This window comes from Lissotriton vulgaris, chromosome 2_1 (genome assembly GCF_964263255.1).
Source record: "Lissotriton vulgaris chromosome 2_1, aLisVul1.2, whole genome shotgun sequence".
Taxonomy (NCBI): Eukaryota; Metazoa; Chordata; class Amphibia; order Caudata; family Salamandridae; genus Lissotriton; species Lissotriton vulgaris.
The window spans coordinates 630,056,922-630,129,010 of NC_141687.1; the positions used below are offsets into that span (position 1 = coordinate 630,056,922).

Below are 72,089 nucleotides of genomic sequence, written 5' to 3' on the forward strand. Positions count from 1 at the left end.
CCTGGTTCCGTAACAGGAAAAAGGTTGACCTTGACACTCTTTGCAATTCTGCTATGCTATCTCATCCAATGTTAGACCCTAATTCTGATGTCAATGATCTTACCTCCCAATACCTCTCCAGGCTGGCAGTTGAAATTAATAATGTTGCTCCACTTCAAAGCAAAAATAAAAGGCCTATTTCTTCTGCAACATGGTTCAATAAATCCCTTTATAAAGAAAGGAAGAACTTGAGATGCGTGGAGACACAATGGAGACAATCTCCATCCACCACTAATCTCTCTAATCTACGTTCCATAGAGATCAAAATACCACAAACACGTATTTGTGAAAAAGTGTCACACTTACGAACCCTCGACTCATCAAAAACACAAATTTCTCCCCCTCAACCATAAAGCCTGACGATCCTCCAAAGAAAGCAGCAGAATTTTCTATATTCTTTGATGAAAAAGTGAAACTACTGGTTGATCAGGTCACTCACCCTACCCCCCTAGAGGAGCTCAAATCCTCAGTCATTTGGCAGAATTTTTACGTCATCTCTGAGGATGCCCTGCTTAAAAGCATTCTTGAAACAAAACCCTCTAACCATTCTTTCTACCCCATTCCAAGTGATATCGCCAAAGACTTCTACAACCACACTCTCTCTTTCCTATTGGACCAGTCTGGTTAACCTCTTCCTCAGCCAAGGCTCCCTTCCTGTTGCCCTTAAAACAGGTCAGATTACCCTACTTCTTAAAAAAACCCTCTGCTGATGCGAATGACCTCAACAACTTCGGCCCCATCACCAACATCCCTTTTCTTGCAAAAATCACAGAAAGATGTGTAGCAAAACAACTTTCCATACATATCAAGGATAACAATCCTCTCGACGAAATCCAATCTGGCTTCATGCAAGACTGCAACCCTGAAACACCCCTGCTGCAAGTGATCGAAGACGCCCTGCGTGTTCTTTACCCGAGGGAGTCTTGTTTTGTGTTTGGGGCAAAAAGAAATGATCATATCAGACACATACTGTTTTTGAAAGCTTACCATTGAAGCAAGGTCAATCTACAAGATGGCCTGTATCACCTACAAAGCCCTGCACACTTCCTCCCCTTGATACCTGGCGAATAAACTTAAAATCTCTGGCGGTTCTAGACCTTCACGTAATGCTGAAAACTTACTGCTTGAGCAGCCTACCTTCAAAAAAGAAAGATCGATGACTCAATCCTTCTCAGGCAATGCAGTTAGAATTTAGAACTCGCTTCCTCCATTTCGCCGTACCACCACCTCTACCCAGACTTTCAAAACGGATCTCAAATCTCTTCTCTTCTAAAACTAATACATCCCTTTTCATGTCCCTCAAGGCCGCTTGGCATTCTCTTGATGTTCTAAGTTCTAACAATGCTGTAAATATGTTTTCTATGCTTGTGCTAACGTAATCCCAATGTTTTTGTTTTGTTTTGTTGCTGTAATTGCCACCTCTTATTTTATTTTTTCAACGTTGCCGTTTGTGCCTGTAACGCATGTAAGTTTGTAAATCTCCTCATGTAACGTACTTGACTCTATTGTAAATCGCTCTGACACCTTTGGGTAAAGTCCACGCTATATAAAATTGCATAAATAAATACATTCTGGGATTTATAGTCTTAGTTACCCAGTAAAATCAGGACTACAAGTCCCAGAATTATTAGAAAAAACGAGACTTAACTAAAAAGTCAAGCATGACCCTGAAAAACGAAGTAGCTGTGCCGTATAAAAGTACTAGTTAGGTATGTTTCACCATTTCTTACAGCTATCCACTGTGCAACAGTACATCAAATGTTGCACATAGACATCAAAAACTATTTTTTTTTTATAAACCCAATCTTTTTTTTTTTTTTTATTGAGAATCCATGAAGACATAACAAAACACAACACAGCACAGTAGATAAGAAACAATAAGGAACACAGCAAACGATTTTGTTGTAATATTTTGAGCCACATAAACCATAAATTAAAAAAACAGACAAAAATGTAAGGAATTACATATACATATGAAGGAGATACAACTATTATATAAGAAACTTAACGGGCCGTTCAGCAAAATAAAGTTAACACAATTTATACTTCCATATAGGCCACAACCGGGCCCCAAATCTTGCGACCTAATTTCATTTTCCGTCTCCCTTTGATAGCATACAAACTATACTCCAAGTTAAATATTGACAAAAATCTTGCTCTCCGTAGTTCAAAAGAAGGAGCCTCCTTTTGCAGCCACATTGAAGCTATACAAAGTCTAGCCACAGCTGTAGCTAGAAAAATCAAATATCGAGATTTGCGTCTAATTGATCATTTGCCATTCCCTCCGCCAACCCCAACAATACCTGCGCTGTAGATAATTGTACAGGTCCATCCAAAATCTCAGTTAAAAACTTTTTTAATATGACAAAAAAGAGTGGTCAAATGCCCGCACATATAAAAGACATGTACCACATCGGCAGCGTCAAACCCACAGCCAAAACACTTTCCCTCATTAGGTATCCCCCACTTACATATTTTAACTGGGGTGTAAAATAAATCAAAAATTGTCTTATAGTGCTGGGCAGAAAAATTTGCAGACAAAAACAATTTCCCAGCTAATTCGATCGAAGTTTCTAACCTCGTACCAGAGCATCCCAACCTGATGTCCCATTTGCGGTTTTGAGCCTCAAGATCGTTCTCAGAAGTATCCAACAGCATAGTATATAATGTACTAATCCGTGCCCTTTTCCTCACTGTCTCATTGAGGGGATTAGCCTGAATTTCCCATCGGGCTTTAATCAAATAGTCCCCAACTTGTAAATATTTTAAAAAATCAGATTGAGACAGGTGAAAATGCTCCCTTAGTGAATCAAAAGACATTAGACCCTCGTTATCAAATAAAACTCTGATAAGACAAATCCCTTTATCGCGCCAATTATCCACCACACTATCCCAAAATACCGATGGTAAAAGAGTAGTTATATTTAACGGGGTATACCAAGATACCCTTTCCATCTTATACCTCTTCCTGACAGCTAACCACACCCGGTAAGCAGCATTCAAAACTTTGAATCTGGTTCGCTTATAGTAACTCCTATCAAGATCTATAAAAAGCCGATTTTTTGCATCGCTGCCCAACAACATTTGGTATATAGAAGGGGATTCAGCCATGCTAGTTGGTTCTGCCCCAGTTAGTAATATATTCATATGCTGTAGCATACAAACATAATAATACAACGTAAAATCTCGGACCGCCCAGCCTCCTTGTGGCCGCGGTAGGATCATATATCGCAGAGCTCTTCGCGCTTTACCCTAAGCCCATAAGAACATTGCACATAAAGATTGTAATAAAGCAAGATTGACACGGGAAATCTCCAACGGCACAGAGCGAAAGTATAATATTTTTGGTAAAATTACCATTTTAAGAACATTACATCTGCCAACCATGGACAGATGTAAACGCTCACATTGATCCAATTGTTTGCGTGCAGCCAACAATAATCTTGCCCAGTTAACCTCAACCAGTGCCCTCAAACATACCCGAATCAATATCCCCAGATAAGATACCTCGTTCAAAACCCTTTGGTCATCAAATGCCTCTATATTCTCGCAGAGAATTTGTATCTTAGATGTATTTCATTTATATCCTGACACATCCCCATATTGATATAGGTGGGATGAAATAATAAACCCCTCACTCACCGACCTGGTCGGTGACATGCTTCATCATCGGGGCCACCTTGACAGCCGAGTGCCGTCAAGGTGTGCTGCAACACCTGGGATACAGTGGAGCGGGTATGTGAGTGATGAATGTAGAAAAAAGGGTCAGTGAGTTAAAAATTGTCCTGGTATGGCTTATACAAAATTTTTATTCTAAGACTACTGGTTACATTAAAATGCAGAAAACCTGTAAAGAAAAAGGGATCATAAGTCATCAAAACTAGTTACGTGCCTGCAATGATCCCTTTTTCTTTACAGGTTTTCTGCATTTTAATGTAACCACTTCTGGGTTACCTTCTCTTCGCCCTTTTAACAACTAGTTATTTGGGAACAAAGGGTTGCAGGTATGGCAGGGTGTTAGTGTACCCTGACCACCCAACTCCTTTATTTTTGGTCCTGAAGAAAAAACGGTAATTTCCCTATGGTTTGAAACATGTAGACCTCACACATATCACAGATACATTTGGTCTTAATTAAGCCTTCACTGTATCGACACACACTGTTTTTATTATTGTCCAGTAGTCTTAGAATAAAAATTTTGTATAAGCCATACCAGGACAATTTTTAACTCACTGACCCTTTTTTCTACATTCATCACTCACATACCCGCTCCACTGTATCCCAGGTGTTGCAGCACACCTTGACGGCACTCGGCTGTCAAGGTGGCCCCGATGATGAAGCATGTCACCGACCAGGTCGGTGAGTGAGGGGTTTATTAAAAACAAAGAAGGACTTCTTCTTTTTCTTCATTAGAATTTCATCCCACCTATATCGCTCTTTAGCCTTATCTATGGTGGTACTCCTACTGTTTGTTATATAGTTACCTATCCAGGGGATCGGGAGTACCCTTCCGTCCACCGAGGTGGATAAAATCCCTCCGCTCTCCATTTCTGTTTATAATACATCCCCATATTGTGCAGCAAGTGATTCAATCTCAGGCATAGCGGTTGATGGATTAGGAGTTACTACCGCAATATCATCTGCGTAGGCGAACACGCGGTATTGATCTTGCCTCAATATTACAGATTCGATCCTGGAACTATATTCTAGTATTTTTAAAAACGAGTCAATGTATAAAGAAAACAATAGGGGGAGCAAGGGCATCCCTGCCTCCTCCCACATGTGATTTGCACAGGTTTGGATTCCAAACCCATTACACAAATTCGAGCGACAGGTTGGCGATATAGTCTTTGTAAAGCAGAAACAAACCGTTGTCTGAACCCCCGACGAATCATCACTCCCCACAAAAATCCACAAGCGACACGATCAAAAGCCTTCTCGGCATCTAATAATATGAGACTAAATGGATCCCCCCTACAGTTTGCACTATCCAACAATGTTATGACTATTAATAGGATTTGTCGTCCTCCGCTTGGGGATAAATCTGTGTTGTCGAATCGAGACTAACGGCGTTATGACTTCCGCCAACCGGGTCGCAAGGATTTTTGAGTAGATCTTTCCATCCGCATTCAAAAGGGAGATTGGGCGGTATGAAGCCGGATGTTCAGGGGGCTTGTCTTTTTTTTTTTTTAAATACTACAATGCTGGCTTCATCCCAAGTTAACAGGGACACACATGTCTGAGCAAGTATGAATGTAGCTAACATATCATGCTTCAAAACTCCAAAAAAGGTTTTATAGATCTCAAGTGGGAGTTTGTCCGGCCCAGCGGCTTTACCAGATGCTAATTCGTTTACAGCTCTTTCTAATTCTTCCAAAGTAATAGGGGGCTCCAATTTCTCTGCTTCCGAATCCCCCAAATTATTATCACAAAACCGATGTATCAGAGCTTCCCCCTTTTGAGAATCATACTCTTCCCCAGTTTACAAGGCCTCATAAAAATCATGGAAAACCTCAAGAATCCCAGCCTAAGATTCCACAAGATTCCCTGTAGAATCAACCATTGAACTAATACTCTGGGCGGCCTCTTTTGCTTTAAGTTTTTGTGCAAGACACCGTCCGCTAGACTCCCCATATTTATAATTCAATAGTTTCTTAGCTAAGTATTTCTTCGCCGAATCTTGGCTCCAATGAAGGTTGACTTTAGCCTTACACTTAGCCACCTCAGATAAGAGATTGCTGATATCAGAGCCGCCTTATATCCCCACCATATGTTTTCTATGCTTGTGCTAACCTAATCCCAATGTTTTTGTTTTGTTTTCTTGCTGTGATTGCCACCTCTTATTTTATTTTTTCAACGTTCCTGTTTGTGCCTGTAACGCATGTAAGTTTGTAAATCTCCTCATGTAACATACTTGACTCTATTGTAAATCGCTCTGACACCTTTGGGTAAAGTCCAAGCTATATAAAATTGCATAAATAAATACATTCTGGGATTTATAGTCTTAGTTACCCAGTAAAATCAGGACTACAAGTCCCAGAATCCTTAGAAAAAACGAGACTTAACTAAAAAGTCAAGCATGACCCTGAAAAACGAAGTAGCTGTGCCGTATAAAAGTACTAGTTAGGTATGTTTCACCATTCCTTACAGCTGTCCACTGTGCAACAGTACGTCAAATGTTGCAAATAGACATCAGCATTTTTTTTTTTTAAACCCAATCTTTAATGGCGGGCGCGCAACCGCAATAACTACCTAAAACCCTTGGTGAGGGAGGAACAGAAAAGTGATCCCCTCCCAAGATGGTACCAGCATAGTGACTAAATAAATCGTAATTTCGATGGCCAAACCCTTCGTTCTGAAGTGCTGTTTGAGACCTTATAAGGGCCGAGGAGCTTGTCTGAGATCCCGCCTTCGCTAAAGGATACGAATGGAAAAGGGACAAGCGTCGCTGTGATCCGGAAGCGGCCATCTTTGGTGGGAAGAACATGTTTTAGCATTTTGATAATAATTATTCAGTATTTTTCCAATATAGGCACATTATTACAAAACGCGAAATTCTAATCCTGTCTCTCGGTCTACAATGCTAAATTCCGTAGTAACTTCAGGCACTCCACACCACTCAGTTATTGATGCACAACACTTGCCCTCTTACTGAAAAAGTACCATATCCCGACCATAAAACCAACCCACGATATTTCAGTAACTCCTCCTCGTACACGCCCTCGCTTCTTCCACACCTCCTATTCCCCTCCGGCCCCACATTACCCTGCGCGCCTAGCCCCACCCTCCTGTCACCCACCCCTCTTGCCCCACCCTCTAGTACGCCACGCCGGGGATGCCGGGAGGGCGGTGGGTGCCGGAAGTGTTTGCAGTCTGAAGTAACAGCGACCGAGAAGGAGGTGAGGGGGAGAGCCGAGGAGGGAGTGGAACCCCGTGGGTGCAGTCCAGGTGGAGGAGGGATACGTGGCACGGGGGGGGGGGATTGTGGCCAGCACTGGCTGGAGGGGCAGCAGGGTGGGTGAATAACACTGTGCTGCACTTGGTTAGAGGGCTGCGGTGGAGGCATTTATGATCAGGATGAGGCGAAGGTGCAGGAGGTGGCAGCGTCCAGGAAATGGGCATGTAAAGCGTTAGCATCGAGTTGATGACATGATGGGTGGGGGGGGGGACTCGTGAAGGCATTAGAATGAGGAGTGGAGAGGAAAGGCAAGAATGGAGCTGTAGTAGGAGAGGGCATGAGAAGTGAGCGGTATCTCGAGCAGTGTGGGTGGACTAGAAGGTAATGGGCGTTGTCACTGGAGCGGCGAGGTAGTGTTTAAAGAGAGGGGAAGTGAAATAGGTGTAGCACAGTGTGTAGACGAAAAGAGTACGGTGCCCCCTAAAGTCTTCCCGTTTCCTGCCTTCGCCTTATAAGTATACCATAAGTAGTTTACGACTTTATTCTTCCTTTCCTTGTTCTGTTCCTCCATCCTCCTTCCTAGACCCTGTGACCACATCTTTATTGTCTGAATCATTCTGAATCGTGTTCGTGTCATAACTATGCAGACCTTTAGTGCTGCTACATCTGAACGTTGACTTCATAGTGTCCTGTGTTATTCTCTGACGCCTTTGCCTGCCAGTATTGTACCTTCCTGTCTACTAGATTTCCTTTTGGCGTATGAATGTCTCTTTAATGGCTTTATGGTTGTCTTGTTTTTGTTGTCTGCCTCCAGACTCTCTTTATCGTCCTGGAGATGTATTTCATAGGACTGGTCATGATGCTCCAGGTGTGCCATCTAGAACCGCACACAATTCTCCAGATGAGTACTATAAAATATGCTGTGATTCTTGCCCGGATCTGGACATGATGCCCAGGCTTGGTCTCTGTACTTGGATGGCGTAAGCCTGGAGCACTGCTTACATTGGTTTATAGAGGACTTGGGGCAGTGATCCATTTTGGTGAGGAAACATGTTTCCAGAGAAGCATATACTAGTGTGACTCACTGCATAGCACCGGTACAGTTGGGCGTAACTGTATGATGAGTTCTTGTGTACTTTGATTATAGGTATATCCCAAAAGGCCATGCTGCTTGCGCATATTCCACCTGTGCATGAAGGGGCAAGCCTGGGAAGTGCCAGCGCCACATTAATCTGATAGCCACACTATATCACATGAAACGCCTCAAAGGAACATATGGAGCAGTTCCAAGCTACCAGCATGGTAAAAACCAAATAACTGCACGTCTGCCTCTTACACTTAATCATCCAACACTGCTACGCCTTGTGTCCCATACCATGATAACCGCACCTCAGTGGTCGTTACGCACAACATGGAAGCACTTCCCACATGGAATCAAAACCGAAAGAACAACCTTCTATCCACACTCCCGACAAGGTGTAGTGTAGTGCTTATAAAGGCAAGCACTTCAGCGCCCCACATAAGGTGAAGTGTTTCAATTGGCAAAAGATTAGTTGGGGGATCAAGAGGCTTGGCATGAGCTAAGTGCACTGTTTCATTGTGCGAAAATTGAGTAAACCTAATTTCTGTTTGCTCTGGTATCTAACTCACAACGTGATGTAGGAAATAGGAGCAATGGGGATAGGTTGTTGCTATTTAGACTGCGATGGGATAGGATAGTACTCGATATGGCAATACCAATAAGAATTCAAATCTGTAACTCTATTTAAATGTTTGATTTTTCGACACACTGCAAAAGCATGTGTTGGATACTGTTCTGCTCAGCTGACAGCTACTACAAGAACACAGTTTTGGTTTGTATTTTTATTTTTTAGTTCATAGTATTTCTATTGAATTGTTTAAGCATGGAGTTAGTTTGTCGAGGCCTTGATGCTGTAATAGGAGCATGTATTATTTTACCATCATTTCGATTTATGTTGGGTGACGTGCGTTGTTAAAGAGTGACAAGAGGGCTAAAGACGTTTTTGCCCGTGTCTGGTGAAAAAAGATAGATGGATATCTCGACGGGATGCACCCATAATTCAAGGTATTCATGTATATTCTAGCCTGGCATTGTAAGTGTTTTTGGTGACTTAAGGAGACGAGGGGAGATTTTCGGCAGTGAGCTTAGCTCTCTACAGCGCTGCTTCGCAGTCTGAGGCGCTAACTCGACCTCACACTTGGACGCAGCGGCCACACCGCCCGCCCCTCCTTCGGGGAAGGCGCGAGTGGTTTTGCGTGTTAGTCCCTAGAGCAGGAAGTCAGATTGTGGTTTTCTTGCAAGCTTGCAACACTTCCCTTTTTTTTCTTCCTTGAAACGTTGCTCTTTTTTGGGGAAACCTATTACGAGCCTTAATTGTGTTTGTGGGGCATGATCAGTGTTTTGATAGCCAGGTTGGATCAGGATGGAAGTACGGACATGTCCTGAGGCGATGAGCGGCGGATTATGGATTGAAATGTTAGTGCAGTGGGAGTGTACTAAACACTGTTCTTTAATTGGTTACAGGATGTGCTGCACGTGTAGCATGGGGCCCCAGTGCTTTAAATGGGCCGGTACGGAGTGCCGGCATTTTTTTTTTTTTAGAGAGAGAATATACCGGCTCTTTTCAAAACCAAGCAGGTACTCTGATACGGAGTACCTGCGCTTCTATTTTCCCATTTCAAGCTCTGAGCGTGGCGTCAGGTTGCGGGATCATAAATACTTTACAGTTGGTATGGCTTAAGGTTGGTGCGACACGCCTCATACTGTCGCTGTAGTTTGTGAGGTTGGGAAACAGCCGTGTTATCCTTAAACCATGAGTTGGAGGAGCTGCTCACTGTACATGGCTCGAGTTTAGGGCTTCACACCAATTTGTGAGGTTGATGTGAAGGCATTCGTACTTTTGCTGTGGTTTGTGCGTTTGGGATGCGGTTGTGTTCAATCTTGTGCATCACTTCTTCTGCCCGGGCGTGACACAGTTTAGAGGCCAAAGACCCGATTCTGTGGGACTGGACGTGCTCTGACAGGCCTATGGATCTTATGGAATGTGGGACTGGGTACTTTACGTGGGTCTCGGTGCTGCAACGTGTTTTTGCATCATTTGGTATGCGGCTCTTCCTGCCTTTTGTGCCTTCAGGCTACCGTTTGATCCTTCCAGACTCGAGCTGATAATCCAGATCTGCTCACCAAAGAGCTTGTCCTGGAGAGGGGTTAATTCCTGCGCTGGGCAGCTGGCGAGGGTCCGGCTGCTGTGAGGCTCCCACACTGCAGTCTTCGCTCTGCCTTTCTTGGCTGGGGAAGCTGGTCTCCTCTGCGGCCCTCCGTGCTGCTGTCAGCAGAGCCACTGGAAGGTAAGACCTCTCTGTGCTGGATTCCCTGCTGTAATTGGTTCCCTTCTAATATCAGTCCAAAGAAAGGTGGTACAGGACACCATCTTTCTTCTAACAATAGCACATATGACAGGGTCCCTACTGTGCCAGTGTCCCTGGGCAGGTGATATAGAAGGGGTCAGGCATTGCAGACCCCCTGCTTTGTGGTCCATTGTTGAATACTGCATAATATGCTGTGCTCCTGTCTACAGGCAGTCATTTGTCCTGCCCCCTGGTCCACACGCGGTATTACTAAATGGAAGGGGGACCCCCAGTTAATTATGGGCAGGTAGGCGGGGAAAATACAAATACAAAGTAGAGACGATACCAAATATATATTTATCATGTTCTGATATGATTATTTGAATTGTTTTTTGGTCTAATGAGAAAGGAAAGAAATACTGATAGAGCGCGCCGGTCACCCAACTCAGATTACCATACTCACCTGGGCCCATAAACAACATATGATGAGATTTTAATCAGGTAACCTGTGCACTTGCTCTAATCAGTGATTTATAATTTTCATTTAGGACCAATACCATTGACTTACCAATCTTCATCATCAGTACCTAGAGTCCTAAGGGATCAAAGGTGTTAGAATAATAGGTAAAATAAGAACATTTGCACTCATAAAATAACCACAACTCGGAAAAGGTTTAAGCTCATTATCTAAAATCTTAAAAATGTCATAATCCAAGCATTGAATAATAGAAAATTATCAATTTTGGAAAATAACGATTAGAATGAAAATATGCAAAGTTTTTATAAAGCAGTCTTTACGCATTTGACATAAGGGTAGGAAGAGAGAAGGAAACAGTACAATGACATAGCCACATTGAATAGTTACCTAAAATGGTGTGAAGAGCTAACCCTGGCCACAGGTCAGTTTAAAGGACAGAACCCCGAAAGTGCAGGCACCATAAAGGCAAGCAGGTGCAGATCAGAATTAGGACAGATAAAGCCAAATTGGATCAGGACAGGACCACCACAGGCTAAGACCGGCACCCACAGTTAAAGTTGCAACGCCTTTGTTACTCCCTCTCTGCAGCTAACAGCCAGAACCCGGTAAGAGTTATCGATCTCTCTGACCAAGTGCTTCGCCAGTACTTCAGCTCTCAAACCTTCTGACAGAGGGCTCCGCCAGCACCTCTGCTCCCGATCACCTATTGAGTGCGTTGGGTCAGTGACAGGTCAGTTATTCGGACAAGTCGGACAAATTAACTAACTAAGCCAACACTAGTTATACTATTTTCTAGGTCAGTGTACCACCCCCCAATGTTGCAAGTGTAAGGATCCCCAATTTTAATTGTACAAAAGAATGAGGAGAGGTCATCACACCATACCAAAATGAAACTTTTTAGAATGAATGTTGATGTTTGCGTTCCCGCCCATAATTTTATTTTCCCACGTATGTTTTATTCCACCCGGCAGTTAATGTATCGATAATGATTACAATGTAGTCCATATTTTAGTTCAGCTTCCTTCACAGGGGTCAGGAGTTGACGTTCCCATGTACATCTTCTAGCAAGTTAGAGGTTGGCCGAGTTTCAAAGGTCAGTGCTTCATGGACTTGAGCTTTTCTGCGCAGTCGCAGTTCCTCCAAAGATGGAGTTCAGAAATATGTCAGGCCCAAAGTTCGATACACATGAGAAATAGAAAATAAACCTTTTTAGAACAAAGATACTGGATACCACTTATCCCTACTCTATTCCCATTACTTTATATTAACTATTGCGTTAAAAATTAGGCATAACAGCTTAGCAAAAGCAGCAGTGCAAGCTTCATGCATGCTGTAACACAGAGCAGCCATCTTAGTTTTAATGCGCAGAAGCAAAAGATTCCCTCCAAAGCAAAGAGTACGTCATGTCACGTGAGTGTGACAGACGCATGCGCAGTAAGAAATCCCGCATTACGTGCGAATCCTTGCTCCATCAGGGGGTTTCTGAATTTATCAAAATACCTCTTTGTTAGGCCTAAAATTGAATCTGACTGACAGGTATTCTCTCCACATGCGATATTATACAGTGTTCGCTGTACTCTGTCCAGTGGCAGGCATCATGCAGCTTCCCTTGTCTTCCGTTTCATGGACAGGAATCGCAGAACCCTAATGTGCTTGGGTCCATGGGCTAATATTGAAGGGTCTAATATCACCGATCCACATGCGTGTCTCTTACTGTCCCCTGACCCAGGGGCGGAGTTACAGGGAACCTGCAGTGCTGTCACCTGTTGCAGGTATTATAACCACCACCTGCTCAATCCATAGGAAAACACTGGCAAGGCCCAGTTTGCTACAGCTACCTGTGGTGGCTTGTGTTCCCATTCAGAGGGGTTGTGGTCAGGCAGTTATTGCTGCACAGTTCAGATTGGAGCAGAAAGAAGGCTGTTTTTCTTAGACCTAATGCCTATCAACAATGGCACAATAAGCAAAAACAGTGGTCTGGAATGCATCGGAGAGTAAGGTATAGAGAATACCATTACATTGAGCATTCCAGCCATCATATTTTTTCACTTTATGTAGCTTGCCAGTTGGTGAGATACAAGCCTGGTAGTGTGTTCCACCGCCAGACTGCCTAATTGATGTATTTCTGTCAGTTTCCTCTTGAGGATCCTGATATTTTCTGAGACAAGTTTAAACAAACATTGGCAAAGCCAATAGCTATTGTTTTTTGTTAGGCGAAGTGTTTGCTAATGGTGAAACAGGTTTTGTCTGTTGCCCCTGCCAGGCCTACAGAGAGAATCCCTTTCAGGAGGGCCACAGGCAACCAGGAGATACTGGGTGTCAGCTGTGGCGGCTGGGGTCATTTGCCTCTGATGACTTGGGGTCTGTCGACCATGACTCTGCAAAACTAAGCCTAGTAAAATTGATCCAGCACTTTACTATCATTAGTAGTGATAGGAAGCAGTCACAGGCTTCTGAGACGGGTAGTGTGGTGGGATGCAATCTCAGAACTCGACTATTGCCCAGCTGCACAATAATTGATTGTCCAACCCAGTGTTTTACTCTAGTAAAATAAAATTACTACACATTTAAATCTAATACTCACATAACATGTAGTGGATACAAACAACACACCTGCACTTGATCTACTGTGCCATAGATTCTGCTCCCACCTCACCCCTTCTCCTGGCTGCCCGCTCCCTCTCAACCTTCCTTCCTCCCTCTCTCCTTTGGTAATTCTAGGCTTGTCTCCTCGAGAGGTTTAGAATTTCTACTGGGCACGTGTCAAGGCTTCCATGCAGATTACCTTTTAAATCCATATGTCGATCTCAGTTATTGAAAAGTCCCCTATCAGCAGTGTGGCACCACAGCACAGACATCGGAGTTCTTTCCTGGCAACACACAACTCTTCGCTCTGCTTCTTGGAGAAGATGTGCTGACTGGAGTGAAAGCCTGTGATCCAGAGGAGGGGAGCATTAGAACATGAACAGGGGCCACACTCTGACAGACAGGCATGGACACTAGATGATGCAGCAGACTCCTGTGAGCAGTGAACTCTCCTCTGAGTCTTGGGTGAGGTCCTGCAGATGGGTGCTAAGAGTCTGGGATCACAGCAGCATGAGCACAGTTGTGGCATGGTCTTTGTTTACTGCTGCAGGATTCACCTGGAGCACAGTCAGTTCAGTTCAAAAGCTTTTATTCGATTTGTACATACAAATCATACAAGCAGAAATACATAATTGAAATATTAAAAAAATCGCCATATAATCATTCCTAAAAAGAAAAAAAAAGCTAAAGTGCATCAAATAGAAAGTGATCATGCCTCTATAGGTCAACATATTATTATAAAATACGAACATTCTTACATTGACTAGCTGGGGATCAGTAGGAGTTACTCACTAGGCTTTTCATGGGAACTGTACATTAAAATTATTAAGTAATCATTCAATACTGTGGACCTCTTCATGTTTAATAATACCTTAATTACAGAAATTGATTAAAAATGAAAGCATATATATACAGACAGGAGTGTTTAACAGTAATATCATCATAAACAGATCCTGGCAGCTGTATAGCATAAGTACAGACAGGTACGTAAACAACATTATAATACAATACTTTTCCTGGCAGCTGTACATTTTAAAATAAAAGTAGCCAAAAAGAAACAAGTCTCCTCGTTCTCTAATGAAGATAAAAATATCAATGCTGCGTGTGTGGTACAAATGTTATATTTGATAAAAATAGGTTTAAGGTATTTTAACCTAAAAAACTGATAAAATTTACAAAAAAGTAAGAAATGGCAACTACTCTGCCTGGAGGTGCTATCGCATGGACAGGGTATGTTTGAACTAGTTTTTGTGTTTGGAAAAGCAACCAAGTGGTGTACAATGCCCAATCTGACCCGTGTTAGGACATACTGGTGAGATTGCGTGTCACAAATACAAGATAGGATTGTAGTCCGGGGGCTAGATTTAAGTCTTTATAAAATTTCATAGTAACAAGATTGCCAACGGCTTTGTCTCGTTCGGCCTTACGAAAATTAAGGAACGTTATCTTAATTTCTTTTTTTGAAATGGAGACAACCTTTTCAGGCTCACGGAACACATCAATGTTAAAAAGAAGTAGATACCAACGATGAATGTATCTTAACCATAATACACGTGAGGAGTGATCCAAACCTATACAGTCAAGGATAATGTCCTTGGTGAATCGAGTCTCTGGCTTAGCCCAAATGGAACGCCACAATAAGAGTGGCCGAACTGCTGCTAAGTCAGAAATATACTCGATCCCAACTTCTTCATGGATCAACTGGATGGAGGCAGAAGGGGGAAGACATAACAACCTCCTTAAGAACTTGTTTTCCTCCTTCTGCAGGGAAATACCCTCACAGTGACCCCACACCCCTGCCCCATACAGAGCAGAGGAAACACAACATACATTGTATATGTTCATCATATCTAAGATACTTCGTGAGCCGAGTTTAGAGGCAAAACGAAATATGCTACTAGTGGACCGTAGCATTTTTATTTTTACGGCATCAAATTCCGCATTCCAAGACCCACTATTATTATATGTTATTCCCAGATAACAAAAGGACTTAACAGAAGTTAGCTTTTCCTTGTCAAGGAAGAAAGTATGCTTTACCTGCTTGGCTGCCTGACCACATGACATTACATATGTCTTAGTTTTATTCACACGAAGCCGCCTAGCTTGAATGAACTGCATGAAATTATCAATTAGGCGCTGTAGGCCCAACTGTGTTCGAGATAAAAGAACAGCGTCGTCCGCATAAAGTAACAGCGGAACAGGTTTACCATCAATCAAAGGGGCATCTGCTGGGATGTCGGTCAGGAATCGGTCAACACCATTAATAAAAAGGGAAAATAAAAGCGGGGCTAAAACACAACCCTGACGTATGCCCCGAGACACTCTAAAGAACGGGGTACATTCACCAAGGGTGCCATAGCGGACTTTACATGAAAGTTTTTCGTACAGTCTAGCTAAAAAATACACTATTTCCCTTGGTGCCCCTGCATCAAGCAGAACCTCCCAGAGGATGTTATGGTTAACCAAATCAAAAGCGCTGCTCAGATCAGCAAAACATAAAAAGAGGTTGCCACTTTTAGCCACAGTATATTTACTGATTAAAAGGTCCAGATTTACGCATTGGTCCAGTGTGCCCAGGCCTTTGCGAAAGCCATATTGGACTCTAGTTAAGATGTTAAAATCAGTTGCCCAGTCTTCTAGCCTCTTCAGCAAAATCCTACTCATCACCTTTACAGAGGCGTCCAGTAATGAAATTGGACGATAATTAGAGGCCTCTGACTTGTCACCTTTCTTATGTAAAGGAATGATGATCGATTGACCCCAAGTAGAAGGAAATTCACTTTCAGCCGCACAGTTAAAAACCCTCGTCAAAATGGGAGCCCATAACGCTGTTTCGTCTTTGTATAAATCCAGCGGAACCCCATCGGGGCCAGGGGCCTTGCCTCCTTTACTTAAAGAGATAGCTTCCTGGCATTCTTCTAGTGTTATAGCCATCGAGAGGGGCAACCATGGGTTTATATCTGGTGGTGATAACTCAGAGGTTGACCTTTCTGGATTGAATATTTTAGAAAAATGATTAACCCAGTCGCTACATGCCACGTATGAGGTCAATTCTGGGACATTTTCTTTATTGAGAAACGGGCTATTAATTGTTTCCCAATAGAGTTTACTATTTTTGGTCTCAGCAGCCTCCCTCAGCTTATCCCACGCCTCAGACTGTAATACCCTTTTCCTTTTATTAATAGCTGTTTTATAACGGGCCCTGAGGTATTGTATATCCGTCTTAACACGTGGTTTAGTGCCTAGCGCATTCTTTAGGTCGCGGAGGGCGACTATACATGTCTTATCAAACCACCCCTGCTTTGGACCACCATTGACTGACGGGGTCTTAGTAAAAATACCATCAATAATGCTATTCATAGATACAAAATAATCTATTAAGCAGCCAGAATTACTGTCATCATCCAAACAATAACTAATTTGATTCTTGCAAAGAGTAACGACCTCCTTCTGCTTGACTTTGGAATTTAAACCAGTCCATTTAACCCTTAGGCCCTTTGGTCTAGTAGGCACTATATCAGTTGTACATTTACCACCTGGAACCGATGAGGTACCATGCCCCAAGAGGGTAACACGTAGGCTATTGTGGTCACTGAGACTTTCTTCATTCACATACAAATCCGTGTAGGCTCCACTGCTAGACAGCAAAATATGATCTATAAATGAACCTGCACCTCTGCCTGTAAATGTAGGGCATATAATTGCCCGATTATTAACATTGCAGTTTAACAGGGTCATGTCTAGCGTGACTAGCATATTATTTAAAGTGGAACCATAACTGCAGTGTTGGAAGTGGGGAGAATCCTCCCTCCCCCCCTGGTCTCCCCAATGGCTATTTAATGCTGCATCGAAGCCACAGATGTTCCTATTAGACAGATGGCAGGGCTGCAAGTTAAAGTCAACAGCCCAAACCACCTCAGCCTTTCTTTTCGAGATATCAAAAGCCTTAATGATTTCCCTTTCTAGAGGCAGTAAAATATCCCCCCTAGTAGCATCAAAAATATTATTATAGAAATTAACAATGACTAAATCAATATTCTTCCTACACTCCACCCTAATAACTTGGCTGTATGTCCCCACGGTCGTGCTATATTTGACCGTACAGTCACACAGCTTGGTTGACACTAACAATAAAAGGCCCCCCTTAGCCCTACCCGAGCTAGATTTAGTTGCTCTAAGACAGAAGGATGCATACCCTTCGATGTTAATAGGGTCTGGACACCAAGTTTCCTGAAGTAGGATTAGGTCAAATCCCTCACCCAAAAAGCTGGTCCAAAAGGGTGTACCTAATTTGCCGGTAAGACCAGCGATGTTCCAAGAAATAAGAGAAATTCCTGCTGGTTTACCAGGATTACCAACAACAGCTAACTCCGGCTGATTTGCTGGTGGTAAAAAGGCAGGACCCTCTTCCCGAAAGATGGTAACTGGACTTAGGCTCGGGCTAGCAGTAGTTATACATATATCAGAGCTACCCTGATTACCTATGTACTGGGGAGGTATTGATAGTGACAATATAGTAGATTCGTGAGGTACAGCAAGGGGCGTGACAGAGGAAGAAGAACACTCCATATCAAGAAAGGGCTTAGGAATGTTTAGCTCCGGTGCTTCTAGAGGGCTAAGTCAGTCTACCTCATCTAGCACGGCATATCTATTTGGGTGGGCGAATTGTGAGGACATGGGGTCTTGGGAGTGGGGCGGGTCCTGCCACGTTTGTTGCCACGGATGTTTGTCTAATTGTGGTGGCTGAAAAGATTGCTGCCATTGGTAAGCAGACTGAGGTAAAGGTGGCGGGAAATGAAAAGGGTGTTGGCAGTGGGCTTTAACTTGATGCATAGGAAAAGGTGAGGCATTTGATAGCTGCTGCTGTAAATTAACGTAATGTGGGAAAAAAGGGGACGGATAAGGTGGTTGCAGCCAAGATTTAACGGCTTGCTGTGGAAAAAACCCCGGTCCACTGTTACTTTGAAAAGTGGAACAGGGAGGGTTAGGTCGTGCGGGCTTTGATAAAAAATACGACAAAGGAAGTGGTTTAATTTGGGTCGCAGGACCACTATTGGGTGCATTACATACATAGCTTGCTGCCCCTACATCCCTAAAGTTAACAGTTATTACGTCCCCTACTATTGATTTCTTACTTCTGCCCACCCAATCCCCTCTACGCACGGTAAGAATTTCACCGTTCATGTTATTAGGTAGGGGTTTATGTAGATGGAGCCATTGAGCACATTTATTTCTAAGCTCGGTAAACGTTTCTTTTACTCCCTCTTTCAATGGGGGAACTGCTGTCAACACAACAACAAAAGGAGAAACCTCTGGTGGTAAATTAATGGACCTGAAACGTGCCTGCTTTGGCTTAGGCCCTTCAGGTTTATTTATAAGAAGAGGTGCAGAGGTTGGATTGGGTTTCCCTGCTACTTCTTTAGCTTGAATAGTTGTGGTGGCAATATTAGCAACAACAGGGTGTTGATTCGCCTGAACGGGGACATTCTCCTTTGAAATCGGTACAGTTATTGGTTGAACGGAGTTGTTCACTGTTTGCGACGCAAGGGATATAACTGGGTTCCCAGGGGCTGCAATACCTTGAACCTTATTTGATACGTCTTTAGGGGACTGGATGCTCGTTAAACATTCAGAGGCTAATTCTGTAGTCCCTTGTAACTGAACATGCCCTTGTCCCTGCTTTTTTTGTGGCCATTTGGAGTGTATTAAGGAAGTAAGCCTATCCACTTTAGAAATTAAAGGTTTGATTTGTGCAGCTAAAGTGGCTTCAAGGTCTAGTTTTAAATCTATAACCATATTTTGCACCCAGCACGGAATACCTGATGTCATTTGTGGGGTGGGGAAGATCAAATTGTGATTCCTAACTGGTGCTTTTGTTTTACTTTTGCCCTTCGATGTAACCTTAGGAGGGTTAGGAGCCCTTCTCCGGGGAACAGTGGGTACAGGGGCTGTTTCCACATCATTAGACCCACTCAGACTCGGCTCCTCTTTGTCAGGTGACTGGCAGGTTTCTAGATCTGGTGTAACCTCCAGGTCTTCAAAAGACAGATCCGAGTCTGATGGGGCAACCGATAGATCAACAGTATTCGGTACAGTCGGAACACTGTTAGTAGGCATGGTTATAGGTAAGGAGCAATTATTCAAAGTCTGCACGGCAGGGGATTTAACCTTTGCCAAAGGGCCCAAGGATGAGCGCCTAGCGTTTGCAAGGTCCATAGAGACTCTTTTTTCCAATAATACAATACTTTGGTCAATAGTCTCGTGCACGCGTGAAATGAAAAGATCAATAGGTCCAGTCACCTGAGCTACCGCCGTAGCTTTTTTTGCGCAACTTCGAGTTCTGTTGCGTATGGTCGACATTTTAGACGTTATGGTTATCAAGGGCGAAGACACAAGAGTTCTGGGCCAGGGCCGTCCTCTGCCGTCCTTGAACGGCCTTAAACGGCCCGCTCTTTGCCCGGTCTTCGCCCCGGTAGTCGCCCCGCGCGCGTCCCGCGTCGCGGTAGATCTGAGGCCAGCAATGAAGGGGGAGGCTAGGGGCGTGGCCGCCGGGGGAAGAGGCAGCAGCTGTGTGCAGCTGAGGCTGCTGGACCTCGCAGTCCCCCGGTAGGCTCCACGCACAATCTGTTGATTCAATCCTCAACCTGGGAGCGCGTTACTCACCACGGACTGTGGATCCGCTCACACCAGGGAGGACGGGGCAAAAGAGGCGTTGAGCGGCACCCGCGAAGCGGGTGTCGCGAACAGTTGCAGGAGATGCAGGAAGCAAGGAAGCACACAGCACGAGTCTGGCTCCTCACGGATAGCAGGTAAGCCCAGAAATTTCAAAATGCATTAACCATTGTAATTCATCACAAAACGGATGTATTGCTCCGTGCCCCTACGATCCATACTTTGGCTATTCTTAGTTTCTTAGGCACACCTAAGTACCAACAACGTGTGAATTGACAACACAAACTAAGGACCCTTCGAATAGGGTGTAGTCTTCTTCCTGACTTCTGCCACGAACCACGCACACCCAAACAATATATGGAGCACAGTCATTGGTCACAGTGCACAATCCACATTGGACACATTTTTTGATAGTGGCAGTACAGTCCTGCTTGGACATAGTTTCTAGGTGGTGGCACGGTCTGCCTCTAGCATAATTCTTGGGTTCTGTGGCAGTCTTGGGCAGGGCTCTTGTCTACAGCTTCAATGACTGCTGTTCGTGATTCCCGCCTGAAACTGCTACAATGAAGAGACCGTGCCCACACCTCTCAGAGCATGTAGATAGATCACTCTCCACAATTTTCCTTCTTCTGACAGACCCATACTCCTCCCAGGGTCAACCTGCATCTGCTACTCCCTGTAGAGTCACACCTCCGGCAGGATTGGCAGGCCCTTTCCATCTTCCGGTTGGCAGGCTGGCTGCTAGGTGCTTCAGGGCAGAGATCCAGCTTCTTCCTGCTAGACAAGACTCCAGATGAAGTCCTTTCACTGCTGGGAAGCTTGCAGTCATGCAGACATCCGCTCTGGTTGCATAGCAGTCCTTAATTCTCCGCTGAGCACTCCCTTCCTTGGTGAAAAATAACTTGTAACTGGAACAACAAATGGGTCCAAGGCTCCCACTTTTATATAGTCAAAGCAGATCGAAGACGTGAATTCACTGTCTGCACTTTCACAGCCTATTTGGAGTGGTTCTCCTTTCAAGTGTCCTATACAGGATGCTTTCCAGACAGCACAGCGATTTTCTTCTCATTAGGGTAATCTCCAGCCTGGAGCATGTAATGTAAATGTAAATGTAAATTGATACTTGTATAGCGCACTACTCACCCGCAAGGGTCTCAAGGCGCTTGTACGAATACCGCTGTGGAACCCATCCTGGCTTTCCCTGTGAGGCGTCCACTCCTGGGCACCTCTCAGGTGGAGGCCAGCCATCCGTAGCGTTGTGGGGGCCGTTGTGGAGTTTAAGCAAGCTATTGCCCAGAGTTGCAGAGTGGGACTCCATGATTGGAATAGGCACCGAGGCGAGAATTATCAGGTCCGTGGAATTTTGAGCCCAAGACCCGCTGAGGCGGGGAATTGAACCCTGGTCCCGGGCTATACCTCTGCATCAGGGTCTGCCGCTCTAATCATTGTGCCACACTTCTCCCACAACAGATGCACAAAGAGTTGTGAACTTTTTGATCCTAGCCATCAGCACTGACAGAAGAGAGAAAAGGTTGAGCTCACAAGAAGGGGTACTTTTCACATTCACCCCCACCATCTACCAATTGTCACACTAATCAGAAGCCCCTCTCAGCAACAAGCCTATTTGAATTCCTGAAGGAGCCTTGCCTACTCTGTCCCCGCCTCAATGTGTAGGCCTCTTTCCCCCATTGTCAGAAAAGTCTGCATTATATTTCCACTGTTTGGAAAACAATCTCACCGCTATTGTGTGCCCAAGAACAGACCAGGGATTTCCAAAATGGTACCCACATGCCTCCATTTCTTTGGCTCACACACACCACGCATTTATCATAAAGTCACATACACAACATTATCATAAAGCCACATACACAACATACATATGAGATGTTAGCACTAGGATCTGGGTTCGTACACACAAGCAGAAAGCGAAATGAGGGGGCAGTAGACAGTTGCTGCAGTGACCTGGATGAAAATGGTCTGGTTTTACTATGGATTCACAAAACACAATAGGCTTCAACCATAGCTCTACATGCTGAACCCAGGAAAGGGACACTAGCACCCTGTGTGTAAATTGAATGAATGAATGCTTGGTGTGCCCCTTCAGGTCACAGTACGGCTCCAGGGCCTCACTTGTGCCAAGGAATGGGGTTTGGCCCTCTCTCTGTATGGTGCTCACTCGCACACTTTTAATCTCTCTAGGTTAGTGTAAAGCTAAAATGGGGAAAACAGGATACAAGGCACTCCGTCGTTGCAGGGGAACATGACTCTATATTATGTAGAGGACATTCCGACTAATGCACCAATAATAAATCAAGTTCATGGGCTACGATAATATGGAAGTTGGGAGTAGAGACCTTTTTTATGAACAGACATTAGCACAATTTGGCTGTACCTCGAAGAGTGTGATGAAAATGACTTACAAGATTTTTTGCACTATAAGTGGTGAACTTAGAGCATACAGAGCAAATATTACATAATAGATAACTTTGATAAGCAGCCAGTTTTATTCCTGGTCCTTTCTAGTCTTTACTTTGTGAAACAAATCCATTAATCCACCACTTTATTATCACAGCAGAGTAAGACAAAATAATTCACAAGGGTGATTAGTGTTTGGCATCCTATCTTTATAACACAGCAAGGCATCCAAACAACATGCCTTTCTTAAACGAAAATGTAATACATTAAAATGTTGTGTAAGCAAAATAAAACCATAAAAGAACACACAATGGGTCTCGATTACATCCTGCAGGCCATGTTGCATCCGCAGACTAACAAAATAACTAATTGGTGACTCTTAGCCAAAACATAATGGGAACACAAGTGAGCATTGTAACCATACATACAATTCGAGTAAACGTTTTGTTCACCCTTCATCAGAGACAGAAAGGCCGTATGTGTCTGAACTGGGGTGGTGTGGAGTGCAAAAAAACTATGGATTTAGGCCCAGATCTCTGTACTGGGGTGAATGTATGACATTGTTCTGCGTTCTGTCCATCAACTGTGGTTTTTGCATTAGTTGATAGTAGCAGGTTCTTTAATCGGCTGACTATAGCCAGACCTAAAAAGCAAATACAATGGTCCAGATCCCCACCCCAACCCAGACAGTGTTACTTCACTGCCGTGCTTTGAAGGTAAACGGTACTCTATTTTCTTATGGCAATTGTAACTGCTACACCTACGTTGATGCCTATGCCCTGCTGGTTTAACCTCTAAATTCTCTTATTTTTTTTTTTTTTAAATATGCTCCTTCAAATATCTCCAGTCTTTGTGAGAGCAAAGATGAGTGTTTCTATATTCAGTTTCTTCCATAGGAAACCTCCAGGTACTGGTGAGTGGGCTTTCCACGATACAGTAGCAGCATGGGCATCAGGGAGGGGTTACCCACAGCAACCTTCTCTCATGTGCTCAGGCCCCAGTCTAAGAGGCGTGGAAGGGATCCAGCTTTCCCGTATCCCTGGCTTCTCCCCCTGTTGCATTGATGAAGATCCAAAGCATATTGAGAGACACCAATATTTTGTGGCAGTGCTAAAGAGTATTGGTGATCACTGTTTTAATAGGCTTTGCACGCAGCACACTGGCTGTACTGGCAGCAGTTCTGATGGTGGTTTCCTTTTTAGGACACGGGGTTCTGATTGGTTGTTCACTGGTACAGTGGTTATGCCAGTTATTTATCCTTACAGATTTGACACATTTTGCAATGATGGCAATTGTGTATTTTCTTTGCAGGCACACACAGTTGTCTGTGTTTCTAATGGACACAAAGTTTCCTGATTGTAACTTAATTGTGCTTGTTGCTGTAGAGGAACTTTACAATTTGGGCGCCGTGCCCAATTCTTTAAATGTCTTTGGAATTTATGCCTTATTATCCATTGTATTTGAAATATAGAATTCTTAAATATTTTATTAACCCTGGTAATTTTAAATGTTCCTCAGTAAGGCCAAAACATCTAGAAAGTGTCTTATGTTTAGTTTCAGCATTGTTGGTGCAGCGTTATGACCTGGGTGACATGCAGAATTGTGTGTATTCCCAGACTCCAGGGAGAAGGGTATGTGCTTTGTTGTATGTAGTACAAAAAACAATGGCATTAGACCTATACTTAAGAAACAAAAATAACATTTTATGTATTTGTAAATTGTATAAAAAACAATTTTGATTGCTTCTACATGGCCAGGCTTGAGAAGACTGACAATTGTAATCAGTCTAGCATCTGAATGTTTTTAAATATCCTCTATTTCACTATTTTGAAATTCTGTTTCACCCCTTCCACACTAGAGCACCTCTTTTCCGTATGCTCCGTTGGAGCAACCCACTTTCCCTTCCTCTCCTTGTTTGGTACAGTAGCCAATCTACTGTTCACCTTATGATATGAAATAAATTCTTGGTGACGTATACCTTGGTGGTTGCACTTCTTTAGTCTAAAATACTGTATTGATTACTGCGAGCTAAATATTGTTCTTGCTCAAGAAATTGTTTTTGAAACCAGTAGTGTGAATTTGATATATATAGTTTCTAAAGTATGGGTCTAGGACCATTGATTTTTTTTGAATCCCATTGAACCCAGGTCCACGACACTGAGTATCTCCCTCAATGCCCTGTACTACAGTGTGCACTGAGGATTACTCCCCCCTGCCCCCTTCCCAAGTTTCCGCCTGTCCCTGGTATGCTAATACTGCTTTTGAACTTGACTTGGATGTTGGGGTGCCCGATGACCTCCCCCCAACCTCGGTCCTCCGTTTTTGCTGGTGTTTGTTTGCTGTCAGTGGATAGGGCGCTCCTTATTGTGGACTTGCACTAGTGTTTCTTGGTATTGAGAGACCCCGTCATTTGACAGTTTTGAAGACAGGCTTCTAAAAAAATGAGTGCTTTTAACAAACTAAGCGAATGTCACCCTTAGCCTCTTACTTTCACACACTCCTGGCATCAGAACAGTGCTTGCCTGTGAGCGAGCCTGTACTGGCGCTGGGCTCGCCTGCCTTCTAAAATGGGGAACTGGCAGCGCTCTTTGGTGCTTGCTGGGATTAGGAAGAGGTCAGAGCAAGCATAGGGTGGGCCTACTTTGGTACTGAATGTTTTTTTTAAATGGACCGGTACTCGGTACCAGCGCTTCCTTAATTTGGAAAGCATAGTACTGGCACTTCTCCGCACTGCTCCAATGTGGTAATGGGGGAGTACTGTTATTTCTCTGCAGCAAACACACCCTGGGACAAGGTGTACCTGCACTTCTACATATCCAGTTCGAGAATTGGCATTGACTAATGTCCGACCCATCTTTGAGCCTGCTTGGTTTTAGATTGGTCCATGGTATGTGCTGTACTTTCACGCCACCTATCGAGTACCTTCTCTCAAACATTCATGCTCCAGTCATCTGCCTGCCCTGTTCTTAATTTCACACTCAAACCATTGTCTAGGCTTACTGTTTTAGTCCACCATCAAACCCTGTTGTAGATGTGCAGTCCTCCCACTGTCTATGTTCCAGATTTGTCTATCATAAATCTCTTGCGCAGGCCATTTACACTTGAGTGCATGTTGCTGCTGCAGCCTGCCACGAGCGATACATGCATTGTTATGTACGGCGTGGCATGTGGTGTGTTTTTCTTGAACCCCGCTGGGCTTTATCGAGGTCAGACTTTATGGTTGTTGATAAGAAGCTGAGAGATGTCTGTGGAACGTGGCTAAACGCTAGTCACTAGCCCTCGCGATTGTGGCCACTCTGGATCTCTGCTGTGGTGTTGTGTAGCAGAGATCTGTGGTGTTGTGTAGCAGAGATCGGTACTGCCATAGTGGAGGGTGCGAGTGTTTCCAGTGGTATCACACCGGGTGCAGGCAAGCGAAATGGTGTGTTAGAATGGACACTCCTATTTCTCTTGACAAATCTGACTTGGAATGTAGTTGGAAATCTGATTTGATTGAATCTTTTCCTATTCCAATGCGGAATAAATTAAGTAAGTCTTCTAGAGCAGCTAATACTTCTCAACTTTATTCTTTATTTATAATAGACTCTTAATCACTCTAGCTAAACCTCATCAGATTGACCCTAGCATCCACTCTACTTGTTGGTCATCTAGCACTCTATTAGCAGACCTCAAACGTATGATTTTTTAATTCCCAGCAATTCATACTTTCTGGACCCAAGTTTGGTGGCATTTTAATACTATTTGTCATACCCATATCCCTTTCTCTTTTTTACATAATTTTCTAGGTACCATCTCCAAAAGTGTGGTTCTCTTTTTCTACCAATTTCCATATTATTGATATACTCATAGCTGTTGCATTTCAACAGATTACTAAGTCATGGAAAGATACCTCTGCTGTATCCTTTCAAGCATGGTGGTATGGCATTTGCTATAATCATAGATTAGCTAAAGTTTATGTACACCTAGTCACACTTGCTAATAATCGAGAGTTACTTTGGATGCCTGTTACTGAGTTTTTAAATGTTTCAGATAAAAAGCTAAGTGCAAATAAACCCTGCATTGAAGAAGTACCCAAAGCCCCTTGATTTTACAATTATTACTGTTTACCTTATAGTTAAACAATATTGCGTTATAAGTAGGAACGTTGTTGCATAATTGTTGCCTTTTCGCATATAATGCTTAATATGGATGTTCTGCCCCCTCTTTTCTTTCTTTCTATCCCCCTATCTTTTCTTTCTTTTCCTCCCTTCCCCCTTTATCAGGTAGTTGAGCAGTATTATTCTGTACGTATGTATTATTCTTTGATTACTGTATTATGTCTTATTTTTTCGCAAATAAACGTCTTTTAAACTAAAAAAAGATCTACCAATTGGGACTGTGGGGGTGTCTGAATGTTTGTCATTTCCGGTATGCTCTTTGATGCATTGAGGGGGCTGAACCAACTGACAATTGGAACAGTGGGCAGGGGTGGGGAACTTTCGGAGGTAGTGGGGTGAGTGTAACAAGAAGTTAAGAATGCTGTATCTGGGTGGGAGATGGGACGTCGCAGCTGGGCTGCACACTTCGCAACCCGGAGACCCGGGTCTGAATAACTGCCTTTGCACTTGACGGAAAGTTGCTCGATTCTGGGTAATTCACTTAAAAACTCTTTGCCCAAAAATGTTTTTTTTTTTTTTTTTTTTAATTCAAATCTTTTTTATTGAAGAACAAAGCTGAAAATAAAAACAATACAATGACTCTTCCAAGGTACAAATGAGTAGAATGATGGCACCAAGACACTTACAGTAATCAAGTCAAAGAGGAGATAGAAGAAAAGTGCACTCCTGTTGCTATCTAACTCGTTTCAAGCGATTTAAATACCAATAGTCATTCATTAGGCAGGGGCTGTAGCATGGCAGTGTGTGTGAGCTGTGGCTACATGGAATGTTAGTAGGATAGGATACTCGTTTATAAAGCGCACAAATGCAAACAGAGTCTTGGCGCTAGTGTAAGTGAGGGGTCTCACCTAAATGTACAACTATACTTTTGAAAATAACAGTTTTTAGAATCCTCCTGAAAATTCGATGATTGGGCTGCAGTCGCAGAGTAGATGGCAACTTATTCCATAACTTAGCTGCACGATGGGAGAATGTTTTCCCACCCCATCTGGCTCTCCTGATTTTGTCTACTTGCATAAGGCAAGCATTGCTGGATCTTAATGTCCTAGCTGGAATAATATAGAGCCTGAATAGTCTCTGCAAGTCTTTGGCCCCTCCCCATAGAGCACTTTATGGACAGTGCATAAGGCCTTAAACTCCATCCTTTGCTGTATGGGGAACCAATGGAGGGTTCTGATACCCTTTGAGGTAGAACTGCCTTTGGGAATCATTAGCAGCAACCTTGCAGCTGCATTTTGCAAGGACTGTAATTTGTTACTCTGGGCTTTATCAATCCCTAGAAGCAACGCATTACAGAAGTCCAATTTAGACAGCAAAAGGCCCTCTACCACTGTCTTTTGCAGAGCCTGGCCAATAAAAGGAAAGATTCTTCTCAATTTTTTTATAAGGAAAAAGCAGGAAGAGGTAAGGCTGTTTACCTGTACTGAAAAATTTAGCTGACGATCAAAAATTATTATCCCCAGATTTCTCACTTTAGACACCGGCTTAGGGCATTCCCCTGCACTTGTTGGCCACCACGCAGAGTTCCACAGGGATTGTCCTGGCCCCAATTCCATGACTTCTGTCTTTTTATGTATTGATCTTTAGGTAGCCCTGGTTCATCCAAGTCAGAATCTCCAACAGGCAGCCATGGAACCTGGCAGCAGTATCCTCAGGTTGTTTAGCCAATGAGATGATTAGCTGGGAATCATCCGCGTAGGATACCATTGCAAAGCCGTGTTTCCTGTCAAGTCTCGCCAGGGGAGTGACGTAGATGTTAAAAAGCGTCGGCGAGAGCGCTGAGCCCTGCGGGACGCCACAAGGAAGTCAAACCCTCTGATTTCATTCCCTCCCAATACAGTTTTTGTTCTCTCCCTTCCAGAAATGATGCCAGGAGAGCCAAAGCTGAGCCCCTAATACCAATGTACTGTAACTGTTGGACTAGCACCGAATGATTTACAGTGTCGAAAGCTGCCGAAAGGTCTAACAAGACGAGAATCGCCTTACCCCCCCTCTGTCGACAATTTTCTGAATCTCCTCAGTTGCTACAGAAAGGGGAGTGGAGTGGTGGGTTCTGAAACCATGTTTGGTCGGGTCCAGCAGATTATTAGCATCCAGGTACTCTGTTAGGGTATTATTTAGTATTTTCTCCAGCACCTTAGCTGCCATAGGGAGACCTGCAATAGGGCGATAGTTCTTAAGTTCCAAAGGATCCAAAGTGAATTTCTTCAGAATAGGTCTAATTATCGCCGCCTTCCAGGCAGTAGGATAATTTACTGACCCAAGCACCTGATTGATTAGAAGAGTTAATTGGCTGACTATTTTAGTAGCCCCTAAATGCATGATTCTAGGGGGGCACGGATTAATAGGTGAGCCTGATTTTATCGACCCTAGTATGTTCAGAATCTCCACAATAGTGGCTAGCGGGAAACTGACTAGGCTGGCATGAACTAGTTCTGCATCAGTATGTAGTTACTCCTCCATGTCTGTGCGACTCTCTGAAGGCCGTCATAGATAAGGTGTACCTTATTTTGGAAATATGTAGCCAAATTGTTACATATCTCTTGATCTGGCTGAAACCTCTCCTCTTGCTGGGGTTTGGATAGGAAAGTAATCGCCTTGAACAGCTCTTTTAGCAGAGTTGCTAGCATTCTCAATCCTCTGCATATAAAACAGCTGTTTTGCCTTAACAAGGACCTCTTTATACTTTGTAAGGGCCTGATTATCTCCTGCAGCTAGCCTTCAGACCTTTCAGTTCGGAGTTATACCATCGCACCGAGGGCTTAAGCCTCTTAACCGTCACCACCTTCTCCGGGGCCACAGTGTCTGCTGCTGCCAAAAGCCATTGATTAAAAGCTGCTACCGCCATGTCATTGGTCAGATCTGCCCAACTCGGAGGCTGACCCAGTGCAGTTTCTAAATCATTTAGTAGGACCTTATTCCAACATCTGACTTTTGTTTTTGCTGCAGCATTCTGCGTATAGCACCCGTGCAGAGAAGTTTTAAACTTGAAATGTACTGCTCTATGATCTGACCAAGGAAGAGCTGTCACATTGGTCACAGTAGTATCATCATTATAAAAAATGGCATCCAATGTATGGCCCGCTTGATGGGTGGGTTCTGTAACCATTTGATTGAAACCATAGGCTGCCATGTTGTCTACTAATCTGCAGGTATCGGTATTGTTACTTAATTCGAGATGGCAGTTAAAATCCCCGAGAATTAGCATAGTCAGAATCGGTACAAGATTCCATATGAGTCATCGGGGCTTGTGAGAAGGCAGCTCTAGGACCAGGTGGGCGATAAATAAGAAGACCCTGGAGCTTCCAAAAGTTGTGAGCCTTTATAGAGAAACGAAACGCTTCTGCAGGTAGTTATGTCACAGCTTCAATATTCAGTCTAAAAAGGTCATAATATGATTGCTAACCCCCCACCTTTATTAACCTCTCTATCCTGGAACTTCACTGCGTAACCCTATGGTAGCGCAATGTTCCAGTCCGGACCTGAAGCATGGTCAGTCCAGGTCTCGGTTAAAAACAGAATATCGGGCGTAGTGTTCTGAATCAGGTCCTCAATTTCATATTTGTGTTTCCCAAGTGACCATATATTCATCAACACACACTGAATTTGCTGTTCTGTAGCTTTTATATGTTTCCTGTATGTGTCGGGGGTTAGAATGTTACAAGTTGTAACTTCAATGTCACAACTTTTACGAGCAGCGGACAGCTCTCCCTCCCCAGTGGTCTCCTGGTTATTGACTTTAACAGGTCGCTGGGCATGTTTTGGGTGCAGACAGGATTGCCTTTGGCGCGGTTGCCCCATAGCGCGATTTATACTTCCTGAGAACTAGCTCGCCAACCCAGGTGCAGGGCAGTCCCGATTAACATTCGGGTACTGCCAGGGTCGAGCAGGCTAGCCTTTCAGCGCACCAGGAAGTGGCAGAAAGTAATGGAGGTGAGTGGCAATAGCTGTATGCAAAGTTAAAGAAAAGGTTACAAATTGCAGAAAGCAAAGAAGTAATGCCACGTGATGAGATGTGGAAGCTATTGTGTTGTGATGGTTTCTTTTCAGGCTCAGTGTGTGGCGGCCTGGTCTTACTACTTTGGTTGTTGTCCTTTTTCAGCTCTATTCTTTTCCCTGCTTACTCAGAGTTGTCAGTGTGCTCGCACTGGTTGGTCTCTTCATTCCCCTTTGCCGTTATCAATGTGCTGGTTTGGACTGGAGATGCTGAGAGTTTACAGTCTCTAATCTTGTATCCACCGTTGGGACGTGTACCTGGTGGATCTGGTCTAACAATATGACCTCTTGGCTATATAAAACATCTAAATAAACGACTTTGTCTGTCCTTAGAACCTGAACGATGGCAGCTGACATGCAGAAGCTGGTGGAGCGCTTGGAGAAGGTTGTGGGGCGTCTAGAGAATGTGGCTCAATCCTCTGGGCTCCACAGCGGATCTGGTGGTGATGCCTCTTCTACAGGTATAGGTACAAAATAAACCTGATGTATTGAGTTGGCATGTTTGGTCCTTAAAACCCTTTGTCCATGGATTTGGCACAATGAAGGATACTTTCATAAGCATTGCAAAGAGGTGGGCATAACCGAATTAACTGCTACGGTGAACGCAAACTAATCTTCTGTTCTTAGGATAAAGTTCTTCTGTGCTTTGCATGGATGGAGCTTCTTCTCTAGGGCCCTCATTCTGTCACCCTCAGAATCTAATCTTGCTTGTTTGGCAGGCTTGAATTTTTTTTCAATGTAGAAAGTGTCCCAGGGCAGAATCCAAGTGATTGCAGGTTTGGAGGTTAGGACTGAGGTGTTTTTATACAGCCAGAAGGGTGGAACATTCAACCGTGTCAAGTTTCCCAGTTCAATGTGTGATATGCTGCACCAGTCAATGTTTTGTTTTCTTTGAAATTTGGGACTTGTAGTATTTATTGTGCCATTCCCAGAATTCAAAGGAGAAAAATGGACTGAAGCCGAACATCATGCTTAGGCCTGGAAAACCTGGCAGCTATGAACATTAATGCTACGATCTACTGATTGAGGCACACCCATAGGGCGGGGGCTTCAGCATTTGAGCTCAAGAAAATGTTCTTTAAATTCTGGAACCTATAACTTCACAACTTTAACTTTTTAAAATACAGTAGCGTAACAGTTGGGTTTTTGCTTCATCAAAGCAAGCCTTTTCAGTTTCAGCTGTTTTTAAAGACCAGTAGGGGTACTTTTAATACAATTTCAATACATTTGTAAATGAGTTCTCAGCAAATGTCTACACCCTATATTTCCAATTGTGCTTCAATCACAGGAAAGCAAGCATGGTTAGACTCCTTCAAACCATGTTTTTCCAGATGCGATGCTGCCTCTTCAGTCTGCTGTTTATTTAAGACTGTTACCCTTTAAGGGTACACTCATTTCTGTAGCCAGTTTGACTTTTTTTTTTCTTCAAAGGGATGCTAGATCCACGGTATGTGTGTGGGGTTCTGACAAATTAGGATCAAAGGGCGGCTGCTTGTCTGAATGTAACAGTGCAACTTGGATTTCCTTTGTGGCCAATGGCTTTCCATTCGGAAGGGACAGCTCGCGCCCAGGAGGAAGTTTCTTGGCAGATACTCTGCATTGCTGGCTAGATAAGAAGCCTTGTCTAAATGTATGTCCCTTCCTGCTCCTGTATCGGATATTTATTTTATTCTCCTAAAGCAGCCTTTGTGAATTCTGCAGTGCCTAGATCTCCAATTCTGGTGTGAATGGATAAAGGGGGGGTTGTGGAGGGAGTTGCGACATGGTTACTGGTGTGCATCACACGTTAATAAATGTGCAAGGGATTTAAAGTTGAATTAATTTGATAAACCATGGACTCCAAATGCCCTGAAAGAACTTTGAAAGCATTGATCTACTTGTGAAGTGTGTAATGAGGAAATGTCTTGATTGCTTTTGAAGTGAGCCAATGGGGGCATGGGGAGGGTGTTGTCAGGAACACCTCTACTGCTGGTTGAGCTTTCCAGCCCAGTGATTTGTCTCTGATTCCTACTGGGAGGCGGCTTGGAAATCCACTCAGTTTATCATTGTGTCTTTCTGTCCTGTAGGATCTGCTCCCTACGTCCAGGCCTTTGACAGCCTCCTCGATGGTCCTGTTGCTCAGTACATGAAGCTCAGCAAAGAGATTGGCGGAGATGTCAGCACGCAGGTTAGGATTTTAAGAGATTCATCAAGGAACTGCATTAGATCTATATACCACCCACCCAATAATATAACTTTCATCTAACAAATAAATTGTGCTGGATTTATTCCTCTTTAAACGAAGAGAAGGCAGCCCAATGCTTATGAAATAAATTGGTGCTATGGAATAAACAAGTGGTTCCTCTTAAGTGTATGCTCTTACTTTGGCATTTTAGAAAACGATTCAATTGAAATTAATCTATATTGCTGTTTACGGAAAATATGAGTGACGTGCATTGAGGAGAATCCTAAATCAACATTGTATTATTTGAACAGAAATCGTAAATACACAAATGTTACAAAAGGTACGGATAACTCTGTTCAGTGCCTCCTATTATATTACACATTCACACTGAGTTATACCGAGATAATGGACAACTTGGGCAACTTTGTTTGCTTGATCGGTAAAGGAGGGATGTCAGCTTATTAGTACCTCCAGGTTGCAGATCTGTACGGGCATGGGAGACTAACCCGGTGCCCTGCCATTTAAAAGTAAGTCACCCATGTGAAAGCCAATATTGTAGCCTTCAATGATGCTGGCCAGAATGGGGTAATGAGTTGTTGAAGTGAATTGGAGAAGAGCCGATCCCGGAGGAGTAACTCAGTTGATTTAAATCGGCTCGTCTAGTTTTTCAGAAGACCTAAACCAGGTTACGGCACGACTATCTCAAGCTGCTCAGGCATCCAGTAGTATATACAGACATATATGTTTGCTGTCTTGGATAGTTAAAACCGCCTCTGTTCTATTGCATAGGATGCTTCGGTCCTGCAGTCAGATTAGGTGTAGATAAATGGTCTTGGGTAAGTTTACAGTCTCCAGGTTTAAAAAACTTTAGTAGTTTCTACAGTATCTATATTTTTCCTAGTAAGGGTTGGTCTGCTATGGGACTGTAGATGGCCATGATCTCTTGATCTTCGTTCAGTTTTTGCAGGGCTAATGTGACAGTTGCTTTTTACAGCATCTTTTAGGTGTTCCTAGATGGTGATATTTATGAGCTTAGTGCTTGTTGAGGGCACTGGGACGAACAGACCCACGTTTGTAAAAACTCACTTCAGTATGTCCATTTCCAAGCACTTACTTGCAGGAGAATACAATTTGTATGATTTTCGCTATTAAAGATGCAAGTTATTTCTCTTGATTAAAGCAGTTTATGCCACAAGGGTTAACGTGTCTCAGTTGGCGGGAAGTAACATTAGCTGTTAAAAGATCCCTGTAAACATTAACTGTGATCGTTACCAATCAGAAGTTGAGGACACAACTATAGATCACAATAGGGTAAATCAAGTCTATGCCAATGCTCTAACCAGCTCAGAAAACTTCAACTGGTCAAAATGCTTTCCCGATGTTTGCCATAACAGAAGATTTGGGACGCAAAGGGGTCACAGGGTTCTGGGTGGCAATGGGGGGGGGGGGTCATCATTTCTCCTGCACTCTAGAGGTAACCCTGCCAGATGCAGACCTTTGCTTTGCACGCTGTGGTACTCTTTGAGGTAGCCCCAATACTGAGGGACACTTTCAATGTAGAGGTGCCCAGTACTTAACCACATAATGGGCCTTGAAGCTTTACCTGGTTGCTTCAGCTCTTGTATGTGCTGCTGGCTACGAGGCATTGGATAGATGCTTGTGGAGTGAGTCTGGGTAAGGAAACACCATCACAAACTATACTACATTTGCACAGTAGAAAATCGCATCTTCAGTGTGGGGTGAGCACCCAAAGGACCCCATGAGTGAGACACGCATTCCATTTTACATCAGGGAGTTCACAGCTGGCCACGGCTTAGATAAACGGTAAAGAGCTTTGTCGAGTAAAGGTGGGTCTGCAGCACTTCAACACTGCAGGCTCTACAAAGATGTGGTTCCTGCATGGCATATTTACCCTTTGGTGAGCCATCCAGGACTTTCTGCCTTAGTTAAAGGCAAAATACACTTGACAAGAAGCTATTGGCAGTGAGACAAGAAGCTATTGGCAGTGAGGCAGCAACAAAGTTCTTTGAGACAGATTGTGCCCACTGTCCTTGTTTAGTATTTGGTTGTGTCCCTGCTTCAACTTCAGAAATCCTTTAAGCATCTAACTGGAGCTCCTAAAAAAGATGCCCAGGATTATTCAATACCTTCCCCTCTTCAGCATAATATTCAGAGAGCACACTCCGTGTATAGTATCCAGTGGAGCCAATCGAGAGGGCTTGCATAATTGTAAACTGCATGCAGTCGACCCACCAGCATTGTCTGGATGTCACAACTTGAGAGAACTAGTGTAACTGGGTCAACCAACCACTTTACCAAACACTGTGTAATGTCAGTTCTAAGATGATCAGGAATGGCAGTTCTAGAAGTGGACAGTCTAGGAGAGCATGCAAAGGCTTCTGGGAGCTGGCGTTTGTAGGGGCGCAGTTATAATTGTGGAGCTGTACAATTGCTGTTGCTCATAGTCTAGCGGGGTGTTGGCCTTGATCCTGTCTAGTGTTGTGCGGTGCCAGTTTCTTGGAGTGCTGATGAATGTTTCTTTCCTTATCGCAGTTTTATACCAGTTTGCCCCCTCCACCCCACACTATCTCCAACCACTGCTTTCAACTTCAGTCATTGTTTTGTCCCTCCACCCATCCCACTCATTCCACCCCATTCCACACACAACCTATCCCCTTCACCATGACTCTCTTTTCTCCAAGAGCCACTCTTACTATAAAATAAACTTTATTTCCTTACATCGCCTTCATTTCCTCGATCTCCTGCTGACAGCCAATGTCCTTGTGGTTCCCATTTCCCCCTTTCTCCCTGCTATCGCCTGTCTAGCTGGACAGATGCAATAAGGTGATATAGGATGCAGTCAATGTTCGCATTTCTTCTTCTTCCTTATAGGCTGACATGGTCCTCGCTGCGATGAAGATTGAGCAGGGTATCCTTGTGACAGCTTCCCGGTGTCAAAAGCCAGAAGAGGTGAGATTTGGAAAAGTCAGAAATCGTTTGACTGATTTCTTTGCTGTCCCTAGTGCCCATAGCCAAGTTTCCTCTAAAATCACCACTGACCTCTGTCCTGTTCTCTCTTGTTATCCACTTCCCAGAATGAACTTATGACCTTGTTGAAGCCTTTGTCAGAGAAGATCCAGGCGATTCAAGATTATAGAGAGAAGAATCGTGGCAGTAAACTCTTCAATCACTTGTCAGCTGTCAGCGAGAGCGTGCCGGCACTGGGCTGGCTGGCAGTGGTGAGATGTGGAGCTGTGAATGCTTGAAAATTGTGCTTTTTTTATGAACTTGGGTTTGAGGAAGATGTGAAGATGAGTGCCATCTGTCAAAGTAAGGTTTTGTTTGTGGATGACTTCACTAGCTCAGTATGTTTTCGAGATCAGCGGGTCGGCTACTTGGAGTGCAGAACGCATTGGGAATGGGTGGGACCTCCAGTGTGGTTTCTCCCTGGTTGTGTGATCATCAGACTCCCAGTTGTCGCGTGAAAGTGGTGAGATGTCTAGGAGCATTCTGTATGTACTGCGGTTGGTAGCAGTGACCTGTTTCAGAAGGGCAGTTCTTGTGCAATGCATGTGATGGTAGAATTTGCCTCTTCTCTGGTGTTTTGTTCGCAGCCACTGTGCACATAATTGGTAAGGTATTGTTGCCTGAATATGCATTTATACCTGTTCCTTATCTTCTAACTCTTTGTAAGGCCCCAAAGCCAGGTCCCTATGTGAAGGAAATGAATGATGCAGCCACGTTTTACACCAACCGGGTGCTGAAAGACTACAAGGATGTGTAAGTTCATCACTGGGGTTTGGATGGAGTTTGATAAAGTACTCACTCGTTAACTAGATAAATCACTTTCTTGAGAGACCATGTATTTCTACTGACAACATAGTACAGACACTCCGAGGGGCCAACGCCATTCTAGGGCAAAGGACTCGCTGGTATACTACATGCTTACGCCAGCAAGTAAATGAGCCAAGCTTATTCGCAATCATTGTGTGTTTAGAGGTCACGGCTTCAGTTTAGGAAGTACACCGTAAACAAGAGGAAAGGGGGCGAGGAGAAGTAGAATTATGCGAAGGAAGGCTCATGTGCTCAAACTACAGAGTCTGCAGTTCTGTACTATTAAGTTCTCTAGACCGAGTGTAACTAAAGCTGTGCTCCTTTGCTAGAGTAAAGGGTTTGCTTACTGCAGAATGTGAAAGGGAACAATGAGTGGCTTTTGTACTAGTAGACCAGGTTGGGCGGGATCTTTTTGAATAAGACTACAGATCCTCACAAAAGCTTTTTGTATGCCATCGTCTCTGCCTGAATTCACAACTCTCACCATTTCTTCATGCCACTTTGTTTGAGCCCAGTCAGCATTGCTGCTGGATTTCATTCCATAGATGACGTATTGGAAAGGAATGCCCCTCTCTCCCACTCCTCCAATAGAAGCATGTAGAAGTTTGGAAGATGCACTCCCACAGTGCGGGGCATCTGAATGTATAATACTGTCCACCCTGCCTATAGATTGCAATGACTTGGGGCCTCTTCTCGTCTGTCATTGACCTCCAGAGCCAGGACTTTCAGCCCCTGCAGTCGTTTTACACCGTGCCAGGCCAGCACATGGACTGGACCAGGCTGGTTTTCATCCACAACATTGAGCTTTTGACCCTGTTTATGCAGCGTTGTAAACTGTTTGTGAGATTTTCTGACCAGTCTGCCCCCTGGCTGATAGCAAGGAAACACTGTAGCCTTATTCTGACAAGCTGCTCACTTCCCGTTCCCAATGCCAGAAGTCCAGTACTGGGGCTTCCAGGTTCTGGATGAAAGGAAGGTACATGGCTCATGTAAACCAATTAGAAATGGCTTGGGTGCAAAATTCTGGTCCCACGTGGTAGTTGAAACTTTTGCTGCTGCACAGTACGCCTTTTGCGTCCATGAATAAAACATTTTAAAAAAGCACTTTGCTGATGGCAAACATTAATTCAAAGCTAAGACTCACAACTTTACCCAACTTTGTACTCCGCTACATATAAACATAATGTCCCATTTGTTATCGTGTATACATACAGACATGTAGATATTATAGCTGTGCCATTGTAGCTTAGAGTAAGTTACACTTTCCAAGAAGAATTACAAATCTATTTTTTATCTAAACCATAGAAATCTTTGAAAAATGCTCTCCAAATTTTTAATAGCTTCCCGGGTTGTACACGTGGCAACACGTGCGAAGTTTGAACGTTGAGCTAGGATTTCATCATTTAAAAGACAAGCCATTCTTGAGTACTTTTTTTACATAAGTTTCTTTATTAATATCGTAGCAGTCACATTTTCCCGAAAGTGCTTCAGGAATCTCATTGTGCCCCGTCTTTAATGCATATGTAACCCCACTGACGATGCAGATCACCTGATCTTTTAGGTCTTATGCCTTTTGGTAACCACATATGTAGCTTGTGTTCATAGGAAATAGTTATGTTTTCTAGCACTATACACGCGTTCCTATAGGTTGATCCTGCAATATCAATTTGACCAATATCAGAAGAATGAAACTCTGAAATACTCGTGCTGATATTCAAATCCATACCCTGAAAGCCACATACTCTACCGATGGCAAAGGGCTGGCACACTTGCCTATGAGCCTATAACCACCTACAGACACGTGGAGATCCTGTGAATCAAGTGGACTGGTTCACAGAATGTTCTTTCTTTCTGCAACATATCTTTTTCACTTTTGGTTTGGAAAGACTTCACCTTCCATCATTCCTAAGTGGATACACAGTGCCATAATTTTTAGTAACCGCTGTAATTTTTACAGCCGTTTGAAATGACAGAAGTGTGATATTTAGGGCTATATATAAAAAAAGTTTACCTATTTTTTGTATTGCGCTGCTAGTTAGAAATGGCCAGACAGGAAAATAATAAAACAAATCATTATTAAAATATATATTTTCTAATTAAATGTACTTTTTTTAATTTTCTTTATTTGAGAAGGCAAATTATTTTTTCAGATTTTCTGTCGTGGCTGGTTTTGCGTATTGAGTTTCTTGTGTGGGAGATGGCGGTCTCTCTTGTTGTGATGGGAGTGTTTCAGGCAGCTCTCTGTTCATTTGTACAGGTCAGCAACTTCCATCCTGCTGATTTCAGATAATTCCCCAAGCTCCTAATGCAAAAGAATTGGGGAGAGAGAACACGCTGCAGTACTCACCTGGAGTATTTTTTTATTTTAAAAAAAGGAACAACGGGTGGGTAGCGGTTTGTGAATTGGGCTTGGGTGGACCAGATATCACTTTTGTGGGCCTGACCCACCTTTCCGTCCCCCTAGACTGGAACAGATCTGATGGCTGAAACATGGACCCTGGGTACATCCGTGTGTACACTCCTGCCCTGAGTGCGTGCACTCTTCTTTCTCTTGATTCTCCTCGCTCTCACCAATTTCACCCTGGCTATCCTATTTTTTTTTTTTTTTTTTTTTTTTTTTTTTACTTATTTAAGCGACCGAACCCCTTGCAGTGCAGCTGACCAGTGCTTTGCGTTTGTGTAAGAAATCTGGCAACTCTTGTAACATCCTTTCCCTGTCTCGCTCTTAGTGACAAGAAACATGTGGAATGGACCAAGGCCTATCTGAATATCTGGGCGGAACTGCAGGCATATATTAAGGAGTATCACACCACTGGGCTGGCCTGGAGCTCAACGGTTAGTGTGGTTGTCGGTGATCGCTGCAATAGTTCCTTGGATGGTCAGAAGGGAATGTTTTGTGTCCGCTTGTCTTGTTCATTGATCACTTGTATTCTACAATGTGTCAAGCAAGAGTCGTACATCATTTTTAATAATTGCTAATGAAAATGTATCTGCTTCTCATCTTTCAGGGACCCAAAGCTTCCGGAAGTGCTGTGTGCCCTGCTGCCCCACGAGCTGGGGCCCCTCCTCCTCCTCCTCCAGGACCACCCCCTCCACCACCACCAGCAGCTCCCAGCTCTCCAGACAGTGGGAGCTCCGTCAGCCGGTCCGAACTCTTTGCACAGATCAACCAGGGAGAGGGGATCACACATGGTGAGCGGCATGATGAACGAGGCTCCTGAGATGGGCCTTGGGGAGAAAACGGGAGTATTGGGAAATGGGGATGCAATTTTAGTGTGGCATGAGAGCTCACAGGAATATGGTGTGCGTATTATACTATAACACTACAGCGCATCAACTACAACTAGGGATCACCACAGCAAAGTAAGTTGCTATGAGGTAAGGTAAATACACTACATTTGTAATGCGTTCAAGGGTAGGCGGTGGGGTTTAGCGGCAGTGAGGGGATTTGGGGTGGGTTTCATTTTTAAGATCAGGGCTTTTTAGGGCTCAGGGGTGGATAGCAAATAGGGGCTTTAAGCATTTTTTAGTGTTCAGGGATGGATGGTGAATAGGGGTAGTAAGGGAGTTTAGGGTTCGGGCATTGGTATTACAAGGTATTAGACTTCAGGAATGTGTGGTGCACAGAGGTAGTAAGGGAATTTTGGGGTTTATGGCTGGGTAGTGATAATAGATGGTGAAAATGTTTTATGTGTTTACGTATATATGTATTAACCCCTTAAGTGTTGCACCAGTTCAGCGGCCGACGGCACCACTACCTCGGGAGTGCTGCCGTCGGCCGTTGAATGTTCCAACTGCACCTGCGCAATGGAACGTCCAGCACTGGGGCTGGACGTTCCATAGCTGCTACGGTGTTAATTAAAATGGGGTTGCAACACTTGGTTGTTTTATGTGTGGTAACAGTAAATGTCATTGAATGTATGTAAATGTGTTTGAGTGTAACCACAAGGTGATGAATTGATCCCAGTTACTGGCAGTCACTTAAGACGCATGCCAATCCATTGTTTTTCGCCCACCATGCCACCTCATTTTCGACCCAGCTATATACAAATTAGCCTTGACTCTGCTCCTCATGGGAGCAGTCCAGCCCGAACTGCCAAGCCAGGTAATTGAGCATACGTTATAATGCTGTGTGTGGTGTTGGGTGCGTTGTTATGGCCTATATTTGTGACTATTACAAGGTATGGTTTACAGGGAGATGTAAGGTGAGTATAGTGTAGATATGTATTGGGATTTGTGTAGCACAAGCCTAGCTATAAAGCGTCCGAGCGCGGTTTACTGAGGGGAGCATAAAAGACAGTTTTTCAGGGGGTGATAAAAGCCAAGGCAGATCCACTATGAGTATTGTATGTGTTGGGAGCCTGGGGAGATGTCGGGCAAGTACTAATTGTGACTGTGCCTGGCACTAGGGTAACTGGATTGTTCACTATGAATCCAGGAGAGACAACATGAGTAAATGAGATGGCAGCTAAGGATAGACAGGGTGATTTACATGAGACCCGAGGCCTAGGTTGAAGCAGTGTTTGATGTTTGTATGGGAGGTACAGTGCAGGGTAAATACTGTGTTCAATGGTGTCCCGGGAGGTTCATGGTGTTGGATGCCCCCCAAAGGTAGGGGAGAAAAATGTTCGTGTCCGGATAGGGAGCCTCCTATCGGACGCCATACAGGTAAGGCGGGGCACACGTCAGGGCTGCCCGTTGTCGCCTCTGCTCTTCTCATTGGCTATGGAGCCGCTGGCGGAGTTGCTGAGGATGCAGGGTGCCGAGTGGGGCATCCCATTGACAGATGGCATACACGCGGTCTCGCTGTATGCTGATGACCTGCTCCTCTACGTCAGGGACCTCACGCAGATACCCCCGGGGCTCACCGGTGCCCGCTGAGAATTCACAACCCACTCGGGACTGAGGGTCAACTGGGGGAAATCTGAGGTTTACCCCTTTCACCCAGATATGCAGGAGTGCGCAGTGCAGTTAGGGGACACGATGCTGGCATGGTATGCCGGCACCTTCAAGTACCTGGGCATTCACATTTACAGGAATACGGCGGATATATTGGATGGTAACCTGATTCGGGCCATAAACTCCCTGCGGGCCCAGATACGTTTCTGGAGCACGCTCCCGCTAAATGTCCCGGCCAGAATCACCCTGTCAAAAATTAGTCTTACCCAGACTCCTTTACTATTATTCGAACATACCGGTGTATGTCCCTGCTCGGGTCTTCAAAGACTTGGAGACCCTAGTGCGAACACTCATATGGAATACAGGGAGACCAAGGGTGGCCCTGAAGAAATTGTATGCCCCGACGTCCTCAGGGGGACTTGCGGTCCCGAACCAGGAACATTACTACCTCGCCGCGCAACTCCAGTGGGTGGTGGCCTGGCTCACGGGAAGAAACCTGCACGACACGGCCTCGGCGACCCCGGCCCTGACTCAAGCGCAGGCTCTCGCTATGTTCCACCCCCTTAGCGGCGCAGCTCGCGGGACGCAACTGCACCTCGCGGTGGCACTACGATGCTACAAACGTGCATTAAAATTAACTAAGGAGACTACGCCCTACGCCCCAGCCCTTCCGTTGGAAGGAATGCCCAGGCCTGGGGGTGTGGTAACTGCAGCGCGCCTGAACGACTGGGTTCAGGTGGGACTTGCGACAATGGCGGACCTATATGACGACGGCGCCCTGGTCCTGTTCGAGAGACTAGTAGAGAATCCCGGACTGCCAGCTGGGCAGTTCCTGTTCCATGCATCTCTGATCCGGGTCCTAACGAAACACTGGGGCGACATGTCTGAGGAACCTCAGACACACCTCTTGATACAATACTTACACGTTAAGGGGGCAGGGTCGCACGTAATACACTGGCTAACACAAGCGCTAAGGTCCCACACTACAAGCTCACTACAGTCACTAAGAGACAGGTGGACAACTGACAGGGAGAGGGACTGGTCAGATAAGGAGTGGGAGAGGATCCTGGAAGGCCCACAACACATTCCCCGCAACTCGAGATTCAAAATAATACAGTTCTACATCACACACAGGGCATACCTGTCCCAGGACAAGATCAACCGCTATTTCGGCTTAGATACCTCCAGCTGCCCACGATGCGCGCTGCTAAATGCAGATCTCCTACATATGCTGTGGGCATGTCCCGAACTGCGGACGTACTGGCACGATGTCACTACACTGTTGACGAAAGGGACGGCAATGGAACTTCGTCACGATTGGGACACCTGTGTGCTGGGCCTACTTACCAGAACAAAACACAACAAAGCCCACACGAGGTTCTGGGATCTGGGACTGATCACCGCCAAAAGACTCATAACACGTCACTGGAAAGCCACGGACCCACCACAGACGAAACACTGGAGTGCCTCCCTCATTTACTGGGCGACCGCAGAGGGCACAGTGTTACGCAGGGAAGAAACAGCGGGTCAGAGGGCCATCCCGATAGCCCAGATTAGGGAGGGCTTCCTACAAGCATTCACCAAGGCCTGCCACGATAAAGGGGTGCTGTGAGATGATAGCCAACTCGCCCCCCTCCCCCCCAATGGTGTGAAGGGACTCATTTGGGTAGAATGATGCATAGCAATGGGGAGAAACAAGAGCCGCACACATATAGACATAAGCTACCACCCCTGCAGCCTCTCTCTCGCCCCCACCCGACCCCCCCCTTCCCCACCTTCCTCCTCCCACCCCCCCCCCCCCCCCCCCACCCTCCCGGTTGACAGCGCTGGAACTGCCTTTCTCAAACAAATGTCTTACTTTTCTGCACACGACAACCAAACACGAGGTTGTAGCACACATAGCGGCCCCTGCCGCAACCCTCTACCACACCGCGACAACACTCTGAACGTTCTAGCCGCCCACGGCACTCATATACGTCGCCCAGAACCGGGCCTGGTTGGTTATATACACCATCGAGGAACAACACGCTGCATCACTGGCCGGAGGGTTGTAGGCAACAGGGGTACAGCTGGCCAGAAGACTGCCCGTCTTGAAGGGTAGGGCCAGATATTCTGGTGGGATCGACACTGCGAAATAAGTTGTAATACAATGATGGAGTGTCCATTATGGAAAATGCAGAGACTGTCCCCATTACAGCTGATGGTGTTATTCGCTAATGAGTGCATTTATTGGGTCTTCAACCGTCGTCGGCATTCGCTCAGATATTGTACGAGCTACTCAAATCGCTGTTTCCCCTTTGAATTATACACACAAGAAATGTAACTGTATGCCAAGTGTTTCAATAAAACAGATTTTTTTTTTTAAAAAAAAGGTAGTGGAGAAAAATAATAGGTAGGCCAAGCAGATTAGGTTTAAGAGTACCATGCAATGTCAAGATCGTCACAGTGTGAGTAGGATATCACCTTGGGCCAGAGGGTCCGTACCCTGTGAGCTGGGGCTGTGGAATAACTATGGGGTGGAAGACCGCACCGCAACGTAAAGAGTGGCACTTTCCTCTTTACTTGTTCATTTGCATCTACTCTGCCCCTTTTTCTAAATGTGGAATTGTATATTGTGTTCTGACAGGATGTGTTAAGGATAGAGCATGAGCACAAGCTTCATTTTGAAATCCGACTGGGAGGGAAAGTTCAGAAACATTATTTTGTGTTTCTTGTATTGCAACAAGGTTTGCTTTTTGTGTGTTCAATAGGTGCTTATTTCATGAGCATCTGATATTTTTATCAAACCGCTATTTCCTGTGTTTCTCTCCAGCACTGAAACACGTCCCTGACACTATGAAGACTCACAAGAACCCTGGGCTGAAGGCCCATGGAGGACCTGTCCGGAGTGGGCCAAAGCCATTCATCACACCAAAGCCTACTGCTGCTGCCGCCAGCAGTGCACCCGCTAAAAGTGCGCCCAAGAAAGAGCCAGCTCTTCTGGAGCTGGATGGCAAGAAGTGGAGAGTGGTAGGTGCCTCGAGCCATTTTGACTTGCACTTGATGTGCACCTGTTGGCAACATTGCATTAGTAGAATGTCCCTTGGGCAGAAGTACCAGGGAAGTGTTGATTTCTTTGATGGTTGCACACAAGTGGGGTTTGGATGTGGGGAGAGTTGAAAAAGTTTTGGGTCACATAGTATCAGCAGAGTAAGCTATAGAACCGACAAATAGATTTAAGCATGAACCTTCGAGGCATACTATGGATTTGGGGTGAGGTGATGGTGGAGACCAGCGGTGGCTACCATAAACAAAGGATGTGGGGTCGCATGGGGGGCAGTGGGGAGGAGGGGAATACATTCAAAAAATGTTTTAACTTACTGTTTACCATCTCCAGCATTGCGTCTCCTCTCGCCGCCTCTCCTCTTCCTGCCTGCTGGACCCAGCAGGCCCTGGGACAGTCTCTCATCCAATCCCTGAGCTGCAAAACAGCATGTGGCTCGGTCTGAGCAGGCAGAAAAGAACCGCCTGCTCAGACCAGGGAGTCTGTGGGGTTTCTCCGGCCCAGCTGCTAAATGCCGGCTGGCCAAAACACATATGCCCACTTAGGGAATGTAGTGCACATAGCACTCTTCTCCCTCCCCTTCCAATGCCTCAGCCCGCCCCTCCCAACACTGCTGGCTTAGAGCCAGCAAATGTAAAATAAAACGATGCATGAGCATAGTTTTATTTTACATTTGCTGGCTCGGAGCCAGGCAGTGGGGCGACACCCCTCTGCTGTTGCGGAGACACTGGTGAGCTGGGTGGAGCTAATAGGATGGGAGTGCTACTGCTGATGGAGATGGGTTTGCTCTCCCTTATAAATTCTTTGTACTGTCTTGAGCCTCTCAGAATATCTCTGCTCCTAAATACAGTTTCTTAAAATTTAACATCCTCGTTAGCACTAGGTAGTTGAACATCCTAACTGCATTGATAACACCGCACATGACAACAGAAGTAATGTGTAGGAACTCTTGACAGACATAAGCAGGCATTTCCACAAGTGCTACCTAAACTAGATAGTTCATGTCAATTTTATGGAGAAAGGTGTCAGTAGCACAAAATACAACTATCATCCTTTTAAAGTCAGGATTCAAGTAAAGAGCTCAATAGGGAATTCACCTTCTGCATTTCCTTTGGTTTCCCATTTCCAAGGTTGTCCTAAAAGTGAGCGGTCCAGCGGTGCAAGATTGCATGCAAGTTCCACTTTCCCAGAGCCAGACAAAATGCATTCTCCCTCCCTCAACTGTAACCGACAATCTCTTAACAAGGCATTCAGGAGGAGAGGAGACCAAGTAGTCCAGAAAAGTGTGTCTAATGTCAACCTCTTAGAGAACAATGAGAGTAGCCAAGTGTTTGAACATTGTCAGGAGGAGATTAATGAGGTGCCAGAGTTTACTGGGGCAAGCAGAGTTATCATTTCAAGGTCATGTGGTGTGCAAACTAAGTGCAGCTCACCCTTTCCTAAAAGAGGTGCCACATCGGCTTTGTGGTAGACATGCAGCCAGGATTTGCCCGGAAAAGAGTTGGTCTGCATTTGGTATGAATCAAGAGGTATGAGCATGACTTGAATGACTTGGTATTTATTAATATCTGCATTAGTATTTGCAATAAGGAGAAAGCAAATGCTAAATGTTAAATACACATTTGCTTTTAATGTAAAAGCACTGTTTGTAATTCTCAAGTATCTCAAAGTGCCAGTTTCATAAAGCAGTTGTTAGTTGTAGGAAGCTCGCTCTTTGTATGATCTACCAAAATGAGGTATATCCTGCTGTAAAGGGTCCAGTATTCCCTAATGAGGACACAGGCTTGCTCTAGTAATTCCAATGTGCTCCTTTAGGCTGTAGTGTGGTTGAGCAGCCTTATGCTTATCAGAGAAGAGTGTTAGACATCTGCAAACACACACAATAGTCAATAAATTATGCACATGACTCAATATGACGCATATGCCGATATGTTTGGCTCCAGAATCTGTACGATCCGGTAAGTACGTTTTGCTAGAGAAATACTTTTACGTATAAAAAGTCAACAGTGCATTTTTCAGAAGCTACAATGTTATCCTATGGGAGAAAAAACAAGCACGGCAAGTAGAGTGCATTGACTTAAGAGATCAATCTCTGAGACTTAAGGTGAGTATTGGGCAAGGTCCAAGACAGGACCAGCAGGTCACCTCCAGCGGCACAAGGGCGGCCGGTTGCAGTGGTGCAATACAGCGTCAGGTGCCCACTGTTAATCAGTTGGAATCAGTCTACAGGAAAAGAGGCTGCAGGTTTAGACTGGGAGGCCAGTCAGGTTGAACCAACCAGGGGGTTCAAGCTTGGTGATGCTAGGGGAGGTGAGTAACCAAGGCGGCCCTCTTCTCCTTGGGCCGGGTGCAAAGGATCTTGCAGTTCGGAAGCACTTGCAGTTGAGGGGCCTACAAGCAGAGGTTGTAGGCAAAGTCTAAGTTATTGAGGGATGAAACCAAAGTGGACTCTGTCTCTTGAGGACCACGCTGACACCATTGGACCACTTTGACGCAGGCTGGGGGCTTGGTGCAGTGGTGCTTGGTGGCTTTGTGTTTTGTCAGTTCTGGAGTCGCCATGGCGGTTCTTTGGGAGCCTGCAGGATAGCAGCTCTACTGCTCCATGGGATTCCCTGGGTCTTTTTTGAAGGCAGGCAGTCTTTCCAGCCTTTGGAGGCACAACAGCTTGCAGGATGAGACAACTTTTGTGCAATTCAATGGGGAACAGCAGACTGGCTAGATTGGCTTGTGACAAGTCAGTTCTTCAGCCATTGCTTTTGTTTCTCTTCAGTGTCCTCCTACGTAGGTCAGCAGGATCTAATTTTCTAGCTGGTGCCAGGGACTCCCCTAAATTTTGAATTGAGTGTAGAGTAGTAGCCGGTGGGCTACCTACCCTTGTGGTCACTACGCCCCCTATATGATCACTTCCGGTGGGAAATGGGAACACCCTGTCCCAGACTTCCTAAGTTTACCATCACCAAGATGGCTAAATTTGAAAAGTTGCATCCAGCTCAGGTAGCCCACCTTAAGGGTGGTTACTAGCCTGAGGGTGGACACTCCTATCTGACTAGCTAATTTTCCAGTCTGTCCAAGTACGAAAAGGCCCTGGACAAAGGGGCTCTGGTTCCTCTCCTGTGAGTAGCCAGATTCACATACCAAAGGTGATGGGCTCTTTGAAGCGGTCCTTCCTTGAAATGCTAATCTGCAGGTCATCCTATTGGGACGAGGGAGAGGTTGTAAACACCCTCTGCCCGATCAGGCTTTGTTTCTGACCTTCTCAGAGCAAAGGCTCTCACCCTTGGGGGTCAGAAACTTGTCTCATGTGACAGACTGGTGAAAAACAGTCCGCCATCACACCAGTAGCTGGTAGGTTTTCAGAGAGCAACTCTAAGGTGACCTCTGTGTGCTTGTATTAATAAATCTGACACTGGTATCAGTGTGGGTTATTAATATTTTCAACAAAGCCATCATGTAGCTGGGGAACTCATTTTCACTGGTGTCTAACACCTGTACTCGGGATGACTTTCCTGTTCACTTGTACTGGCAGCATTAGAGCTGACCAGCACATGGGCACATCTGCTCATGCAGGTATGTCCTCACATGCAGTACCTTCCCTTAGGGCTGCACTGCCTGCTGTAGGGGTGACTTACTAATAATGCATGCAGTGTCTGTGGGCATGGCACACAGGGCTATGTTGTGTTTTCACTTTTGTCTGCACCAAGACATGCAGCCCTGCAGAGGCAATCTGTATGTGTTTGGTGAGGGTTTATTTAGGGTGACACAATTCATGCTGCACAGGGCTATGTTGTGTTGTGTTGTGTTGTGTTGTGTTTTCACTTTTGTCTGCACCAAGACATGCAGCCCTGCAGAGGCAATCTGTATGTGTTTGGTGAGGGTTTATTTAGGGTGACACAATTCATGCTGCAGCCCTTAACAACCCTCTTTAACCCCTTCCATGCTCATGATGAGCTCAGCTCGTCATGAGGCACAGTGGAGCTGTGCTTATGACGAGCTGAGCTCGTCATGAACAATGGGATTCATCAATCAATCAGCACAGGAGGGGAAAACCATTAGCAGCCAAGGTGTTAACCTCCTTGTCCTAGGTACCGGAAGTATCGCTTACTAGGGACTTCAAGTTGTGTTAAAGGTTTTGCCAATTGGGGTACAAATGCAGTTTTGAGAGAGTACTGGCACTAGCGACCTTGTTAGCAGGAACCCAGCATACTTCCAGTCGAAATCCCATCAAATACCAGGCTAAAAGTGGGGGTGACCATGTAAAAAAGGTGTACTTTCCTACATTAGTTTGACATGTGAGGAATAAATTAATGGCATTTCTAAGTACTTGCAATTCGCACTTTAGTAAGAGTTTGAGCAAAAGGCTTAGATTAGTAAGTTCATGGGTTGCTTTGATAACTGACTTGCGGAGTGGCTCTGTGTGCCATAAAAGTGTCACTTCATTATCAGGGTACTCTCCTGCCTGACTTTATCTGACTATCTCATTACGATACTGTAGTGACAGGTACGTGATTCATTTCTCTCTATTTGAAATTCTACTCTGTCATGCACATTTATTCTAAATGTGGTTGGAAATCTTGAGAAAAGCCAGTGGGCCTGCACAGGGACATTACTTGAACTAGAAAATGTTGCACGTTCGGTGTAGTTCTATATAAACTTGATGCAGTTGTGCCTTCTCAAAGTACGTTTACAGCATCTTTCACTTTGAAAAGGCATACAAACGGTTAAGAGCTAAAGCCTCAACCATTGCTGTTTCGACCTAGGAATGAGCCACGATGTGGGAGATAAACAAACTCTCCAACCTATCCCAACCCAGCTCCCTCTTAACACTTGAATGTTTTCAGTGTCTCTTCCAGGATGCTACGTACATTATAATCTTGGATTATAATGTACGTAGCATCCAGGAAGAGACATTGAGATTAACACTGGTTTAGTTTTTCATTTGCGCAGAATATGTAGAGATTTTCGCCCCTTAAGTTGGTTTTACATTTTCAGTCCATTTTTGAGGAAATGCAAAGGAATGAAGATAGTTACCTGTCTGCTACTGCAGCCCTCTAGGGTGATATCCCCATAGTTCAGATATTCAGATACATCCATCAGCTGTATTCTGACCCCAAGTTCTTCGGCTCTGTTGGCCATGTCCAAACCGAAATCCCTATTTAGTCGAGGTTCGCTCCTCCATGGTGACCTTGCTGAGTGCTTGTTTTTAACGGATTTAAGCCCCAAACGAGAAATTATGCAGGATTAGGTAAATGTTAACAGATAACAAGGGTTGAACTCCATGGCTCACAGGCAACCTTCCCTTCTTTTGGGGTATTGTTGGTCATATAATTCTGTTTTTGAATCATAATGTGCAACTTAGGGGTGTTGAATTGGGTATCTATATAGTGTTATCTGGTGTCTGCCAGCCAAGAGACTGTAGTTAATGGCACATTGATTGGCTGTACCTGAGCATGCCACAATGTTCTCCGATCTTTCTCCCATCACTTGTTCATTTCCAAAGACAATATACATTCCACAGAGGTGGTGGTACACTTTTTTTTCAGTCCGCTGCTGTTGATGCAGTAATAACTCATATCATTTTAATCCAACCGACTGGTGGTGTGACAATGGACAGGCAGTGGTGGGACGGAGCAAGACTAGCAGTGTGGTGATAGAGTATACAGATGGGACTGGGTAATACTAGGTAGCATAACCGGTGCAGCAGGTATTCTTTTTGTGAATGCTAGTGGTGTAGCAGGTGGTATAGCAGGTGGTATCGGCATCCATTCTTGCACTGGTATGAGTTGTAACTGGATATTTCTCTTGGCAGGAGAACTACGAGAATGCCTCTAAGCTGGTGATCAACGATACTGAGCTCAAGCAAGTGGTGTATGTCTACAAGTGTGTGAACAGCACTCTGCAGATAAAGGGAAAGATCAACTCCATCACTGTGGGTGAGAGCTGACACCGTAGCAGATCAAAAGGGAGGGGATCGAAAGCGAGGTACAATTGTAAAGCAACATTGTGGTATGCAGCAGAGTTGGGAATGCAAATCCGAGATACTTTCACACAGAACTGTGCAATAGCTACGACAGTCTCGGTACTCTTGTTGAACATAATACAATATATGGTCTTGCAATTTGATCTCCAACTCTGTTCCAAACACGTTTTAATTAAGTCGCGGTTATTCTATCACTGATTCTACAGGGATGTAATTCTATGGGCTCTATCTTGTAATCCGCCTTTTGCAATGGAGAGTGAGGCGGGCATGTACTAACAAGAGTCACAGTAAAATTTAGGAAGTTAATTTTTTGGCTTAAGCATTCATTTTAGGCTGAAATGGTAATCGGTAGGATTCACTTTTGTGGAGGGGTGATGTAGGTAGATTTGACTTCAATCCATAGGTCATTTTACACCCACCTTCAAAGTTAGGTGAGGGGAAAGGAGAAGCGATGGTGAGCCTACTGGGTGACACCAGCTACTTCGCCCCCTTCTGAACTGGATCGGGCTTTAATATTAAGAGGGTGTATAGTATCTGTTAGTCTGAACTTTGGAGCACTTGTTTACTGTGTGACATTAACTTCCAATGGAAATTCTCTTTGCACGTTCTCAGATAACTGTAAAAAGCTTGGCTTGGTCTTTGACGATGCAGTGGGCATTGTGGAAATCATTAACAGCCGAGATGTGAAAGTGCAGGTAAGGGTGCGCCAATAATTGTTGTGGTTCCTCTGTGAAAAATCGGTTGCTGTCATATGCACTGAAATGGGAATAATGTACTTAATAGTCACACCATGCAGCACTCTTCTGTGATCTTCCTTTTACAAGAAACTGTCTTGGTGTACTAGTCCACCTCGGTGGAGTCATGGTAGTTCCAGGTTGTCCTTCATTTGCAAAATTAGACATATACCCCTCTTTCGTTTGCTGAAGACATTTTGGGGACATTAGAAAGCTTCCCTAAGAATGCATTCCGCCAGTTGCTTAACATTGGCTCTGTGGTTTGTAACTCACATTTTCTAGCTTTCTATTTGCTGGCTTTATTTGTTTTAGGCTGAGTGAGTTTGTCCCTCCCAAGGAGCAAATCCCTTTCACACTATCCGTTTTCTTGCACGAATGCCCCTGTCTGTGAACAGGCCTGTAAATCTTGTTATTATCTTGTCACATTTGCTGTGCACTTAACCCCTTCCACGCTCATGACGAGCTGGGCTCGTCATGGCGTAGCCTCCTCTCACGCTGATGATGAGCCCAGCTCGTCATGTAAAGTGCGTTTTTAAAAATCTCAGCGCAGGAGCAGAATAACGCTAGCGCGCATGAGGTTAAAGACCGAGGTCAAATGTCTGGCTCTATTTTCCAAGGGAGCTTGGTGTTTACTACTTTTTTTTTTTTCTGAGAAGATTTAGGTACAATCTCGCAGGATTCTGAAGGTAGCAAAGTTTTTTTTTTTTCCCTAGCAAACCACATTTAAATGAATAGTGCAAGTATTGGGAAACGGTATAGGTTTAGTAGTACAACTGAATGTCTGTGATAATGTAATGGTCATTTCAATTAAAAATGTCTTGTTTGTAATGGCAGTGTGCTACCGCACCATGCATACTCCTCTCTACCCCACTTAGCTCTGCCCCCGCACACTTTGCTCTGCGCCCCCAGCACACTGCTCTAATCTATGCACAGTATTGTACGCTGCGGAATTCTATGCCGCTGCACTCTGCGACACTATACTCTGCAACACTTTACTCTAATGCACGCCACGCTGCACCATTCTAATCCACGCCACTCTGCAACATTGTAATCTACGTCGCTGCACCTTATACCAATTTCTCCATTCCACTCAGCCCTTCCAATGCACAACACTCTATGCCACTCTTTGCTATTCCACTCTACAACACTCGCCTTTACACCACCAACTTTTAGTCAGGCTGAACAGCAGCCACGTCTATGTCCAACATGGCTAAAACAAATTTTTCCAATTCAATAACTCTTGTATAGGTGAGACCTATTGGTTTTGGCAATTCGTTGAGTGATGGAAGTACTAACTACCTGCTTTTTGTCTACTGTTTATACACACTCTTAGTCTGCCTGTTTAATTGTTGCAACACAGTTTGAAACTCTGTACTCCATGTTATTGTTGTGCTGTGAGTGTGCAGAGTTCCTTTCCATGTGCCAGCATTATTGCGGTCTGGAATCCTTGAATCTGCTGATCTTCCATGACGTTCTTTCCTTGCAGGTTTTGGGTAAAGTGCCAACAGTGTCCATTAATAAAACTGATGGCTGCCACGTGTACCTGAGTAAAGATTGCATGGATTGTGAGATAGTCAGCGCCAAATCCTCTGAAATGAACATCCTAGTTCCCACCAGCAGTGGCGACGACTTTGTAAGTCATTGACTTTTCTCTTTGTGACATCTGCACATAGGCATGGCAGACTTTGAATTTGGCTATGGTGCTATAGTGGGCTGCTGGGTGGTTAGCCAGGAGGGAAGAGAGGATGTGTGTTCCTAGATTAGGCCTTGGTTTAGGTTAGGGGAAAAAAGCAGTGTTTTGGGGATGGGCTTTGTAACACCAGAGGCGGGGTAAATCTGTTTCTAGAGTGCTGTGGGCGTCTTAAATAAGTAAGGTGACAAATTGTTCCTCGAGTATGGTGAGACTGTTTTCAGACGACGGACCCACCTTTGTGCAAGGTATGAAAAACCTACCCAAGCCAAACATCTGCTTTTTCCAAATTGTAGCACACAGCGAGGAACTTTGCTCAGATCGCACTCCTTGTATGCATGACAAATGTGGTCCTATTTGCATCGAAGCAGAGAGGAAATATTTCATACCAAACAAACAAAAGTTGGAAGAAAAGTCTGGATTCTCAAAATAGTTTTCATGGATACTTTGTATCTGGAATGAGCAGTGGGCTGTTATGGAAGAGGAGTTGAGGTCTGGTCCATGGATGCATTCGGAGGGTGGATTTTGATAGGATTTTGTTTTGAAGCATTGTTTAGTGGCAGATTTAGATGTTTGAACACTTATGCACGTTAGGAGCCGTTTCCAGGATAGGTTTAAAGTTCGAAAAACAGTTGGTGTCTCAACGAGCAAATGTTTTATAGTCACTGGTCGAATTGAATGTTTCCTAGTCCAATCAAGTTTCTTACAGTTTTATTATGTGATGTCTAGATTGTGGTGCGCAAGATAGTAGGTAGCATCTTGTGAGGACTGCTTGTGGCATAGAAGTTTGTGCTGAACTCTTCGAATCAATGTCGCTCCCCTTCTGTCACTACATAAACAAACTAAACAACAATGGTATGGGATGTACCTGGAAAAAGTGCCATTCGTCCAGATTAATATGAGAATCCACATTCATTAAGTTTTGCGCTTTAGGCCGGGGTACCTGTAGTCTGCTGTGCTGTCCTGTGTACATTGTTGGCTTGGTGATGTTTTATTAACTAGTTCCTTCTCTTCACAGAACGAGTTCCCAGTACCCGAGCAGTTCAAGACTGTTTGGAACGGACAAAAGCTTGTCACCACCATGACGGAGATTGCTGGCTGAGAGGTCCCCCGAAGCCCCTGGAGTGAAGAATCCTTCTCTGCTTGCCTTACTGCATCTTAGTGCTCTCACTGCTTCCCTCCCTCCCTCCCTCCCACCCTTCCTTCCTCACGGGCATGGAACCTGGCTGCTTGCCTTCTTCGTATACCTCAGCACTGGAATTGGGGGTAAGATGGTGTTCCCCTTGCACACATTCCTGCCCTACGAAAGCCTCCTTCTCCCCACCCGCAAGCTTTATTTCCTGGCTGCTGCTTTTGTTACGCCATTGGATCTCTGCCCTTGGGTTAAATGTTCCCAGGTGCCGTGCGCTTGGTTAGCCTAGAAAGGAGAGGACTCTGCTGGTCCGCCACTAGGCTGTCGTCTTAGAAGAATTCTTCATCCAGGAACACTCCAGTGCCAAGCCTTGCACATAATTCAGGTGTTACAGATCGCTTCCAACTTATTAAAACATAACAGGGTCTGTGCAAAGGGGGTGGAGTCCCCAGCACAACATGTTTCAGCAAAATGATAATCGGATTTTGGGTTCTTATTGACCTCAAGAACTCATCAAAGGGACCGAAAGGGGATGTGCAAGCATCTTCCTGGCCACTGGACCAAAAGTGGAGGGCGTGTGTATAAAGCCTTCCTCCTTCCTGCTTCATTCCATCGCATCCAATTACGAGGAGCCCATTTAACGACTTATAGAAGTGCATTGGTTTTGGGCTCACCTGTTGCCCACCTAGTCTCTGCTCTGGTTGTGAAGGCTGTGGGGAATTAATTGGGAGGTAGGGTTAGTGACTCCTATCGCCACAGAGCCCAGTGATTACAGGGGGCTCCGTCTTCTGGCTTTGTTCACACCCCTCCTTTATCTCTGCTTCTTTGGCACTTTCTTTCCTCTGCATCTGGATTTTTCTCCTTTGACCGTGCTTGCTGTCTTTGTCCCAGGGATGTCCGACAGAACGGTCTTGTTTTGATGCACATGAAGGGACCACCTCTCGCCAGTGCCATCCACGTCTGAATAAATCTGTCGCCACAGTGTTTCCTTTGTAAATTTTGCGAGACTTTTTTCATGAGTATAATTAACAAATATATGCAATTTTTTTTATCCTCCATTGACTATAAATTTTTTCTTGAGATTAGTGGGAATTAGCCTTTCCAATGTACGTACAGTGAATGAAATAGAATAAAGTCAATGCCAATTGTTAAGTATTCCTTTCTTGTTATAAATACCAAACAGAAGAAAGTGAGCAGTTAAGATTTCGTTGGCACCATATTTGCACATGCTGGCACAAAAGGGGGTGGGAGGAGGGCAGTGGGTGTATTGGTGTTGTGGTAAAGTGTGTGTTGGTATTGTACAGTCACTGGGAGCTGTGCTTACCTGCGCAATGGTGAGGTAATCAGAAACTGGTGTTAGGGTATGGCAATGGAGGCCGACTCCAGTGGGTTGGGAGAGTGATGCACATACACTGGAAGCAGGCAGACCATACTTGGTAATCTGTACCAAAGTAAAGGTTATTGCATACTGTTACCAATGAGAAGTATTCCCCCCCTTATATGTTTACAAAAGCAAAGTGTAAATATGTATTGCCAGAGATACCAAAGTATGTTCCTCCCTTCCATTATTGTGATACTCCTCTGGGTCTTGTTCGCGCTATACAAAACTTTTTTAATAAATGAGAAAAAAAACATCAAACGCAACACTATATAAACAAAATGCATATTCTAGAGCAACCACCACAGGACAAAGAGTGATTGTGATTGTGATCAGGAAGATGCCCTTGCTAGGGGAAGTTTATGTGCGAGGCATATAAGCTGTAGATCATATGCTTTAGCATAGATCACCATCTAGTGTTGGGTTCGGATGTTTGCACTTTGTTTTTGTTCGAAGAAGTCTTTGCAGTCACGAGGTAGGTGGCTCCTCCTTTCTGTGATAGTGCACATGGTCATCAACTCCATCCCCAGATTGTTTTTTTCCGCCATCGGGTTCGGATGTGTATTGCTGCGGTTCGGTATCGTTCTCGAACCCCTTTCGCGCAATCCTCCACCCTCAACGGTATTGTCTTTCGATCGCGGTTTCCATTCGATGCATATCGTTTAAACTGAGAACCTTTGATTGGGAATTTCAAGGCGTGCCATCTGGCCTACCCGTGCCGACCGTGCCAGCAGTCGATGGAACAGACTCCATTTGAGCGATTTCCCGGATGTCGTGCTAGATTTCCAAGCACAGATTTGCACGAGGTCTGCAACCTCTGCTTATCCCTGGAACACGACTGTGAAGCGTGTCGATCGTTCTGATCAAAGAAGACCAATCGTGATAGTCGGGCTTGACGACACAGGATGCAACGGAGTAGCGGCTCCATACCGGAACTCTTCAGCGAAGTTTCAGATTTCCACCGTCCAGCTGCAGAAGGGGATGAAGAACTGGTCTCTGTGTCCGAGGCGGACTCCGACATGGAAGAAGAACTGAACATCTCTCCGGGTTAATGTACCATGAGTACAGATCCCCCATGTGCCCACTGAACCAAAATCAGAGGCTACGGTGTCACCTTCAGCTCAAGAAAGTTTCACATGCCCCACCCTCCAGCTATGAAACACAAAGACCAGCTTTCCAGCTCGGGCTCGAGCCGGCCCCATTCCGGTGCCACACCAACACCTTCAGCACGGAAACGTAAGACTTAACATTTGCCAGTCTCCACACCGCCGGCACCAAAGACACCTTAGACACGAAAGGCCTCTGAGCAGACATCCTCCATACCTAAAGCTTCAGAGATGACATCCTCCAAACCTAAACTTCGGAGCCGAAATTGTCGAAACCTAAAGCTTCGGAGCCAAAATGCTCAACACATGAAGGCTTGTTGCCAAGATCCTCCTCACTAAAAAGTTCAGAGCCGAAACCTGCCACTCAGAAAGCTTCAGAGCCCAAACCGGCTAAAACGAAGCACTCTGATTCAGAACATTCAGCGCCCAAAGACTCAGCCCAAATCTTCGATGCCAAAGTCATCTCCTATCGGAAAAGATACTCCATCCAAAGAGCCTACGTCCGAGGACATACCTTTTTAGATCCAAAATGAAGAAGACTAAGTATTGACCCTAAAAAACAGAAGCTGGAGGATTACCTATACCTCTAAAGAAAAAAGGACATGGGTACTAACCCTTCTCCCTCTTGCATACCTCCCTCTTCTCCTCCTAACCCAAATTACACCATCGAATTCACCTCCACTATCAGCTGACTCGCAGGATGAGGATGATGGGGATGAACAGCAACATATAACACAAGATCAGGATACACCACAGGACACTGACTCTTGGGAGAATTATAATGGGGAACCAGATTGAGACAATGACCCCGACCTGTATTCCTCCAGATCCTCCCCGCCTGACAACATTGGCTATGTTCAGCTTATCAACAGGGCTGCTCAATATCACGGGTGGAACTTCATACAGGCCCTCTAGATGAGTATTTCCTTGTTGACACTAACGCGCTCTCAAATGTCTACTAATACTTTGCCCCGATGAGGTATTCAAAGACCCTGTTGGATCCAGAATACTCACACCTAGAGTAGGTAAAAAATACAAACCCGCTCCTACAGACAGTGTGTGTGTGTGTGTGTGTGTGTGTGTGTATATATATATATATATATATATATATATATATATATATATATATATATATAATCAGTTGGCCTTATCTCTCTTGAAATAGTTACATACCACCAGACAGTGCAACTCTCAAACCACAGGTGACTCCTCTCCTCCTGATAAGGAGTCTAAACTCATTGATGCCTCAGGCAAAAGAGTGGCTTTGCAGGCGGCTAACCATTGGCGTATTGCCAATGCTCAGGCTCTCTTAGCACGCTACAATCTGGTTCACTGCGATGAGTTGGAAAAACTCATGCAACATTTGCCAGAGGAGTATAAAACCAAAGCTAATGACCTCATTCAGGAAGAGAAGCTCACTACTAACATGTCCATCAAATGCGCACTTGATGAAGCAGACACAGCATCTCGTGCCTTCAACACTAGCATACTTTTGCGCAGACACGCTTGGCTTAATATCTGGATTCAAGCAGAAGGTACAATCCTCCAAACTTAATCAGCCTTTTGACAAGGAGCATCTTTTTGGGTCAGCTGCCGATACTTCCCTAGAAAGTATGAAGAAAGACACGGAAACTGCAAAGTCCATGGGGGGCTTACAGTTACCATCTAGCAGGGGTTCCTTTCGCTGCTCCTTTTACAGGGGTGGCTCAAAAACAGTGTCCAGAGAGAATCCCTTCTCTTATAAGGGTAGCAACCAATCTACCTCCTCCAGAGGTTATTTTTATTTTCGAGGAGGCTACAGAGGAAATAATAAGGGGAGAGACGGAGGTAACTCCAGCTGCAGTTCCGCTGCCAACAAACAGTGACTTCCCTCCGCTACCCCCAATCTTTACACTCCTGTCGGTGGACGTCTATCACAGTTCCTACCAGTCTGGAAGTCAATCACCTCAGGCGAGTGGGTAATACAGATAGTCCAGCATGGTTACTGCTTGGAACCTACCTGCATTCCCCCAACTATTCTTCCAAGAGAACGCGCAATGTCACCATATTGTCTCACCCTCTTAAAACAAGAGCTTCTCTCTCTGTTACAAAAACATGATAGAACCAGTCCCATTACATCATCAAGGGACCGGAGTGTGCTCCCTGTATTTCTTAATTCAAAAAAGGACGAATCTCTTAGGCCTATACTAGACCTCAGACAGCTAAATCTCTACATGGTCAGACCACTTCCACATGGTCACCCTCCAACAGGTGCTCCCATTGCTTCAGCAAAGCAACTTTCTATCCACCCTAGATTCCATATTCCCATTCACCCTGCTCTCAAACAATATCTCCTGTTCATGGTGGACGGACAACATTACAAATTCAAAGTTATCCTGTTCGGGGTAACTACAGCACACAGTCTTCACCCAGAGTCTTCACCAAGTGTCTGGCAGTAGTCACAGCTCATTTAAGAAGACAACACATTCACGTCTTCCCTTACCTGGAGGACTGGCTAATAAAAGCCAGATCACAAAACAGCTGCATACATCATACTCGCAAAACAGTTCCGCTGCTTCATGACTTGGGATTCACTGTAAAGCTCACCAAGTCTCACCTCCAACACTGTCCAACACGCAAGAGTACTAAGGAGCCACAATAGACATTTGTACAGCTCTAGCTTACCCCAACCCAGTCAGGATAAGCAACATGCTAAATCCGAAATCCCAATTTCAGCCTCACACTCACTACCAGCCCGAGTGTTCATGCAAATGATCAGCATGATGGCTTCTTGCATTTTAATTGTTTCTTACGCAAGACTTCAATTGCGCCCTCTACAGGAGTGTTTAGCTCACCAGTGGAACCAGGCTCCAGGTCAGTTAACAGAGCTAGTGTTGGTGGATGGCCGCACTCCTCTCTCTCCGCAGTGGTGGAATACACAAAACCTTTCCAAGTGGCGGCCATTCTTTGACCCAGTTTCACAGATGGGGCTAACAGCAGACGCATCGCTCACTTGTTGAGGAGCTCATCTTCAAAAACGTACCATTCAGGGCATGTGGACCCTACAACAAAAATAACTCCACATAAATCATCTGGAGCTACTAGCAATTTTTCCGGCATACTACATCTAGTAGGCAAAGCTGTCCTAGTTTGTACAGACTACATGACAGCAATGTACTGCATACAAAAACACTGAGGGGACACACTCTACAGCTTTCACAACAAGCACAAAGCATATGGAGATGGGCCATACCTCAAAAGATGTATCTCCTTGCAGAACACCTCCCAGGAGTAAACTACCAGATTGCAGATCTGCTCAGTCATCAAAGACGACCGATCCACATCTGGAAGAATGGGAGAAGAACTTGAGGATGTAGTTCCCATTCGTGGGACTGGCCAGAAATGGGTCTCTCTGCCACACACCTAAATGCAAAATGCCCAAGCTTCCAGGTATCCTCACCCATTGTCCAAGGGTAATGCGCTATGGATGAATTGGTCAGGAAAATTTGCTTACGCTTTCCCACCTCTCCCGCTAATTCAATTAGTGATTCGGAAGCTCAAACAACATTCTCTGACAATGATCCTAGTTGCTCCCAAATGGGATCGACAACCATGGTACACAATCCTGTTGGATCGATCAGTAGTTTCTCACCAACAACTACGCCTCTCCCCCAAGCTTCTCACTACGAACTATGGAGAGATAAGACATCCAGATCCTAGTCAACTCAACCTTGCGATCTGGTGCCTGAAATCATAGTTTGACTACCTTAATCTTATGCCAGACTGCATGAACATCATTAAAGAGGCTAGACGCCCTACCACAAGAGCATGCTATGCAGCTAAGTGGAAACGATTTGTAATTTGCTGTACAAACAATAACATTAATCCACTAGATGCTTCCATCCAAAACATTTGCTATCTGTTACACCAACAGTGTTCTAACCTAGGATATACATCTATACACTTGCACCTTGCTGCAATAGCTGCATACCTACAAAACTGCCACTTGTCTTTGTTTCAAGTGCCTGCTATCAAAGCCTTTATGGAAGGACTCAAAAGAATCATTCCTCCTAGACTTCCTCCCTTTCCAGTGTGGAATCTTAACACCCTTACAAGACGCATGGGTCCACCCTTTGAGCCATTGCACAGATGTGAACTACAATTTCTCACCTGGAAGGTGGTCTTCCTTATAGCCATCACAGCCCTTAGAGTAGGTGAGCTCCAGGCACTAACTATACAAGAACCATTTTTACAATTTCACCAAAATAAAGTGGTTCTTAGGACTAACCCCAAATTTGTATCTAAAGTAGTTTCTACATTTCATCTCAACCATTCTGTTGAGTTACGGTTTTCGTCCCTTAACCAGAATCTTTTAAGAAAACGAAACAACTCATTGTTGCATTTTCACCACAGCATACAGGCAATCCATATCAAAAGCAGGTATGCACGGTGGATATTTAAGTGCATTCAAATATGCTACAGAAAAGCTAGAGTGCACCCTAACCCTAGGGGACTAGTGCGCACTCTACATGCAAACTAGGGGCTTCTATGGCATTCTTAGAGAACATACCCTTAGATATCTGCAAGGCTGCAGCATGGTCTACACCACACACATTCCCCAAGCACTATTGTGTAAATGTGTTAGCAAAACAGGCTAGTGTGGGCCAGGCAGTTTTAAGAACGGTATTTCAAACCACTGCAACAGATACAGGTTAGCCACCGCTTGGGAGATAACTGCTGCATAGTCTATGCTAAAGCGTATGATCTGCAGCTCATATGCCTCGAACAGAAAATGCTACTTACCCAGTATGCATCTATTCTCTGCATATAGAGCTTGTAGAGCCATATGCGCCCACCCGCCTCCCCGGGTACTTTTATCTGTTCCAGTATTATCTTAGATACACTATACATGGACATCCCTTTACTACTTTTACTAACTCCATCACCCTTAAGGTAAAAACAATCTGGGGATGGAGTCGATGCCCATGCGCACTATCACCGAAAGGAGGAGTTGCCTACCTTGTGACTGCAAAGACTTCTTCTAACAAAAACAAAGTGCAAACATCCAGACCAAACACTAGATGCCTATCTATGCTAAAGCATATGGCCCTACGGCTTTGTATGCCAAGAACAGATGCATACTGGGTAAGTGGCAGTTCCCTTAAATACTGTACTGGTTTCAATGGGTGGAATTTTTCCCCATACATAACCTGGACCATTAGGCTATTTATTTTCAGGCTTTGGTTTGAAGGGGTGGTGTTTATCGATGCACCTAATGTCACATACTTGGGAGCGTTTCCATATCCTGGTTTAGTGGCTATGGATTTGTACACACATGGGCACTTGCACACATACTGACACAGAAGAACTTCTGAGGACAAGGTTTGTATACTCCGGACCTCAAGTGATTAAATCCCAATTCAGACCTTAAGAATATTCAGGTGGGTCTCCACAAGTGCTTTCTGTCAGCAGTATGCACTGAATTTCCTGTTCCAGCAAACTTGCTTAATTTTTCCAAGCTCTTCTTTGAAACCTCTTGACTTTGAGCCTGGCATCTTTCCCACCACCTTCTTATTAATGTGTTGCAAAGAATTGGGAGTACCAGAGGGACCGATTACCAGGTGAAATCCATTAGGTCTTGTGCTTGCTTCCTCTCCTGTTGAAAATTCCCTTCTGCACTTCCATCATCAGTCCTGTACATCCGGCCTTTCCTACCGGTTATCAGCACCCTTGTCATTCCCATCTCTGGTATACCTCACTCTTTCTTATCCTCTTTCTCAAATACCTTCTGCAGGCCCTATTCGATTCACAATCCTAGTTTATTTTTTACCTGGGGCCTATCTATTGCCATTGTCATTAAATGTTGCTTCTAGGTCATAGGACCCAATCCGTTGTAGCATCAACTCTGGTTCATCTAAATGATTAGCCTTGTCCATTAGAACTGACTAAACACAGCACCTTTGTCATATATGGGATAGGTTACAAATGTCACAGGAAGGAACGCATGCATGAGCTGAGGCTGCTGCATTTTTTTTTTTTTAGGTCGAGCCTGCAGGCGGCCCATGAGCGATGTTGCTTTGAACTAATGTCGTTTTTTAAAATTCTTAAAGGGGCTTTGAGCCTGACCATTACTTACCATTCATTGGAATTAGCGTTGCTCCAATTTCCATGCTTCTGATTGGTCAGCGTGTCTTCCTGCATTCACTTAGCACATCTTCCTGCTTTGCCATCCATACTATTTAACATGTCCCAAGTACAGCTTCCAGTTCCTGGAGGTCAGTGTCCTTGGGGGCGGAGTTATATTTGGTATCTAGCACTCCATATGAGTGCATCTGCAGATCTTCTATAGCGCTTTTCCCACATTATTCATTGCACCGTACCCACTCGCTATCATGTCCTCATTAAAGCTTCCTCCCTCCTAATTGCTTCCCCCCCCCGCCCCCCTTGTGCCTCGTTTCTTAACCTGGTGACACATAGTATTTAGCATGTATTTACTAGGTGTGTGCAAAGCTTTCCAGGCCTTTTGAGAAGACAGTGAATTAACCCCCCTCCCCTGTTACATTTACCCTCCGCGCACAGAGTTAATTCTTGCGCTACTACAAATTGGAGATACCAAACATGACCCATGAGGTGCCTGTATATTTTTGGTATAATTCACATTGATGTCCTGCAGCGTAAAACGTTTCATACTACTCATCAGTGTCCTAATCCTACGCTGGAAAATACATGCAGGATTATTGCACAATGGCTGAAGTGGAGAGGGACACTTACACCTACAAACAAATAGTACCTGTGACGGGGAAGCACAAATAAATACAGGCTAGCACCAAAAAGATGCCAGACGCAACAGCAGATCAGTGGCAATCGCCATCAGCGCTGTGTTAAACAATTTAGCATAGTGTTGCACATATTTTCGGGTATTTGGTACAACGCACTGGTCGTGCAAAAGCAAAGCCCCTTAAACATCACTGTGAACCACAGGTGACCATCCTCACACAACACAGGTGCAAATAGTACCCTAAAATATAACTAAAAACTGGTGCAAACTATGGGCAAGCAATCTGAGATGTATAATTGGTACATTGAATAACATCTACCCTTCTTCCCCCACCAAAATAGAATGGCGTCTAATATAATTCCAGATAATTTTAAATATAAAAATATAATTGTTTTTTATATAAAAGAGCTTGGTGGTCCAAATCTCAACATCCAATTGCGCGTTCCCTACTGCTCCCCCAGATAGAGAATCCAGGAAGCTGGACCATTTTGGGAAGATTGTTTTCTTCTGCCAGCTTAGGACTGCGGTCTGTGAACTCTGCATGTCTCTTGGGCTGTTACACAAACACACACACACACACACACACACACACACACACACACACACACACACACACTCTGTGTGGGATACGTTGCACAAGTGCTGCCTTAGTGCCCGGAGGAGGCCCAGGCCGTACTATCTTGTGCGGTCGTAGAGGGTAGAGATGCAGCAAAGTTTGCCATTGCCTTGAGGCGCTACACCTGGCTGAGGTCCACTTGCTTCTCCGGGGATTTCCAATCGACCCTTCTGGACATGCCCTTCGATGGCCGTCGCCTGTTTGGCAACAAGGCAGACAATGTGTTTGAGCGCTTCAAGGACTCTAGCGCTATGGTCAGATCCCTGGGCCTCGCTGCCACCACTCTCCCCATTCCGTCTGCTTTTCACACCTTTTGTGGCTACGGAAGGGGTGCCTCACAACGTTCCACCCAGGACCACTGGCTGGCGCAAGCTACCCAGCCTCTGTGCTGCTGGGGATGGGGCTTTAGCGCCGTGGGTCTGTGGGCCAGCGGGCGGGCTAGTCCACCAGTGCACCCTCTGCCGCTGCCTCCAAAGCTTCCTCGTCTGACCTTTCAGGGCCTCCAGTTTCCAGTGGGCGTCAGGATCCACTATCTCCTCCCCCACTGGTACAACATCACGTAAGACAGGTGGGTTTTGCATATAGTCCGAAGGGCTACCCCCTCCCCTTCGAGACTACCCCTCCTTCCATGCCACCAATACTACATCACATGTTGGAGCATCACTTGGGCCTTCTCCGTCAGGAAGTTATGGCTGTCTTGGCCATGGAAGCTATCCAGCGAGTCACGGTCCCAGAAGTAGGTGGTGGTTGTTACTTTCTGGTACCCAAGAAGGACAAAGGCCAGCGTCAAATCTTGGATCTCAGGGATGTCAACAGCTTCTTCTGGAAAGAGAACTTCAAAGTGTTGATATTCAGCTCGGGGCCTGTCTGCCCTCAACTAAGGAGACTGGATGGTAGCATTGGACTTGCAAGATGCTTACTTCCACATGCTCGTCCTGCAAGCCCACAGGCGTTACCTACGGTTCACGGTAGGCCACAAACATTTTAATTTTACTGTGCTCCCGTTTGGCCTTACCAGCCCCCTCGGGGTTCACGGAAGTGATGGCGGTGGTCAAAGCTCATCTGTGCAGTTCAGGGGTTCCAGTCTTCCCCATCTTGATAACTGGCTGTTAAAGGCTGGCTTGCCCCGGCTGTTTTTGCCCACTTCCAGACTACAGCGGACCTCCTGCACTTGCAGGGGTTCACTATCAATGTGCCGAACTCACATCTGAATGCCTCTCAGAAGCTCCTTTTCATCGGAGCAGTTCTGGATACAGTGTAGTTCCGGGCTTATCCTCCCAGTCCGGCCTCCACATCAACCTGGAGCTCCGGACGTTTCGTTCTGTCAAAGGAAGAGTAGTGCAGGTGTTCAGACACCACCACCGCCATGTGATACTGCAACAAACTGGGCGGGATGGTGTTGTGGACCCAATGTCAAGACGCTCTTTGCCTTTGGACATCGCTGGAACATCAGGATATATCTCTGGTGGTTCAACACTGAACGCCAGTGCATGATAGATCACGAATGTCGTCTTCACTCTGAGGTGGTGTACGGTCTCTTTCAGCAGTGGGGAGAGCCTTGGTTAGATCTATTCGCCACCGAAGAGAACGCGCAATGTCAGCAGTTCTGTGTGTTGAAATTTCGAAGGTGGCACTCGTCGGCGACGCCTTTCTTTGCAAGTGGAATTACAGCCTCCTGTACGCCTTTCCTCCTGTCCCACTTCTACCCAGAGCGCTGACGAAGATCAAGCATGACCGGGCCCAAGTCGTTCTTGTGGCTCCAGACTGGGCACAAAGAGTCTGATATCCCGAGCTCTTGAACATGGCCATCGATCCTCCGATCAGACTGCCTCTTTGGGAGAGTCTTCTGTCCCAGCAGCAGGGGATGGTCCTCTACCCAAATCTGTCCAGCCTCCACATTCTGGCGTGGAGATTGAGCAATGCCAGTTGACCTCTTCTGACCTTCCTCCGGAAGTCTGTAATGTCATCTTGGCAGCCAGGTGCCCCTCCACTTAAACGGTATACGCCTGTAGATGGAACACATTTGTGGCCTGATGCACTGCAAGGGCTGTGGATCCCCTTTCTGACCCTCTTACAGAGGTTCTATCTTTGGCCCAGCAGGACTCTGCTCTGGGTACCCTTAAAGGTTATCTTTCTGCCATTTCGGCCTTTCTTTGCCCTCCTGATCAGCCTTATCTTTTCAAGTCCCCTATTGTAAATAGGTTCCTTAAGGGCACTACTCACCTCTTTCCTCCTATTCCTTTCGTAATACCCCAGTGGGACATGAATTTGGTCTTGCCGTATGTTTGCTCCTTTCGAGCCACTACATAATTGTCCTCTCAGACTCTTGACCCTAAAGTCTGCTTTTCTGGTTGCCATCACCATTGCTTGCAGGGTGAGTGAGCTTCAGGTCTTGCTGTCCATCCGAACAATGTTGTGCTTCAAACTAGTCCTTCTCTTCCCAAAGTGGTTACCTCTTTCCAAGTAGGAAAGACCATCATTGCCCACCTTCTTCCTGTCCCTGCATCTCTCCAAGGAAGAGGAGAGACTCCACTGTCTGGATCTAAAATGTGTGTTATCATTTTATTTGGATCGCACAAAACAATTCCGGGTGGACGATCAACTCTTTGTTGGCTATGTGGGCTCCAAAAATCTCTGAGTCATCCTTTGCATTAAGATCTGTTACTCCTTAGCAAAAAAGGAGCCTCCGGTGGGGCTGCGTGCCTGTTCCACCAGGGCGACTGCAACCACTACTGCTTTGGGATGTAGGGTCTCCCTCTGTGATATCTGCCAGGCAGGCACGTGGGCATCTCTGCACATGTTCACTAAACATTACTGCCTCAATAATCAAGTCCGGAAAGACTGCTTCTTTGGCTGTTCAGTTCTCCTGGATTTTCTGGTGTGAACTTCGGTTGCAGACCCACCTCCGAGGTTTGTACATTCAGTAAAAATATATCTGAAAGAGACCCGTTAGTGTTAGATTCCTTAATTTAGAATATCCCTAGGAGTCAGACTGGATCCGGAAAGTTTTGCTTAGCAGTACCCCTGCGTGCCAGTAGGTGGCGTCCTGCAGCTCTGCGTCTGTCGCTGGCGTCTTATGTGCCGAGATAACATCGAGGGGACTACTTAAGCACCACCCATGCGCCCTGGCGTTCAATCAATCAATCAATCAATGACACTTATAGAGCGCGCTACATACCCGTAGGGTCTCAAGGCGCTGGGGGGGGTGCCGCTACTGCTCGAACAGCCAGGTCTTCAGCTTCTTCCTGAAGGAGAGGTGGTCTTGGGTCAGGCGCAGGTCGGGAGGGAGGGAGTTCCAGGTCTTGGCGGCCAGGTAGGAGAAGGACCTTCCTCTTGTAGTCGCTCTTTGGATGCGGGGGACGGCGGCGAGGGCGTGGTTGGCTGATCGGAGGTGGCGTTTGGGAGCGTAGAAGTTGATCCGGCTGTTGAGGTAGCTCGGGCCTTGGTTGTGTAGGGCTTTGTGTGCGTGGGTGAGGAGGCGGAAGGTGATTCTTTTGTTGACGGGGAGCCAGTGAAGGTCTCTGAGATGTCCGGAGATGTGGCTGGTTCGTGGGATGTCGAGGATGAGTCTGGCTGAGGCGTTCTGGATCCGCTGGAGTCTCTTCTGGAGCTTGGCGGTGGTACCGGTGTAGAGGGCGTTGCCGTAGTCCAGTCGGCTGGTGATGAGGGCCTGGGTGACGGTCTTCCTGGTCTCGGTGGGGATCCACCAGAAGATCTTCCGTAGCATGCGTAGGATGTTGAAGCACGCCGAGGAGACGTTGTTGACTTGCCTGGTCATGGAGAGGGAGGAGTCCAGGATAAAGCCCAGGTTGCGTGCATGGTCTGTCGGTTTGGGTGCGGTGCCCAGGGCGGGAGGCCACCAGGAGTCGTCCCAGGCGGAGGGTGAAGAGCCCAGGATGAGGACCTCCGTCTTGTCAGAGTTCAGTTTCAGGCGGCTGGTCGTCATCCACTCGGCTACCTCTTTCATCCCTTCGTGCAGGTTGGCTCTGGCGGAGGCGGGGTCGTTGGTCAGGGAGAGGATCAGCTGGGTGTCGTCGGCGTAGGAGATTATGCTGAGGTTGTGTTTGCGTGCGATGGCCGCGAGGGGGCTCATGTAGACGTTGAAGAGGGTGGGGCTCAGAGATGATCCTTGAGGGACGCCGCAGATGACTTCGGAGGCCTCTGACTTGTACGGTGGTAGGCGGACTCTCTGTGTTCTTCCGTCGAGGAAGGAGATGATCCATTTCAGTGCCTTGTCCTGGATTCCGATGTTGCTGAGGCGCTGTACTAGGGTGCGGTGGCAGACAGTGTCGAATGCCGCGGAGAGGTCTAGGAGGATGAGGGCCGCTGTTTCTCTGTTGTCCATCAGGGCTCGGATGTCCTCGGTGGCGGCGATGAGGGCGGTCTCGGTGCTGTGATTGGCTCGGAAGCCGGACTGTGAGGGGTCGAGGGATCCATTAGTCTCGAGGAAGGCGGCCATCTGCTTGTTGACGGTCTTCTCAATGACTTTGGCTGGAAACGGGAGGAGCGAGATGGGGCGGTAGTTCTTGAGTTCGGTGGGGTCCGCTGTTGGTTTCTTGAGTAGAGCGCTGAGTTCGGCGTGCTTCCAGCTCTCAGGGAAGGTGGCGGTGTCGAAGGATGTGTTGATGATGTCTCGCAGGTGGGGTGCGATGACAGCGTCGGCCTTGTTGAAGACGTGGTGAGGGCAGGGGTCGGTCGGTGATCCGGAGTGGATGGAGTTCATCGTTCGGATGGTGTCTTCGGTGCTGATCGGGGTCCAGGCGTGGAGGGTGGTGGTTGTTCGGTCATGGTGTGCGTTGGTTGGTTGTTGAAGCTGTTGTGTATGTCCGCGATCTTGTTGTGGAAGTATGAAGCGAGGGAGTTGCAGAGGTCTTGCGATGGGGTGATGTCGTTGTTTCCTGCGCTGGGGTTGGAAAGCTCTTTCACGATGTTGAAGAGTTCCTTGCAGTTGTGTGCGTTGTTGTCCAACCGGTCCTTGAATGCTGTTTTCTTGGCGGCGCGAATCAGCTGGTGGTGCTTCCGGGTGGCAAGCTTGAAGGAGGTCCTGTTGTCCGGTGTAGGTTCCCTTCTCCAGAGTTTCTTGAGGGCTCTGCAGTTCTTCTTGGAGCTCTTGAGTTCGTCGGTGAACCACGGGGCTTTCTTGCTGCCGGGTCTGCTGGGCGGGGTCCTCAGCGGGGCGAGCTCGTCCGCGCAGATGCTGATCCACTTTGTGAGGTTGTCGGCGGCCTGGCTGGGGTTCGCTGAGCTGGCAGGAGGGTGCTGGCTCAGGGAGGTGGCGAGCTGGTCTGCTGTGATCTTGTTCCAGCTTCTGCGGGCGGCCTGTTGCTGGTGGTGGTGGGTCGTCGTTCTCTTGAAGGTGAAGTGGACGCATCTGTGGTCCGTCCATTGAAGCTCTGTGGCGTGGCTGAAGTCGATGTCTGTGCTAGAAGAGAAGACTGCGTCGAGTGTGTGTCCGGCGAGGTGGGTGGGGGTGGGCACCAGTTGCTTGAGTCCAAGATTGGCGAGGTTGTCGAGCAGGGTGCTGGTGTTGCGGTCGTTGTTGTTCTCCAGATGGAAGTTGAGGTCCCCCAGGAGGATGTAGTCAGCGGAGGGGAGGGCATGCGGGGTGACGAAGTCGGCGATGTCCTCGCTGAATTGTGTGCGTGGTCCCGGGTGTCGGTAGATCAGGGTGCCTCTGAGGGTGGTGTTCGGGTTGGTGTGGATCTGGAAATGCAGGTGTTCGGCGCTGGTCAGGGTGTTGTCGGTGCTGGTCGTGAGACGGATGGTGTTCCTGTGGATGATGGCAATGCCTCCTCCCATCTGGTTGGCGTTGAGGTCCCTCCGGACGATCTTGTAGCCCTCTGGGATAGCGATGGTGATGTCGGGAGCTGAAGAGGCGTTCATCCAGGTCTCCGTGAGGAAGGCAACGTCAGGGGCTGTGGCGTCTAGAAGGTTCCAGAGTTCGATGGCGTGTCTGTGGACGGAGCGGGTGTTGAGCAGGATGCACTTGAGGTGGGTGCTGCTGGTGTTCGACTTGGCGGGTGCTGGTGCGAGGCAGGTCCGGATGCAGGTGAATTTGCAGGCGTGGCAGCTGAAAGGTCTGTGGGTGCGTCGTGGAGTGGCTTGGTGGCAATCTGGGAGTCGGCCGGTGTTGAGTGCGATGAGGGTGGTGGCGTTAGTACTTTCTTTTTCCACGCCAGTAAACGCAGATCCGGTTAGAGCACGTACCCTAGTCATTATTTGACTATCTTTTTGAGACTTTTGTCTTGAGTTGTTTTTTTCTGGTGCTAATAGGGATTCCTGCTTTTAAGTCTTGAGGGACCTGCCATCGCAGTATGTCGGTGGCGGACCCTCATGTCTGTCTACTGCCTGGAGCGTGACCATGACGCCCGTCCTTTCTGGACTGTAGGGCTATGGCCCGAAGGCCCTGAGGAAACAGCGCCGGAAGTTGTTTAAAGTTTGGTACTCATCCCTGTGCCGTTCGATATCCTGAGGTTGTTCCGGTGACTGCTCGCGGAGTGGTCACCACCACTCCTCTTCTCCTTCGGATTCGGGTAAGAAACGTCACAAAAAGAAGTCGAAGAGGGGGGTTTTTGCTCTCTGATGTCCCCCTGTTGGTGGACAAGGGGTGCAGCTCCTTTGGAGCCTGGAGTCCTGCGGCTTACCCGGGTCCGTCGACGACCCCGCGCAAATGCAAGAATTCATTGCTGCCATGGACCACCTGTTTAGGCCTCGGGCTCCCGCCGGTGTGCCTTCGGGCCCCGTGTCTGGATCCTGCTGGTCTGTCGACAACTTCAGCGGATCCAGCCCTGGCGCTGCCAGCGGCTCCGGCTGCGGAGCCGCAGGCTCCTGTGCCCCTGGCTTTGGCCTCTGCGCTAAGAGGTCCCATGCTTCCTGCGCTGCCCTCTGCTCCACCGGCGGAGCCACAGTGGATGCTGCTGGTTCCGCCTCTGCTCCAGTTACTGGACCGCTTGTTCGTCAGTGTGATTGTGAGCAGGACTGTGTGGACGACTTGGAGGAGGCCGGTGGCCTCGACGTCTCCTCTGATCCGGGGCTTGCCTCTCCCCTGCCCACTATGGAGGAAGGCGCCTCTTATACGGTGGTGCTCAGTTGGGCTGCTGAGGTCCTTAACCTCGATCTCCCCACAGTGACCCTGAAGACAAATCTCCTCACTGAGGTGCTCCAGCAGGCATCCACTTCATCGGAGGCGCTGCTGCCCTTTAATGATGTCCTCACCGAAGTCTTGTTGGGGACTTGGTCACATCCCGCCATGGGGGCCCCTGTGAATAAGAACGTTGCCAGGCGTCATCGCCCGGCGCTGGGTGACCGTGCCTTTCTGACCACTCATCCTACTCCCAAAAGTCTGGTCGTTAAAGCTTCTATGTCTCAGAGTGCCTTTCCCACGGCTTGGCCAGAAGGAATCTATAACTAATATATGTCTCTTACAGATATATTGTTACTGAAGGTAAGCATCTTGTTCTCCAGAAGCTATAGGCTGCTTGAATTGTCAAGAAATGGGAAGAGTAGGAAAAGCAAATATGAGTGTGGGTGACCTTGTTTGGGTTATCATAGGACAAGTTTAAAACAGTTCAATTATCTTAAAGATGCTTGAAGTAGGAGCATCAGCTCTTGAGCCAACGGTAAATAGGCCCCATGCAGTACCAGAACATGTAAATGTACTTGCTCTACTTCACCTCTTGTCATCATACACGTGCAATAGTAGCTTCAGTCTTGCAAACTGCATTTATTTATATACCATAAGCAAGAAAAGTTTTTTTTAAAAATAAACAATTTTGCATTTGAATTTTGTTCGAATCCAGGGTACTACTAAGGGCACAGCCTTGGTGAATCTAAATGTGGTGCAATTGATATAATCAAAATCTCTCCACATGGACCTATCAAAGACTAAAATGACTCTGCAATCGTTGATATTAACACTGCATGGGGGATGTGGCTTCGGTGCCGATCGAAATGGTGTCACCGTAGGAGAGCTCCAGAACCCGGGTCCTTAAAACCCAGAATATCTGCACTTTCAGCCGGACACTAGCAACATTAATTCCAGAATAGTACACTGGAATGCCTAAGGCTTCAACCGAGGGAAGTTAGACCGGGAGGTGTATCAGAAGACCTCTGGTCGGAAGATGACTTCAGCTGCCAGGGCGCAGAATAC

The 72,089-nt window shown here is 45.8% G+C and overlaps 1 protein-coding gene across 8 annotated transcripts; it reads left to right on the plus strand.

Moving 5' to 3' along the window:
• Positions 1-6,907: 6,907 nt before the first annotated feature.
• CAP1 (cyclase associated actin cytoskeleton regulatory protein 1) lies at positions 6,908-55,235 on the plus strand. 8 transcript variants are annotated; one of them, XM_086955784.1, is made up of 14 exons: positions 6,908-6,938; positions 10,114-10,306; positions 30,944-31,071; positions 32,677-32,777; positions 35,667-35,744; positions 35,870-36,013; positions 36,469-36,554; positions 39,338-39,443; positions 39,617-39,800; positions 44,320-44,516; positions 50,357-50,480; positions 51,140-51,222; positions 52,748-52,894; positions 53,970-55,235. In XM_086955784.1, the coding sequence occupies exons 3-14, from the start codon at positions 30,954-30,956 to the stop codon at positions 54,051-54,053; spliced, it is 1,452 nt and encodes a 483-aa protein (XP_086811910.1). In that variant the 5' UTR covers positions 6,908-6,938; positions 10,114-10,306; positions 30,944-30,953; the 3' UTR covers positions 54,054-55,235. The 8 variants fall into 8 exon arrangements, with proteins under 8 accessions (XP_086811910.1, XP_086811904.1, XP_086811909.1 ...); XM_086955778.1 differs by lacking the exon at positions 10,114-10,306 and having other exon boundaries at positions 6,908-6,987; positions 30,944-31,077; XM_086955783.1 differs by lacking the exon at positions 10,114-10,306 and having other exon boundaries at positions 6,908-6,987.
• The last annotated feature ends 16,854 nt before the right edge of the window (positions 55,236-72,089 follow it).

What these genes read in the sequence shown, in the direction of transcription:
- CAP1 (XM_086955778.1), top strand. Translation starts at nt 30,954, where the DNA reads ATGGCAGCTGACATGCAGAAGCTGGTGGAGCGCTTGGAGAAGGTTGTG. An exon ending in CACTGGGCTGGCTGGCAGTG is followed by an intron (nt 36,014 to 36,468) that starts GTGAGATGTGGA and finishes ACTCTTTGTAAG; the next exon opens with GCCCCAAAGCCAGGTCCCTA. An exon ending in ATGGCAAGAAGTGGAGAGTG is followed by an intron (nt 44,517 to 50,356) that starts GTAGGTGCCTCG and finishes TTCTCTTGGCAG; the next exon opens with GAGAACTACGAGAATGCCTC.